Below are 72,089 nucleotides of genomic sequence, written 5' to 3' on the forward strand. Positions count from 1 at the left end.
ATGTTTAATATTCCTAGTGTTGCACTCAGTTCAAATGCTTGACACACAGAGACATCAGACATTTGCTATTTCAAATACCAGGAATGAGATGTCCATCTTCCCTATGAACTGAGAAGCTGGCCAGTTCTGAACTGGTAACCAGGTGTGCTAGATTGTTTAATGGCCACAAATACCTCTAATTTCTGTACCTGGCCCCTTTGCAATGTGACTTTGCTGTTCTTTCCTTACAGAAGTGAAATCTTTCCTATACCTTGAGTCTGGACTGAGCATGTGGTTTGTTTGACTGATAGAATGTGTCAGAAGCAATGTGTGAATTCCAGGGGCTAGGACTCTAGAGGATTTGCAATTTCTGCCTTTGCATTCCTGGAATGCTACCCTGAGACCTACATGTGAAGCAATTTTGGCTTGCAGGAAGATGAGAAGCCATTTCGTGAACTGAGGCTTCCCAGGTAATATCTAGAACCAAGTATCAGATATGTGAATACAGTCATCTTGGACCTTCCAGACTGTCTGATCTGAAGCACCCACATGGGTAAGCTTAAGCAAAATCAGCACAGAATTGTTTCAATCCATTAAGTTTTGTGGTAGTTTGTTGTACAGCAAAGGATAACCCAGACAGTGAGGAAATAGCTTCTCAAAGTGAGATCGTTGAGAGAGCATATAGAAAGATCAAGAACATGGTGGCATTGTTAATTTCCAGGTCATTTTAGAAAAGGATATGAATTCTCTGATACAGAGAATGACATGAGTCACTTAGTAGTGGATGACAGCTATTTCAGTTAGTACAGTGCATCAGTCTAAAAAAATTATAAGATTAAGGTTCATACCTTACTATTAATTTGACAGTATTTTTCCATGCAAATATACTATGCCCAACATCTTTTTCAGTGGTAGAAATTAAAATTGTTTTCTTTGAAAATTATGAGAATTAAATCACTTGAAGACTGACAATAATAGTGATTGATATTTCCAGAGACTTTATACACAAGAATAACCCATCTCAGTTTCCCAGCTTACACATGTGTAGTTCACTTATGTATTTGTTAATCACAGGGAAATAAGTGTGCTTGAAATATATTGATGACCTACTTAATATTTCTTGTCATTTTTCTGTAATTGTATTGTTCTAGTGGTTGTGGTTTCAGATTGCTTTGGGTCTCTAAATGTAAGAATTTAAGATTTTTTTTTTAAGTAAAAAAAGATTTAAAAAATTTTTTTAAGTAGAAGAGATTTTTTTTAAGTGGATGAAAGATAGGGAAGTAGAAGCAAAGACCACTCCATTCCTTAGTGCATCTTGCTATGAGAGTGCAACCTAAAGAAATGTTGGTAGTTGATCCTTAAGTAAGCAGTTTTAAAATATGGCTGTATTAATCAATATTTCTTCAAACACCATAATGGTACAAAATTTCAACAACAAGAGTAACTATCTTTTTACCAAGTTGTAGGCAACAGAAAATGCCTCTCAATAAAAGATTTTCCAATCTCAGCTCAGAGAAATAATAGTCTTATAAAAATATAGTGTTTGAAAAGCAGAAGATTACGAAACTAGGCAGAAGTCTACCAGCTGTTAGAAAGTTCAAAAAGTCAATAAATGAAACTAAATGCTGGCCTTCTAAAATCATTTTTTAGGTAAGATAAATAAGATCCTTTTCACCTTAAATTCTCATTTGACAATATCCCAGCACATGTCTTGGCTATTAATACGCTTGGGTAGCCTCAGGGAGACTTTCAAAAAGTGGTTCTTAAGATACTGATATTCCTGTCTCCAGACTCATGAGTCATTTGGACACAAGCACTGAATTTAAGAGATATTCAGTTCGTCACCATTGAGGAACTGGTAGAAAAAAACAGTTATTATATTGAGAGTTCAATAAACGTTCTTTCATTTTCAAGGTAGATTCTCACAACACCATTCTAAACTCTGTGACTAGTAGATCTTCTGTGAGGAAGGAATAACCTATCTTCAATTTGTCCCTACATCTATGGCTCCGATCATCAGCATGTCAGTCAGTCAGTCAGTTCAGCTCAGTCATGTCTGACTCTTTGCAACCCCGTGAACCGCAGCACACCAGGACACCCTGTCAATCACTAACTCCCCAAGTTTACCCAAACTCACGTCCATTGAGTCGGTGATGCCATCCAACCGTCTTATCCTCTGTTGTTCCCTTCTCCTCCTGCCTTCAGGCTTTCCCAGCATCAGGGTCTCTTCCAATGAGTCAGCTCTTTGCATCAGGTGGTCAAAGTATTGGAGTTTCAGCTTCACCATCAGTCCTTCCGATGAACGCTCAGGACTGATCTCCTTTAGGATGGACTGGTTGGATCTACTTTCAGTCCAAGGGACTCTCAAGAGCCTCTCTCACACCACAGTTCAAAAGCATCAATTCTTCAGCGGTCAGCTTTCTTTATAGTCCAACTCTCACATCCATACATGACTACTGGAAAAACCATAGCCTTGACTAGATGGACCTTCCTTCCAAGGAGTAAGCATCTTTTAATTTCATGGCTGCAATCACCATCTGCAGTGATTTTGGAGCCCCAAAAATAAAGTCTGACACTGTTTCCACTGTTTGCCCATCTAACTCCCATGAAGTGACGGGACCGGATGCCATGATCTTCATTTTCTGAATGTTGAGCTTTAAACCAACTTTTTCACTCTCCACTTTCACTTTCATCAAGAGGCTTTTAGCTCCTCTTCACTTTCTGCCATAAGGGTGGTGTCATCTGCATATCTGAGGTGATTAATATTTCTCCCAGCAATCTTGATTCCAGCTTGTGCTTCTTCCAGCCCAGGATTTCTCATGATGTACTCTGCATAGAAGTTAAATAAGCAGGCATCAGTGTGTATCTCTTCCCAAGTAAAAAGGCAGCATGGTAAAACATGGAACAGCCAAAGGTGCTCCACCTTGGGAAAACATAAGAATGTCTCTTCACTAGGAAATGGGCTCTGTTAATCTTTTGTTTTCACATCAAGATTTCTGTGGCATTAGGTCTATTTTAGTGGGTATTTATAGCTTAGAGAATTCAGCACCTGTTGGAAGATGGATGTGGGGGAATGGAATTTTTTTTACAAATTTTGGAGATATTTCTCAATTTTGGTTTAGTTTTGAAAGATTAGCTGAAACTGGGGTAGAAAATTGAAGGAAAGGAAATCTTACTTCTCTTCACAATGGAAATGCCAGTGTGTGTCTGTGTACACGTGTACACACAGTCATGTACATGTACATGGTGACTTTAGAGACTTGTTCTTCTGTAGTAAGCATTACATAATTTGTAACATTTTATGCATTACATGTCCACTGTGTCTAAGGCACTGTGCTGAAGGTGGCCAAGGAAACACATTCTTAGCTCCCAAGGATCTCAAGTGTAGTAGATTTATGTTTTCTGTCCTTGCCTTTTGCATTAAGCTATTTGTTCGTACTAATAGTATTCTGTATTTGGATGTACATATACATTTGAACCGTAGCTATAGAAATGGCTTCAGTTCAGTTCAGTCATGTCCAACTCTTTGTGACCCCGTGGACTGCAGCACGCCACGCCTCCCTGTCCATCACCAACTCCCGGAATTTACTCAAATTCGTGTCCATTGAGTCGGTGATGCTATCCAACCATCTCATCCTCTGTTGTCCTCTTCTCCTCCTGCCTTCAATCTTTCCCAGCATCAGGATCTTTTCATATGAATCAGTTCTTCACATCAGGTGGCCAAAGTATTGGTGTTTCAGCTTCAGCATCAGTCCTATTGGAGTTTTAGCTTCAGCATCAGTCCTAGAAGTGGCTTGGTAATGTGGAAATGCCATATCTATAGCCAGTTCATAGACAGTTGGTATTAATACATAACTTCCTTTGGCACAAAAGAATAAATTAGTGTACAAACCAATATTTAATGAGTGAACAGAGAGAATAAAATATCCTATTAAACTAGCAAGTAATTTCTCCTTGTTATTTAGAAATGATTTTTAATTTAATTTTAAATAATTTATTTTTAGTTTATCTCCATCCTAAAGGAGATAAGTCCTGGGTGTTCATTGGAAGGGCTGATGTTGAAGCTGAAACTCCAATACTTTGGCCACCTGATACGAAGAGCTGACTCATTGGAAAAGACCCTGATGCTGGGAAAGGTTGAGGGCAGGAGGAGAAGGGTACGACAGAGGATGAGATGGTTGGATGGCATCACCGACTCAATGGTTACGGGTTTGGGTGGACTCCGGGAGTTGGTGATGGACAGGGAGACCTGGTGTGCTGCAGTTCATGTGATCGCAAAGAGTCGGACACGACTGAGCGACTGAAATGAACTGAACTGAACTGAGCACATGTATACTCAGTTGCTCAGTTGTGTCTGACTCTTTGTGACCCTATGGACTGTAGCCTGCCAGGTTCCTCTGTCCATGGGATTTCCTGGGCAAGAAAACTGGAGTGGGTTGCCATTTCCTCCTCCAGGATATGCGAGAGTAGGTAAGAGGAAACATATTTTTTAATTCTTTTTAAACAAGAAAGTTATGATAGATCTCTAGTATTGTCATTAGGAAAAAAATTGGCACACAACTGTGGCATTTTAATTAGTTATTTGCTTCCTATTGTAATAACCCCTGTTTTGTGTCCATGGATTTTATGCTAGATGGTTAATTGATTCAAGAAACTGTTTTGTGGTGGTATAATAGTTTTGTTCAAACTATAATATATATAATGTGCCAGGTAATATCCGATTTAATTAAATATACTTTATGGGTGAAAGAATTCATGTAATATCCTAAGGTGCCTTAGTCAAATTCATGATGGCCAATTCATAGGCAAGCACAATATTACCCAATTAGCAACCTTGGCTTTATGACTCAATTGCATTATGTATTTTAAATTTCATTGTCTCTTGTGGTCAATCATCTTTCAACATTGAGTACTTAAATGTAGTTTCAGAAGAAGGCGCCAGAATCATCGACCAGCATAGCTACTTGGCAGTTGTTTTATGATGCTGGTTATTGTGAATGTTAATATGTCTCTGTTGATGGCAGTAATGTATTTCTAACAATGCTTTCAGCAAATTAAATATTATAGAAGCAAGCTGATTAGTGTGAATTATTTTTTAGGCAATAATTATCAGATGTATAAACCAAAGAAAAGGAAAATATTTCAATTCAGTTGTTTTACTGATATCTCCTGTGGGGATTCCCAAGTGCCTATTGTAGTTTGTGAAGAAAATGACACTTTTATTCAATAGAAAGTGAGCCAGGCCCACATGCCACTCAGCTCAGCTTAATTGTATGAATTCATTTTAAAAATATAAACTAAGATAAAAGTTAATAAATTAAAAGAAAAAAGATGTAACAGAGACCTAGAACAGCTGTCATTTCATGAACAGCCATATATAATCCACAATGAGATTACCTTATGACCAATTTATCTATTGAACAAGTTATTTTAGAACTTAATTCCTTGTTGAGTGATTTTGTAATTGTTTGAATATCCTCTCTTTCTCTCATTTCATCTTTATAGCTTTCTTAGAGGTAAAACCAAGCAAATACAACCTAACTTGACTTAGGTGATTCTGCTTCACTTTATGACTTTTCTAATAAAACTGTTTTGTACAATTGTGGGTATCTTATTTTTAAAAAATATCTGCTCTACTTCTGAATGTAAGAGCCTTTGAAAGTCTAAAAGATCCTTTGATCAAAGTTTAATTTTAAGGGAGTCTGCCTAAGGTAGGCTGAATATTCAGATAAATTTTCTCAGTACAGAACTTTTAAGAATACTTGGATAAAACTTTAAAAATTATAATTTAAGTATACTACTGAATTGAATGGAAACTAAGGATAATTTTTGGAGACTAGAAACAAGGAGAAAGTGAGAATGGAGAGAGTTAAGCAAAGATTGAAGCCCTAACACCTGAACTCCATCTGCAGGTGGACAGGAAGCAAAGTCTGAGGCTGGAATTTTGTGGGAGTTTGTCTGAATGCTCAGAGAGTGACCTGGAACTGCTTTCCCCCGGAGGGAGAAAGCATGTAGATTTTTGCCTGTTGCTGTTGCTGACGTTGGTTCTGGGTAAAGAGTTTAAACAGAAAGTCTCCTCTGAGAATTGGTTCTCAAAGCCTATATTCCCAAGAGTTTGGCCCCAGATTCATACTACCACACTATTATGTGGAAAAAACAAAAACTCACATGGATAGTGTACATTATGGGTATCTAGGCTGAGATGGTTTGAGGTTCCTGGAAGAGACAAATACAGTTTCAGTTCAGTTCAGTCACTCAGTCATGTCCGACTCTTTGCGACCCCATGAATCGCAGCTTGCCACGCCTCCCTGTCCATCACCAACTCCCGGAGTTCACTCAGACTCACATCCATCGAGTCAGTGATGCCATCTAGCCATCTCATCCTCTGTCGTCCCCTTCTCCTCCTGCCCCCAATCCCTCCCAGCATCAGAGTCTTTTCCAATGAGTCAACTCTTCGCATGACGTGGCCAAAGTACTGGAGTTTCAGCTTCAGCATCAGTCCTTCCAAAGAACACCGAGGGCTGATCTCCTTCGGAATGGACTGGTTGGATCTCCTTGCAGTCCAAGGGAATCTCAAGAGTCTTCTCCAACACCACAGTTCAAAAGCATCAATTCTTTGGCACTCAGCTTTCTTCACAGTCCAACTCTCACAGCCACACATGACCACAGGAAAAACCATATCCTTGACTAGACGGACCTTAGTCAGCAAAGTAATGTCTCTGCTTTTGAATATGCTATCTAGGTTGCTCATAACTTTTCTTCCAAGGAGTAAGTGTCTTTTAATTTCATGGCTGCAGTCACCATCTGCAGTGATTTTGGAGCTCAAAGATATTAAGTCTGACACTGTTTCCACTGTTTCCCCATCTATTTCCCATGAAGTGATGGGACCAGATGCCATGATCTTCGTTTTCTGAATGTCGAGCTTTAAGCCAACTTTTTGACTCTCCTCTTTCACTTTCATCAAGAGGCTTTTAGTTCCTCTTCACTTTCTGCCATAAGGGTGGTGTCATCTGCATATCTGAGGTTATTGATATTTCTCCCGGCAATCTTGATTCCAGCTTGTGCTTCTTCCAGCCCAGCGTTTCTCGTAACGTACTCTGCATATTAATTAAATAAGCAGGGTGACAATATACAGCCTTGATGTACTCCTTTTCCTATTTGGAAACAGTCTGTTGTTCCATGTCCAGTTCTGACTGTTGCCTCCTGACCTGCATATTTGGAGCAATATAATTGAAACATAGAGGCCGAAGTGATAAACTTTGAAGATGGAAGAGTGCAGCATGAGTCAAAAATGCAGACAGCCTTTAGATGGAAAAGTCAAGGAAACAAATTCTCTCCTGGAACCTCCAGAAAGAACGTAGCACTGATAACACCTTAAGTTTAGCCCCCCAAACTCATTTAAGGCTTTAACCTTCCAAAACTATAAGAAATTTAGTTAAGATAACAAGTTGTTAAGTTTTAAAAATATATTTATTTATTTACAAATAAATCTTTATATTATGCTGGTCTTCCTTGCAACACCCTGGGCTTTCTCTAGTTGTGGCAAGCAGGGGCTGCTTTCTAGTTGCAATGCGTTGGCTTCTCACTGTGGTGGCTCCTCTTGTGGTGGTGCACAGGCTCTGGGGCACATGGGCTTTAGAAGTTGTGATGCACGGGCCCAGTAGTTGCAGCTTGCAGGTTCCAGATTACAGGATCATTAGTTGTGAAGAATGGACTCAGTTGTCTTGCTGCATGTCGGGATCTTTTGAGACCAGGGATCAAACCAGTGTCCCTGGCATTGCTAGATGAGCTCTTAACCACTGGAGCACCAGGGACGCCCCTTGTGTTGCTGTTAGTGTTGATGAGTCACTAAGTCATGTCCAACTCTGCGACCCCATGGACGGTAGCCCTCCCAGGCTCCTCTGTCCGTGCACTTTCCTAGCAAGGATACAGAAGTGGATTACCCATTTCCTTCTCCAGAAGATCTTCCTGATCCAGGGATCAAACCCATATATCTTGCATAGGCCGGCAGATTCTTTACTGCTGAGCCACCAGGGAAGCCTCAAAAGCCTTAAAAGTTGTTAAGATAAACAACTTTTCTTGTTTGTAGCCAGTAGGTTTTTGATAATTTGTTGTAACATCAATAGGAAACTAATACATGGTGATTAGATGAACTGGTTTCAGGAGAAGTGTTTCTTTTTTTCCCCCAGACTTGAAACTTTTAATTTTGTGTTGGGGTTTAGCCAGTTTAAATATGTTGTGGTAGTTTCAGGTAACAGTGAAGTACTCAGCTATACATATACATGTAGCCATTCTCCCCCAAACCCTCCTTCCCATCCAGGCTGGCACATAACATTAAGTAGAGTTTGCTGTGCTATACAGTAGGTCTTATTGCTTATCCATTTTAAATACAGCAGTGTGTACATGACCTTCCCAAAGTCCCTAACTGTCCCTTCCCCCTGGCAAATAAGTTTGTTTTTTAACTCTGTGAGTCTCTTAGGAGAAAGGGTTTTAGATAAAAATCTGATACCAGTCAGAACCACCAGAAGACCACAAAGGAAATTTGTACTTGGATTGAGAGATTGCGATGTGTATTTAAAATGTTGCTTTTTTTTAAGGTGCCATTGATTTCTCTAAATCATTTGGAGGCCAAATATTTTTAAAATTTTGTACATACAAAACACAAAATTTGAATTTTATTGCTATGATTTGGTCATTTAGTCACTAAGTCATATCCGACTCTTGTGACTCCATGGACCATCATAGCCTGCCAGGCTCTTCTGTCCATGGAATTCTCCAGGCAAGAATACTGGTGTGGGCTGCCGTTTCCCTCTCCAGGAGATTTTCCTGACCCAGGAATTGAACCTGGGTCTCCTGAATTGCAGGCAGATTCTTTACTGCCTGAGCTATGGGGGACTGAACAGCACTGAATTTTAGTGCTGTTCCCATGTATGTACACATTCAGGCTGATGAACCGAGAGTTACAACCTAGAATTTGCTGCCTAATCACTGTGTGATATTTTTTTCTGAAAATCAAAGTATAATAAATTGTTGACCAGAACTTTGATCTTAATGCTTCAGTGTTTAAAAGAGCTTCCCAAAGCAAGTATAGAAGAGCTAATTGAGGAAACTGAGCCCTAAATTATGGTTTTGTATCTGATTTCTAAAATATATCAAGAGAGATAAAATGCAAAAATTAATACAAGGGAAAGAGCTGAAATACAAGGACTCACATTTCAGTATCTGACCTGAGATGTTGTAACTCAGTTATTTTTGATAGTGTTTGTCCCCTTGATCAGCCACTTTGCTATAAGATATAAGACCTTGGACAATACCAGGACATTTCTCTGGCAATTTTTATCCATCAATGCTTAAACAGATGTTAGGCTATTTCGACCATCCATTGTTCAAGTGAAAGTCACGATTCAAGGTTGGTGAATAAAAGTAAATATCTCTCCCTATCAATACAATCCCACAATTTGATCTTATGTGGAAGGTATTTCCATTTATCAGAAGATCATGTAGCATCATTTGCTCAGAGTGTTTTCTAAATATTTATGATTTGTGTACATTTTGAATTTGAAATACATGGAATTTCCTCTGTATTAGGAAACTGAGACTTTCTTGGGCAAAGGATCTGCCTGCAGTGCAGGCGGGAGGAGGAGGAGACTCACAGGCCTGATCCCCAGGCAGGAAGGCCTCCTGGGGGAGGAGAATAGCAACCCATTCCAGGATTCTTGCTTGAAAAACTCGGACAGAGAAGCCTGGTAGGCTACAGTCTGTTGGGTTACAAAGAGTTGGATTCAACTGAGCAACTGACACACACGTGCAAGACAAAAATATTCTGTAGAGAATTTGGTTGAAAATAAAAGGCTAACTTTGAAAATCATTATTTCAAGTCCTAAACTTTGGGTTTTCCTATAGAATCTGTTTCTGATTTATCTTTAGATCCTCACAGAGTTTTTAATACAATGTCTAAACCTTGATAAGCATTTGCTCACTACATACAGTCTATATTTGCTTTATACATACAGTCATTATACCCACAGTCACTTGTTTTAATTTTGATTTCTCTTTAATATTCATGAGTAACTGATTTATGGGAGTTCCCAGGATGTTTCCTGAAAAAGTCCCAGGAAAACAAGAAGGGTAATATAAACGGGAGAAGAACAGGACATTTCTCATTCCTCGGCCTCTTCATTCTCAATTGTTCTTAGCCACTCTGGGGATGGGTGGGAGGGAGTGTTCCTTGGACCATCTAATGAGTATGGGGGAACAGTGCATATCTGACAATAGATGAACAGGAAGGTGCTAAAGTCTTAATGCAGCTACAATTTGAGACATATGATTGATTATTTCATCCAAGACTATAAGCAATTCTCAAATACTACAAAAAATGGTTTTAGAGATAGTATGTACTTGGTAAAACTTCTTAGGGTTCTAGCAAACAGTGCTGAGCACCATCAGCATTGTAATCATCTATAACTAAAGTAACGTTCTTTCTCATCCTAAAAACATATAATCCAGACCACAGAACTACCTTTCATACTATGAAAAGTGAAAGTGAAGTTGCTCAGTTGTGTCCAACTCTGCGACCCCATGGACTATAGCCTGCCAGGTTCCACCGTCCATGGGATTTTCCAGGCAAAAATACTGGAGTGGGTTGGCATTTCCTTTTCCAGGAGATCTTTCGACCCAGGGACTGAATGCAGGTCTCCCGCATTGTAGGCAGACACTTTACCATCTGAGCCACCAGGAAAGTCCCAAGTAAAAATGAAGCTCAGTTGTGTCCAACTCTTTGCGACCCGTAGACTATACAGTCCATGGAATTCTCCAGGCCGGAATACTGGAGTGAGTAGTCTTTCCCTTCTCTAGGGGATCTTTCCAACCCAGTGATTGAACCCAGGTTTCCTGCATTACAGGCACATTCTTTATTAGCTGAGCCACCAGGGAAGCCCAGATAGGGGTCTTAAGATTCATGTAAGCATTTTTGTTGTTGAACAGTCACTCAGTCATGTCTGATGCTTTGTGACTCTATGGACTGCTGCATGCCAGGCTTCCCTGTCCTTCACCATCTATCAGAGATTGCTCAAACTCATGCTCATTGAGTCAGTGATGCCATCCAGCTATCTCATCCTCTGTTTTCCCCTTCTCCTCCTGCCCTTAATCTTTCCCAGCACCTGGGTCTTTTTCAGTGAGTCAGCTCTTCACATCAGGTGACCAAAGTGTTGAAGCTTCAGCTTCAGCATCAGTCCTTCCAATGAATATTCAGGATTTATTTCCTCTGGATTGACTGGTTTGATCTCCTTGCAGTCTAAGGGTCTAGTCTTCTCCAGCAACACAATTCCAAAGCATCAGTTCTTTGGCTCTCAGCTTTCTTTATGGTCCAAATCTCACATCCATACACGACTACTGGAAGAACCATAGCTTTGACTAAACGGACTTTTGTCAGCAAAGTAATGTCTCTGCTTTTTAATACACTGTCTAGGTTTGTCATTGTTTTCTTCCAAGGAGCAAGCATCTTTTAATTAAATGGCTGCAGTCACCATCTGCAGTGATTTGGAGCCCATTGTTTCCCATATCATGAAGTGATGGGACTGGATGCCATGATCTTTGTTTTTTGAATGTTGAGTTTTAAGCCAGCTTTTTCACTCTCCTCTTTCACCTTCATCAAGAGACTTTAGTTTCTCTTCACTTTCTGCCGTAAGGGTGGTGTCACCTGCATATCTGAGGTTATTGATATTTCTCCCAGCAATCTTGATTCCAGCTTGTGCTTCATCCAGCCTGGCATTTTGCATTAAGTACTCTGCATAACTCTTGAGAGTCCCTTGGACTGCAAGGAGATCAAACCAGACAATCCTAAAGGAAATCAGTCCTGAATATTCATTAGAAGGACTGATGCTGAAGCTGAAGCTCCAATACTTTGACCACCTGATGTGAAGAGCCAATTCATTAGGAAAGACCGTGATTTGGGGAAAGATTGAAAACAGGATAAGATGGGGACAACAGAGGATGAGATGGTTGATTGGCCTCACTGACTCAATGAATGTGAACAGTCTCTGGGAGGTAGTAAAGGACAGGGAAGCTTGGTGTGCTGCAGTCCATGGGGTTGCAAAGAGTTAGACACATTCGAGTGACTGATCAGCAACAACATAACTCTGCATAAAAGTTAAATAAGCAAGGTGACAGTATACTGCCTTGATGTACTCCTTTCTCAATATTGAACCAGTCTGTTGTTCCATGTTCAGTTCTTTCTGTTGCTTGTTGACACACATACAGGTTTCAGGAGGCAGGTAAGTTGGTCTGGTATTGCCATCTCTTTAAGAATCTCCCTCTGTTTTTGTGATCCACACAGTCGAAGGTTTTAGTGTAGTCAATGAAGCAGAAGTGGATGTTTTTCTGGAATTCTCCTGCTTTTTCTGTGATCCAGCGGATGTTGGCAATTTAATCTCTGGTTCCTCTGTCTTTTCTAAATCAGCTTGTACATCTGGAATTTCTTAGTTCTCATAGTGTTGAAGCCTAGCTTGGAGGATTTTGAGCATTACCTTGCTAGTATGTGAAATGAATGCAGTTGTGTGGTAGTTTGAACATTGTTTGGCATTGCTCTTCTCTAGTATTAGAATGAAAACTGACCTTTTCCTTTCCTGTGGCCACTGACGAGTTTTCCAAATTTGCTGGCATATTGAGTGCAGCACTTTCACAGCATCATCTTTTAGGATTTGAAATAGCTCAGCTGGAATTCCATCATCTCTACTAGCTTAGTTTATAATGATGCTTCCTGAGGCCTACTTGACTTTGCACTCCAGGATGTCTGGCTCTAGGAGAGTGATCACACCATCGTGGTTATCTGGGTAATTAAGATATTTTTTTCTATAATATCTGATAATAAAATATCTTCCTAGGTAGTGGTAAAAAAATGCAGGAGACATAAGAGACGTGACTTCGATCTCTTGGTCAGGAAGATCCCCTGAAGGAGGGCATGGCAACCCACTCCAGCATTCTTTCCTAGAGAATCCCACAGACAGAGCCACCTGGTAGGCTATAGTCCATAAGGTTGCAAAGAGTTGGACACAACTGAAGTGACAATTATGCATAAGCATAATATTATTAATAATGTGTAAAAGTAAGGCAGTTTCAGGAAAGAGTGAAAAGTAAAATTGAAGCTGAAAGTGCTATTATTCAATTCAGTTCAGTTCAGTCACTCAGTCATGTCCAACTCTTTGCAACCCCATAGACTTCAGTACTCCAGGCTTCCCTGTCCATCACCAACTCCTGGAACTTGCTCAAACTCATGTCTAAAGAGTCGGTGATGCCATCCAACCATCTCATCCACTGTTGTCCCCTTCTCCTCCTGCCTTCAATCTTTCCCAGCACCAGGGTCTTTTCCTGTGATCAGTTCTTCTCATCAGGTGGCCAGAGTATTGGAGCTTCAGCTTTAGCATCAGTCCTTCCAATGAATATTTAGGATATCCTTTAGGATTTACTGGTTTTATTTCCTTGCAGTCCAAGGGACTGTCAGAGTCTTCTCTAACACCCCAATTTGGAAGCATCAATTCTTCAGCCCTCAGCTTTCTTTATGGTCCAACTCTTACATCCATACATGAATACTGGAAAAACTATAGCTTTGACTAGATGGACCTTTGTTGGCGAAGTAATGTCTCTGCTTTTTAATATGCTGTGGCTCAGATGGTAAAGTGTCTGCCTATAATGCGGGAGACCTGGGTTCAATCCCTGGGTTGGGAAGATCGCCTGGAGAAAGAAATGGCAACCCACTCCAGTATTCTTGCCTGGAAAATCCCACGGATGGTGGAACCTGGTAGGCTACGGTCCATGGGATCGCAAAGAGTTGTACACAACTGACTGACTTCACTTTCACTTTCATAGCGAAAAGCTGTATCCACATCATAACAGACTACCTCCTAGGGACCAAGTTCAATGTGATCTACATATCCTTGAAACTAAAATGGAGCCTTAAGAAAACAGTTTGTCAGAAACTATGAAATTAATAAGTATAGTTTTCTATATCCAATAACAAAAACGAGCCTGCCACATATCAGTATTTATCATACACAGTCTCCTTAATCATTAGCAAATTTGCAAGATTATCAAGAATGTAGTTAGACTCTCAGGTCTTATGCAGTTCTAGAATGGCCGTGTGCCTGAGCCAGGAACAGAGGAAGAATCTGTGTATATGTAGGTGTCAATGGGAGAGGGACTTGATTTCCTTTTATATTAGTGATGTTATTGAGAAATAGGTATATAAAGATTTTAAAATTTAAAAAATAAAAAACTAAAATAAAAAAAAAAAAAGAAATAGGTATATAATATATTATGACTTTTCCCAGATTGCTCTTGTCACACTAGACTCTGGCCATTTTAATAAAATGTTTATTTAACATGCATATTTTTGAGTCTTATAGTCAGCATATAATTATGATATAGTTGAACATGACTTTGAGGGATCCCCTAACCTTCATATGAATGATTTAACTTATAAAGATTACCTTTAAATTTTTTAAAATTAAAAAAATTAAGAGAGAGACACCTGGCAATCTTTGTGTTGGGGCAACACCTATTCTATTGTTTGATTATCCTATTGGCCAAACTAATGTCTAGAACAAATGACTACAATGTTCATTTTAGACTGATTTTTTTCTTATTTGAACTTCTATCATCAGAGTCACTGGCCAGAATTATCCTAAAATACTGTAGGTGTTTAAAAATAGCTTTCAGGTCATCTTGGAGCCTCTTTTTGAAAATGTTTTCACTTTTCCTTGTCAGGCTCTTTCTTCCATTGCTTTAGCTAGTTGGCTTTCTCTTCTTTGAATATGATAGGGTTCTGCCCGGTTTTTTTAGTGTGCTGTTCAAAACAGGATACTTTCTCCCTTTGACTAATGGGGAGGAGAGAAGAAGAATTATGTTTCAGCCTTGCCTACTCTACTCCTATTGATTTGTGCTGGTATCATATTGACTTTTATCACAATAGCACTGAATTGGTGATTCATATTCAGCTTCTGACCATCCCCCCACTCTCTTTCTGTTTTATTTGTTCTTAATTGCTTTTCCCCATCATGTCTTTGTGATGCCTGATAGTTTTTCCAGGGCATATTATTCTGTTCTTGCGCTATTAAATATTTTTTAGCTGTTCTTAATAGTCAAGTGTTAATTTCTTCTAGCTGTAAAATATGGACATGCTTTATAAAATGCTGATCTGAACATGTGGTTACTTTTGCATAGCTTTTTTTCAAAACCACATAATGTCTGTTCACCTATATACGTAAAATATAATCTTTCATAGTACGTTATCTATAGTAGATGCTGCATGAATATTTAGTGATAGTTAATGGCCACAGACTGTTGTACACAGAAACCATTTCAAGAGTTTGCAGGAAACTGATATTTTAGAAAAATATGCTTTGGACTGTCTTCCTTTCCCATTTACAATCTTAAACAATAAGGATGTAAAAGTACAAACCGGAGGGCTTCTGTTGTTCTCAGTGAATAACTGAGATGGTGTTTGGTAGCATGCTCACAAGGTTTGTGGAAATTAACTTCACACCAGGAACTCTGTATTGAAATAGATTGTTTAAGAATAATTCTTCTCTTTTGAGAAGGGTGAGGGATTAATCTGCAGAAATGTTCATGCTAGAGCTGTGCATGTGTTGAAATTTGTCAGGGGGAAGATAAATGGGCCCTCCTTGAAAAGTAAATCGCATCATGGCTAATCCCTTGGGAAAGCTGAAGAATTGTTATGGTAGCAAAAGCAAACTCGAAAAAGGAGGCATCATCCCTTTTTACTTAGGAAGTAGGAATATGGGGAGAAGACAGGATTGTAAAATGAGATGAAAATGTGCTTGACTATAAAAATATATTTATTAAAATATAAATATAAGATGTAATTATATCTATATTTTGATTTTTTGAGGAATAATTCATGTACTCTAAATGGAGAGTCATACTTAGGACTGTTATTGAAAGCATTTGACAGCATTCATCCAGACACTGACCACTGAGAATGGATGTCAAGGGAGGTACCTGAGCCTGGTCTTCATTGGAGGTACCTGAACCTGGTCTTGGTTACCTCATCCAATGACCAGGTGTTAACTCTTTAGTTGCTAACTCAGTAAAAAGTTAGAGGTGGGATTGGAAGACCACTTGGGAGGCTCAGAGCAGTGACTGTTTTCTAGCATGTATGGAAGATATTAATTTTTAGCAAGCAGTATGGCTCTTCTAGTATGTACCATCTAAATATCAGTCCTCATTCTAATAGAAAATTATCTAGTAATTTTACTGAAAAAGAAAAGAATATAAACTTTCTCAAAAAGTTGGTATATTTTAAAGGAAAATGTTCATGAAGTGCTCATGAAATTAGAAATGTTGGTGAAATTTGAGTATCAGATAAGTAACAAATTTCTCAATGTGAGTATATTGAAATAAATATTTGGGACAAACATATTAAAATATTATGCATTTGAAATAAATATTTGAAATTTGAAATAAATTATGCATTTGAAATAAATATTTGGGACAAACATATTAAAATATTATGCATTTGATATTCAAATTTAAGAGCCCTGAATTTTATCTGGCAGCCCTAAACAGAATGCATTTAGCAGGAATGTATCAGTCCTATTGAAAATGTTAAACAAAAGAGAGTAGAAAGGAGCCCAGCACATTGAGATCACCTGAACATATTTGACAAAAAGCTGCTCTGGAATTCCAGTAATATGGCAAGAAATCTTAAATGCAGAATTATAGAACTAAGGATGCAAAAGTTTCACATCATAAAATGCTTTTGAGATTATGCTAAAAGGAAATAAGGTGTTACTTGCATTTAAAAGTTGTCTTTCCCAACTAGGAAAAGCTGTTTCAGTCGTCATCAAATATCGTTAATCAAGTCCCTGTCTGCATGGGACATTCTCCTAGGTGTTTTGCAAAGTGAGAAAACAGACATGGCAGATAGTCTTTGTCAGCCTGTAATCTAGACATCTATACTGAAATGCAGCCATAAAGGATATAACTGAAGAAATGTTGATCAAGGATCCAGAACCTCCCTCATTCATTCTAAATGGAGAAGAGTAAAGTTCATCTAATTTATAAGAAAGAGTTTTGTAAATCATTTTAAAAATGCAGTTTTATTATAGCCAGTCATATATATATATATAGTATATATAGTATATATATATAGTATATATATATAGTATATATAGTATATATAGTATATATATAGTATATATAGTATATATATAGTATATATATATATATTATATAAAACTAGTATATATAGTAAATTCAGAAATATATACCTTGGGACTATCAACCTTTTGTACTGGATAATTCTTTGTTGTGAGGAGCTATCCTGTGCATTGTGGGATGTTTAGAGCATCCCTGGCTTATTCCCACTAGATGCTAATTACATGTGCTCTCCCCATCCTGCCAATCAAAACTGTCTCCTGATATTGCCAATGTACCCTGGGGGACAAAATTGCTTTGAGTTGAGAACTACTGTTCCAGGAAACTACAGGAAGGTAATCCCCAGCAATTTGAGTGGAGATGGGAAGAAGTCTCCTCACTTACAAACGTATCCATGAAAGAGTTAAATATTTGCAATATCCAGAAAGCCCTCATTTTAAATCATTACCTCAGTATTAAAAATACTAATATCTGGTTGCACCCCAGTGATTCTGGTTTTATTGATCTGGAGGAAGACCTGGACAGCCTGACATTTTAAAAATGCCCCAGGTGATTCTAGGTTTAGATTTACTCTCTGGAGTAATGAGCAGCAGAATCTGCTGGAAGGCTTGTAAACACAGATTTTTTGGCCTCAGTATTAACCCTGAATATTCATTAGGAGGACTGATGCTGAAGCTGAAACTCTAATACTTTGGCCACCTGATGCGAAAAATCAACTTACTGGAAAAGACCCTGATGCTAGGAAAGATTGAAGGCAAGAGAAGGGGGCGACAGAGAATGAGACGGTTAGCATTCCTGACTTAGTGGACATGAATTTGAGCAAACTCTGGGAGATAGTGGAGGACAGGGGAGCCTGGCGAGCTGCAGTCCATGGGGTTGCAACGGAGCGACTGAACAATAGCAATAATTCCTGATTCAGTAGGTCAAGGGTGAGGCCTGAGAATGTGCACTTCTAACAAGTTCTCAAATGCTGCCAATGTTGCTGGTCCTCAGGGCACACTTGGAGATCTACTGGTTTAGCGGTATACTCCTGACTGCTTTACACTTTTGCTTCCTTGGAGGGAAGGAAGTGTCGCAGACCAGAACACGTGGGATTGGTGGACTGTAGAGGAGGAGCAGGCCCATGTGGTTCCATCCCTGCTGAGCCCTTTCTGATGTTTCCCTTCTGCAGGCTGAATACATCCGGCTGTTCTCTGCAAGGCAATGAAGCAGTCAGCTCCTACACCAGGACCTGGGGGTAAGTCTAGCAGAAGTTTAGATTGCAGTTTGCAGTCTACTTGTGCTCACACATCTAAGCCATATGTACCAGCTTTTAATCAGCCATGAAGCTGACAGTCTGCTTGTGCTTTGCTGGGATGCCTTATATATCTCTTAATTGTTTAAGACCATGGATGGGGAAAGGGAATAATACATTGGACCCCTTCCTCTACCAAGCAAACCCTAATTCAGTCCCTTGGACTTCTGTCTTGTTCTCCAGCACCGGATAGAGAAGGTAGGAACAGAGGGCAGACATATAATCCCTTCCTGAGGTTTCCATGTAACTCTTGATATAATTTTTAGAAACAGCATAGAAGTACAAAAAAATGTTGGGAAGCATAAGTCTTGGGCTTTGGGGGTTGTGGAAAGTTTGTAAATGTTCATTGAGATGGAAAATGAAAACAAAGAAGTCCTGAGAATTTCCTAGAATAACTCATCAGTGTCAAGGCTGAGTTTGTTGTACCACTCCCCTCTCTATATTCCCCTCTGCCCAACCAGGTTTACAAACCTCACTCTCTTGTTACAGTCATTGGGATTCTGGTGCATACTCGTGTTTCTAACTCACTGTCTTGGTAATCTGCCTTAAATTTTGTTTCCTAACTATTGCTTGCCTGGTGATATTATAATTCCAATTAATCAGGTTAAAAGTTGGCCTAGAAAAGGATCATGGGAATCCACTGATATTTGTCCACAGAACCTGCAGTAGTCTTTAAAGGAATCGCCTGCTAAAGTGCTATACATATTAGAGCTACCCATAAATATTCATATATTCATTGATGATGGATTACATGAATAGAATAATGGACAAAGGTGGTTAGGAGAGCTAGTCTATTAGAAAAATTTCAAGTACAACCCTACTGTCCTATAAGTACAGCTTGAAAATTGCTGTTCCAAGGATATTTCTCATCCTCAGCCTTGTCATTCTATGGAAATTCTGGGAGACCCAACGGGAATGCTAACCCTCCTTCCTACAAGAGACACTAATTCAGTATAAGTGTTTCCTCCACAAAAGATCCCTCAGTGAAGCACAAGACACAAATAGTAGGCTTTGAAAAGTAGTGAAGTATATGGTAATGCATTTTGTGATTAGACCTCAACTCCAAGGAAATGAATTCTCTGAGTTTTGCTTTTCCATAGTTTGAGTGATGTATATGATTGTGTATAAATACAGAATAATCATGGTCAGTATCAACTATATTAATAACTACCTGTTAACATATACTTGGCTTCCTTGGTGGCTCAGATGATAAAGAATCCTCCTGCAATGCAGAAAACCTGGGTTTGATCCCTGGGTTGAGAAGATACCCTGGAGGAGGGCATGGCAACCCACTCCAGTATTCTTGCCTGGAGAATCCCCATTGACAGAGGAGCCTGGCGGGCCCCAGCCTATGGGGTCACAAAGAGTTAGACATGAGTGGACGACTAAGCACATAACATAGGCTTACTGTGAGTCAAGCATTGTGGTAAGCACCACTATTTATTATCTTATTTTATCTTTATAATAGCTCTAGGCAGGAGAAATGGTAATAGTAATAATAATAATAATAATATTACTGTCCTTCCCATTATTTCAAAGAAAAAACTGAGACCCCACACTTCTCTGTTAGTAAGAAGTGGAGTCAGAATGAAAACCACAGGTCTGTTTGCCTGTGCTCCAGCCCACCATGCACACTGCTTAATGCTTGGAAACAGCCCCATCTTGGACCTGCAGGGCTCTATCTAGACCCTTTTCAAAGAAGCTGCCATAACTGGTAACCTAGGCCTTGCATAAACTGGGGCTGTAGCAACTATATTCCTAAAACAGAAGCACCACCCCTCTTGCTGAGCCCCTTGGGGCACTGACCTCAGTTGAACCACTATCATTTTTGCCTCCAGCTAAGGCCTAATAACTTCCTCTTTAGATCTTCAGTTGCCAGAATGTTAATGGTCTGTGACTAGTCTTAACCCAGTTGTATATATGGCATAAGCTCCTGCCAGGGCTGAGAGGCTAGAGACACTAGTTTCTGTCTTCTTTCCCATGGTCACCATGTAACTTTGGAATTCTAACATCAACTGTTAGAGCTTCACTATGTCATCTGACTAAAGAGCATTTGTGAGGAAAGGGACATGTCCAGTTCCATCTCTTTCTATAAAAAGGAGAGAACAAGATTTAGAGAATTAAGTAGCTGGCCTGAGCTTGGCAGTACCAGACTAGAATGTAAGTACCCTAAATATCATGTTATTTTCCCACAAAGATAAAATGTCAGGATGGCTTGTTTAATTTGATCCACAGAATCAGAGTATTCTTACATTGTTACATTGGACCTGTTCCACATATCCTGTAAATGAATAAAAAAATCAGTATCTTTTGGTTGCCAATTAAGTATACAGTGTCTTTGTCAGATGTTGTGGAAGATGCCAAGATCAGTTGGCCATTTTCATCCCTGGAAACCAACTCTCCAATTATAATCCTGGGCTGGAGTTTAGAGAAGCTCCCTAAGATTGAATATGAGCCTTTGACATTGCCCACATAGTCCAGAATCTTCTGAGAGGACTGGCCAAACTTAGGCCACCCAGTGGGTATCCTTCTGCTCAGCCAAGCCTGGGAGCTGTGCAGACTGTGAGAATAGCACAGGCTTTGGAGTTGTGACTGGGAATCAATTAGAGAACTTTTTACTTGCCCAAATTATTTATTTGTCTGAAAGTCACTTTTCTCCTTTATCAAAGTGAGATAATAAATATCAACCATGCAGGCTGACTGGGGCACTAAATGAGATAATTATGTAAAATCTGGCACTGAGTATGTATTCAATAAATGGTAGCTGCAGGGTCTGATACTAACTATTGTTACTATACTAACTATTGTTAGTATCAGTTCAGTTCAGTCGCTCAGTCGTGTCTGACTATTGTTAGTATCAGTAGCACACAAATGTGATCCCAGGTCCAGGTCTGAAACATATAGGTCTCTTGGAGCCTTATGGAGTGAAAGGGAAACCCACAGGCTTGCAGTGGTCTGAAAGCAAGCTAGTGGGTTCCCTCTAGCAAGGACTGCTTTCCTTTCTATGTTCACAGCTTCACCTTTGGTGGCAGGTTGTGTAAACAGGGATCTGCCTCTTTAGGAAGTGATCCTTCCTGCCTCTGAGCTGGGCCAAGCTGTCATCACATGCTGTGGTCAGTGATGGCCTCCACAGTTTAAGAAGATTCTAGAGATATTTGAGAGGTTCAGGGAGGACCATGCTGTTTTGAGGGTTGCAGTGTGTCACTGTGATTATTAATTTTATGTGTCAATTTGACTGGGTTATGGGATGTCCAGATATTTGGTTAAACTTTATTTCTGGATGTGTCCATGATGGTGTTTCTAGATGAGATTTGTACTTGAATCCATAGAGTACTCACAAAGTAGGTTGTCCTCCCCAGTGTGAATAGGTTGCATTCAATTCATTGGGGGCCTGAATAGAGTAAAAGGCTGAGTAAGAAAAAATTCTTTCCCTCTGTTTGACTGTCTTTGACTTAAGATATTAGTGTTCTTCTGCCTTTGGACTCAGACTAGGACTAGAATTACACCATTGGTCCTCCCAGGTCTCTAGCTTATGGACTACAGATTTTGGTACTTCTCAGAAACAGGGGAGCCTGGTAGGCTGCCGTCTATGGGGTCGCACAGAGTCGGACACTACTGAAGCAACTTAGCAGCAGCAGCAGCCGCAGCCTCTATAACTGTGCCAGCCAATTTCTTACAGTAAATCTCTTTCTCTCTTTCTCTTATATTGGTTATGTTTCTCTGGAGAACTTAGACTAATACAGTCATCTAAGAAAGATATTAGATTACGTATTACAGGAACAGACACAGAAGGGGAAAGGGTATCCTTAGGGAGGTGTTGAGCAGTTCAATGCCATGTGGCAGAGAAGATGGGTTCAAATGCTACAGGATAGCCAGAAGAAAGAGACTTGACAACAGGAGTGATTAAGAACTACAACCAGAAATCAAGGGTGAATGTAGGACCTAGTTCTGGCAGAACCGGGAGAACAGGCTGAACATCCATGTTTCTGGAAACCTGGAGAGAAGGTCTTGTCTGGACATGAATTACTCCATGAATTTCCTTCTGATACTGAGATGGATTTATTTGATCTTTTGAAAGTCCAGAAGAAATTCTGGAAATTTGACTTTGGTGGGATTCAATATAAGCGAAACTTTCTTTATTTTTACAGATACAAATCTACGACTTGGATAAGTGATATCTTGCACTTAATATTTGCATTAATATTAATAGATTTGGGCTTCCCGATTGGCTTAGTAGGTAAGGAATTCACTTGCAATCCAGAAGACGCAGGAGATATGGGTTAAATCTTTGGGTTGGGAAGATCCTCTGGAGAGAGAAATGGCAACCCACTTCAGATTTCTTGCCTGAAAAACACCATGGACAGAGGAGCCTGGCGGACTACAGTCCAAAGGATCTCAAAGAGGCAGACATGACTGAATGACTGAGCATGCACACACATTAAGCAACATGGGGTAGTTACAACTTTTGCCTTTTTGAGAAATGAAGGTCACATTGACTGAGTGAGAACACAAGATATTGATTCTTCCCTGTTTCTTTAGCCCTTTTGGGTATTGACTTATTTGAAAATAGATATTGCACTCAAGAAGAAGAAGACATCCTATAGGGTTTGAGTGTAGGATCTCAACATTGGAATTATTTTTCCTTCCTTTGCCCATTCTTAATTCAATCGATAAACTTTTCTAATACACACGCTTTGTGCTATCTACTATACTGGACATGGAGGATAACAAATGAAGATACTAACTGTGCCATCAAGGACATTATTTTTCCCATTATCTGGCACAACAGGTTATTTAGTTAGTGAGTTGCTTCTTATGGAGCACTTGAACACTTGATTCTAGGTGTCATGAGTTGATTTGTGTGCCCTCAAAAAGACAGGTTGAAGTCATAATCCGTAGTACCTCAAAATGTGACTTTATTTGGAAATGGAGCCTTTGCAAATCTACCCAGGTTATAATGATGTCATTAGGGTGATCCCAAGAAAAAGAAATGCAAAAAAGCAAAATGACTGTCTGAGGAGGCCTTACAAATAGCTGTGAGAAGAAGAGAAGCAAAAAGCAAAGGAGAAAAGGAAAGACATAAGCATCTGAATGCAGAGTTCCAAAGAATAGCAAGGAGAGATAAGAAAGCCTTCCTCAATGATCAGTGCAATAAAATAGAGGAAAACAATAGCATGGGAAAGACTAGAGATTGCTTCAAGAAAATTAGAGATACCAAGGGAGCATTTCATGCAAAGATGGGCACAATAAAGGACAGAAATGATGTGGACCGGACAGAAGCAAAAGATATTAAGAAGAGGTGGCAAGAATACACAGAACTACAAAAAAGATCTTCATGACCCAGATAATCAGGATGGTATGATCACTCACCTAGAGCCAAACATCCTGGAGTGGGAAGTCAAGTGGGCCATAGGAAGCATCACTACGAACAAAGCTAGTGGAGGTGATGGAATTCCAGTTGAGATATTTCAAATGCTGAAAGATGGTGCTGTGAAAGTGCTGCACTCAATATGCCAGCAAATTTGGGAAACTCAGCAATGGCCACAGGACTGGAAAAGGTCAGTTTTCATTCCAATCCCAAAGAAAAGCAATGCCAAAGAATGTTCAAACTACCACACAGTTGCACTCATCTCACACGCTAGTAAAGTGATGCTCAAAATTCTCTAAGCCAGGCTTCAGCAATACGTGAACCATGAAATTCCAGATGTTCAAGCTGGTTTTAGAAAAGACAGAGGAACCAGAGATCAAATTGCCAACATCCGCTGGATCATGGAAAAAGCAAGAGAGTTCCAGAAAAACATCTATTTCTGTTTTATTGACTATTCCAAAGCCTTTGACTGTGTGGATCACAATAAACTGTGGAAAATTCTGAAAGAGATGGGAATACTAGATCACCTGACCTGCCTCCTGAGAAATCTGCAATCAGGTCAGGAAGCAACAGTTAGAACTGGACATGGAACAACAGACCGGTTCCAAATCAGGAAAGGAGTATGTCAAGGCTGTGTATTGTCACTAGGCTTATTTAACTTATATACAGAGTACATCATGAGAAACACTGGGCTGGATGAAGCAAAAGCTGGAATCAAGATTGTGGGGAGAAATATCAATAACCTCAGATATACAAATGACACCACCCTTAAGGCAGAAAGTTAAGAAGAACTAAAGAGCCTCTTGATGAAAGTGAAAGAGGAGAGTGAAAAAGTTGGCTTAAAGCTCAACATTGTGTAAACTAAGATCATGGCATCCTGTCCCATTACTTCATGGCTAGTAGATGGAGAACCCATGGAAACAGTGGCTGACTTTATTTTGGGGGGCTCCAAAATCACTGCAGATGGTGACTGTAGCCATGAAATAAAGAGATGCTTACTCCTTGGAAGAAAAGTCATGACCAACCTAAATAGCATGTTAGAAAGCAGAGACATTACTTTGCCAACAAGGGTCCATCTAGTCAAGGCTATGGTTTTTCCAATAGTCACGTATGGATGCTAGAGTTGGACTATAAAGAAAGCTGAGTACCGAAGAATTGATGCTTTTGAAGTGTGGTGTTGGAGAAGACTCTTGAGAGTCCCTTGGACTGCAAGGAGATCCAGCCAGTCCATCCTAAAGGAAATCAGTCCTGAATGTTCATTGGAAGGACTGATGTTGAAGCTGAAACTCCAATTCTTTGGCCACCTGATGGGAAGAACTGACTCATTTGAGAAGAACCTGATGCTGGGAAAGACTGAAGGCAGGAGGAAAAGAGGATTACACAGGATGAGATGGTTGGATGGCATCACTGACTTAATGGACATAAGCTTAAGCAAACTCTGGGAGTCAGTGATGGACAGGGAGGCCTGGTGTGCTGCAGTCCACGGGGTCTCAAAGAGTTGGACATGACTGAGTGACTGATCCAACCAATATGGCTTACGTCCTTTTTAAAAAAATATTTTATTTATTTTAATTGGAGGCTCATTACTTTACAATATTGTAGTGGGTTTTGCCATACATTTACATGACTCAGCAATGGGTGTACATATGTTCCCCATCCTGAACCCCCCTCCCACCTCCTTCCCCATCCCATCTATCAGGGTCATCCCAGTTCACCAACCCTGAGCACCCTGTCTCATGCATCAAACCTGGACTGGCGATCTATTTCACATATGATAATATACATGTTTAAATGCTATTCTCTCAAATCATCTCACCCTTGCCTTCTCCCACAGAGTCCAAAAGTTTGTTCTTTACATCTGTGTCTTTTTTGCTGTCTCGCATATAGGGTTATCATTACCATCTTTCTAAATTCCATATATATGTGTTAGTATACTGTATTGGTGTTTTTCCTTCTGACTTACTTCACTCTGTATAATAGGCTCTGGTTCTCTCCACCTCATTAGAGCTGATTCAAATGTATTCTATTTAATTGCGAGTAATATTCCATTGTGTTTATGTACCACAGCTTTCTTATCCATTCGTCTGCCGATGGACATCTAGATTGCTTCCATGTCCTGGCTATTGTAAACAGTGCTGCGATGAATGTTGGGATACACGTGTCTCTTTCAATTCTGGTTTCTTTGGCGTGTATGCCCAGCAGTGAGATTGCTGGGTTGTATGGCAGTTCTATTTACAGCTTTTTAAGGAATCTCCACACTGTTCTCCATAGTGGCTGTACTAGTTTGCATTCCCACCAACAGTGTAAGAGGGTTCCCTTTCTCGGCACCCTTTCCAGTATTTATTTGGATAAATTTGGATTTATTTGGACTTTTGGATAGCAGCCATTCTGACCAGTGTGAGATGGTACCTCATTGTGGTTTTAATTTGTATTTCTCTGGTAATGAGTGATATTGAGCATCTTTTCATGTGTTTGTTAGCCATCTGTATGTCTTCTTTGGAGAAATGTCTGTTTAGTTCCTTGGCCCATCTTTTGATTGGGTCATTTATTTTTCTGAAATTGAGCTGCAGGAGCTGCTTGTATATTTTTGAGATTAATTCTTTGTCAGTTGCTTCCTTTACTATTATTTTCTCCCATTCTGAATGCTGTCTTTTCACCTTGCTTATAGTTTCCTTCCTTGTGCAAAGGTTTTAAGTTTAATTAGGTCCCATTTGTTTATTTTTGCTTTTATTTCCACTACTCTGGGAGGTGGGTCATAGAGGATCCTGCTGTGATTTATGCCTATGTTTTCCTCTAAGGGTTTTATAGTTTCTGTTCTTACATTTAGATCTTTAATCCATCTTGAGTTTATTTTTGTGTATGGTGTTAGAAAGTGTTCTAGTTTCATTCTTTTACAAGTGGTTGACCAGTTTTCCCAGCACCACTTGTTAAAGAGATTGTCTTTTCTCCATTGTATATTTTTGCCTCGTTTGTCAAAGATAAGGTGTCCATAGGTGTGTGGATTTGTCTCTGGTCTTTCTATTTTGTTCCATTGAACTATATTTCTGTCTTTGTGCCAGTACCATACTGTCTTGATGGCTGTTGCTTTGTAGTAGAGCCTGAAGTCAGGCAGCTTGATTCCTCCAGTTCCGTTCTTCTTTCTCAAGATTGCTTTGGCTACTCAAGGTTTTTTGTATTTCCATACAAATTATGAAATTATTTGTTCTAGTTCCATGAAAAATACCACTGGTAGTTTGGAGAAGGCAATGGCACCCCACTCTAGTGCTCTTGCCTGGAAAATCCCATGGACGGAGGAGCCTGGAAGGCTGCAGTCCATGGGGTCGCTAAGAGTCAGACTCGACTGAGCATCTTCACTTTCACTTTTCACTTTCATGCATTGGAGAAGGAAATGGCAACCCATTCCAGTATTCTTGCTTGGAGAATCCCAGGGACGGCAGAGCCTGGTGGGCTGCCATCTGGGTTGCAGAGTCGGACACAACTAATGCAACTTAGCAGCAGCAGCAGCAGCAGCTTGATAGGGATTGCATTTAATCTATAGATTGCTTTGGGTAGTATACTCATTTTCACTATATTGATTCTTCTGCTCCATGAACGTGGTATATTTCTCCATCTATTTGTGTCATCTTTGATTTCTTTCATCAGTGTTTTATAGTTTCCTATATATAGGTCTTTTGTTTCTTCAGGTAGATTTATTCTGAAGTATTTTATTCTTTTCTTTGCAATGGTGAATGGAATTGTTTCCTTAATTTCACTTTCTGTTCTTTCATTATTAGTGTATAGGAATGAGAGGGATTGCTGTGGGTTAATTTTATATCCTGCAACTTTACTATATTCATTGATTAGCTCTAGTAATTTTCTGGTGGAGTCTTTAGGGTTTTCTATGTAGTGGATCATGTCATCTGCAAACAGTGAGAGTTTTACTTCTTCTTTTCCAACCTGGATCCCTTACATTTCTTTTTCTTTTCTGATTGCTGTGGGTAAAAATTCCAAAACCATGTTGAATGAGTGAGAATGGGCCCCCTTGTCTGTAGTGGTGAGAATGAGCCCCCTTGTCTTGTTTCTGACTTTAGGGGGAAAGCTTTCAATTTTTCACTATTGAGGATAATGTTAGCTGTGGGTTTATCATATATGGCTTTTATTATGTTGAGGTATGTTCCTTCTATACCTACTTTCTGGAGGGTTTTTATCATAAATGGATGTTGAATTTTGTCAAAGGCTTTCTCTGCATCTATTGAGATAATCATATGGTTTTTAATCTTTCAATTTGTTAATGTGATGTATCACATTGATTGATTTGCAAATGTTGAAGAATCCTTGCATCCCTGGGATAAAGCCCACTTGGTCATGAGGTATGATCTTTTGAATATGTTGTTGGATTCTGTTTGCTAGGATTTTGTTAATGATTTTTGCATCTATGTTCATCAGTGATATTGGCCTGTAATTTTCTTTTTTTTGTGGTATCTTTGGTTTTGGTGTTAGGATGATGGTGGCCTCACAGAATGAGTTTTGAAGTTTACCTTTCTCTGCAGTTTTCTGGAAGAGTTTGAGTAGGATAGGTGTTAGCTCTTCTCCAAATTTTTGGTAGAATTTAGCTGTGAAGCCATCTGTTTGTGGGCTTTTGTTTGTTGGAAGATTTCTGATTACAGTTTCGATTTCAGTGCTTGTGATGGGTCTGTTAAGATTTTCTATTTATTCCTAGTTCAGTTTTGGAAAGTTATCCTTTTATAAGAATTTGTCCATTTCTTTCAAGTTGTCCATTTTATTTGCATATAGTTGCTGATAGTAGTCTCTTATGATCCTTTGTATTTCTGTGTTGTCTGTTGTGATTTTTCCATTTTCATTTCTAATTTTGTTGATTTGATTCTTCTCCCTTTTTTTCTTGATTAGTCTGGCTAATGGTTTGCCTATTTTATTAATCTTCTCAATGAACCAGGTTTTACCTTTGTTGATGTTTGCTATGGCCTCCTTTCTTTTTCATTTATTTATGCCTGAATTTTTATGATTTCTTTCCTTCTACTAACCCTGGGGTTCTTCATTTCTTCTTTTTCTAGTTGCTTTAGGTGTAAAGTTAGGTTATTTATTTGATTTTTCTCTTGTTTCTTGAGGTAAGCTTTTATTGCTATGAACCTTCCCCTTAGCACTGCTTTTACTGAATCCCATCGGTTTAGGTTATTGTGTTTTCATTTTCATTCGTTTCTTTGCATATTTTTCTTTTTTATTTCTTCTGTGATTTGTAGGTTATTCAGAAGCATGTTGTTTAGCCTCCATATGTTTGTCCTTTTAATAGTTTTTTTTCCTCCAGTTGACATCTAATCTTATTGCATTGTGATCAGAAAGGAGACTTGAAATGATTTCAATTTTTTTGAATTTACCAAGGCTATATTTATGGCCCAGGATGTGATCTATCCTGGAGAATGTTCCATGTGCACTTGAGAAAAAGGTGAAATTCATTGTTTTAGGCTGAAATGTCCTATAGATATCAATGTCTAACTGATCTATTGTATCATTTAAAGTTTGTGTTTCCTTGTTAATTTTCTCTTTAGTTGATCTATCCATAGGTGTGAATGGGTATTAAAGTCTCCCGCTGTTATTGTGTTACTGTTAATTTCCGCTTTCATACTTATTAGCATTTGCCTTACATATTGTGGTGTTCCTTTGTTGGGTGCATATATATTTATAATTATTATATCCTCTTCTTGGATTGATCCTTTGATCATTATGTAGTGTCGTTCTTTGCCTCTTTTCACAGCCTTTATTTTAAAGTCTATTTTATCTGACATGAGTATTGCTACTTCTGCTTTCTTTTGGTCTCTGTGTGAAATATCTTTTTCCAGCCCTTCACTTTTAGTCTGTATGTGTCCCTTGTTTTGCGGTGGGTCTCTTGTAGACAGCATATATAAGGGCCTTGTTTCTGCATCCACTCAGCCAGTCTTTGTCTTTTGGTTGGGGCATTCAACCCATTTACATTTAAAGTAATTATTGATAAGTATGATCCCGTTGCCATTTACTTTGTTGTATTGGGTTCGAGTTTATAAACCTTTTCTGTGTTTCCTGTCTAGAGAAGATCCTTTAGCATTTGTTGAAGAGCTGGTTTGATGGTGCTGAATTCTCTCAGCTTTTGCTTGTCTGTAAAGTTATTTGAATGAGATCATTGCTGGGTACAGTAATCTGGGTTGTAGGTTTTTCTCTTTCATCACTTTAAGTATGTCCTGCCATTCCCTTCTGGCCTGAAGAGTTTCTGTTGAAATATCAGCTGTTATCCTTATGGAAATCCCCTTGTGTGTTATTTGTTGTTTTTCCCTTGCTGCTTTTAATATTTGTTCTTTGTATTTTATCTTTGTTAAGTTGATTAATATGTAATGGCTCAGATGGTAAAGTGTCTACCTGCAATGCAGGAAACCTGGGTTCAATCCCTGGGTCAGGAAGATCCCCTGGAGAAGGAAATGGCAACCCACTCCAGTGCTCTTACCTGGAAGATCCCATGGATTGAGGAGCCTGGTGGACTACAGTCCATGGGGTCACAAACGGTCGGCACATCTGAGCAACTTCACTTCACTTTGGGGTGTTTCACCTTGGGTTTATCCTGTTCAGGACTCTCTGGGTTTCTTGGACTTGGGTGGCTATTTCCTTCCCCATTTTAGGACGTTTTTAACTATTATCTCCTCAAGTATTTTCTCACGGTCTTTCTTTTTGTCTTTTTCTTCTGGGACTCCTATGATTTGAATGTTGACAATTTAACATTGTCCTAGAGGTCTGTGAGGTTGTCCTCATTTCTTTTAATTCTTTTTTCTTCTTTCCTCTCTGCTTCATTTATTTCCCTTCTATCTTCTACTTCACTTATCCTATCTTCTGCCTCAGTTATTCTACTGTTTGTTCCCTCCAGAGTGCTTTTGATCTCATTTATTGCATTATTCATTATGGATTGACTCTCTTTTATTTCTTCTAGGCCCTTGTTAAACACTTCTTGCATCTTCTCAATCCTTGTCTCTAGGCTATTTATCTGTGACTCCATTTTGTTTTCAAGATTTTGGATCATTTTTACTATCATTATTCTGAATTCTTTTTCAGGTAGACTCCCTATCTTCTCCTCTTTTGTTTGGTTTGATGGGCATTTATAATGTTCCTTTACCTGCTGAATATTTCTCTGCCTTTTCATCTTGTTTAGATTGCTGTGTTTGGGGTGGCCTTTCTGTATGCTGGTATTTTGTGGTTCCTCTTTATTGTGGAGGTTCCTCCCTGTGCCTGGGGTTGGGGGAGTGACTTGTCAAGGTTTCCTGGTTAGGGAAGCTTGCGTTGGTGTTCTGGCAGGTGGAGCTGGATCTCCTCTGTCTGGAGTGCAATGAAGTGTCTAGTAGTGAGTTTTGAGGTGTCTATGGGTTTGGCGTGACTTTTGGCCACCTGTATTTTAATGCTCAGGGTTATGTTCCTGTGTTGTTGGAGAATTAGCTTGGTATGTCCTGCTCTGAGACTTGTTGGCTCTTGGTTGGAGCTTGGTTTCAGTGTAGGTATGGAGGCTTTTGGATGAGCTCTTGTCGATTAATGTTCCCTGGAGTCAGGAGTTTTCTGGAGTTCTCAAGTTTGGGGTTTAAGCCTCCTGCCTCTGGCTTTCAGTCTTTTTCTTACAGTAGTCTCAAGACTTCTCCATCCATACAGCACCAATAATAAAACATCTAGGTTAATGGTGAAAAGGCTCTCCACAGTGAGGGACACCCAGAGGGGTTCACAGAGTTATGTGGAGAAGAGAAGAGGGAGGAGGGGGATAGAGGTGACCAGGAGGAGAAGAGGGAGAATCAAAAGGGGAGGGCAGTCTAGCTAGTAATCAATTTTTATGTGCTCTCCACACTCTGGAACACTCAGAGAGGTTCATGGAGTTCCATAGAGAAGAGAAGAGGGAGGAAGGAGATAGAGGTGACCAGGAGGAGAAGGGGAGTCAAAAGGACAGAGACAGATCCAGCCAGTAATCAGTTCCCTAAGTGTACTCCACAGCCCAGAGCACCCAAAAAGATTCACAGATTTGGGTAGAGAAGAGAAGGGGGAGGGAGAAGATAGAGGTTACCTGGGGGAGAAAAAGGAGAGTCAAAAGGGAGAGAGAGCAATCAAGCCAGTAATCACACTCCTAAGTAAAATAGGTACTGAAGATTGGATTCTTAAAGATACAAAATTGATAACAAAAACCAAAAAACAAAGATTAAAAATCTATAGTAGAAGTTAGACTCTCAAAAATACAATATTAAAAAAAAATCACAAAAATTATTAAAAAAATATATATGAAATTTACTTAAAAAATAGGGTCTTTTTTTTGCAAGGTAATAGTAAGTTATAAAAATGAAAATTAAAGGAGTAATAAATAATTTAAAAATTTAAAAAATACAAAATGATAATAGTAAAACATATCTAGGAATTTCTCTGGAGCTGTTGAAGGCAGTGTGAGGTCAAGATAGTTCCTTGTTCCAGCTTATACTTCTTCTCAAGGTCTATAGGCCCTTTCCAATGTAGTCAATGCTAACTACAGGGTTTTAATGTGTTGCACACAAAAAATTTTTTTTGTTTATTTTGGCTTCCTCTGTTTGCAAGTCTCTTCAGTGTCTAATTTCAACCCTCACCTGACACAAGGGGGTGAAGGTAGTCACTTATTTAGGCTAACTTGTTCAGTTGTGCTGTGAGTGGGGGAGCAACACTGCAAACAAATATCTCTGGTGTGTGTGGGGAGTGCTCACAGTGTCTGGGTCACACTGGGTTTTCCCCTACTCACAGCCTGTGTGCTTTCCCAGTCTACATTGCTCAGGCTCCAGGTTGCTCTGCAGGGGAACTGTCTAAAGTGGGCCCTGGGTTGTGTGCAGGTCTAAGCCACTCAGGTTCAGGTTCTCAGGTACTCCATAAAGGCACAGACTCAGCTGGGCCTGTGTTTTGTGCCCTTGCCAGGTTTGAGCAGCTCAGGAAACCAGATGCTTGGCGAGCGAGCACTCTCCCAGCTGGGCAGTGCATCTTATCACCTCCCTGGTCCTAGTCCCTCAGTTTCCTGGGTATGCCAGGAGGCCACCATCTCAGGTATGCCATGTGTCTCCTCTGGGGAGCTGATCTCTGACTGCGACCCTCCTGGTGGATGTCAACATCCAGGATCCCAGGAAGACTTCGCTACTACTGGGGGCCTGCTCACAGTTTGGTGCAGGATGCCATCTCTGGGGCCAAGATTGCCCCTTGCCTTCCAGCTCTGGCTGTTGCCTGCATGCCTCTCTGCCTCTGGCAGGGGGAGGGGCTGATCTGCAGCCGCCTAGCTCTCCTCTGGTATTCCTTCCATCCTTTGCTCTGTGAGAGGGCCGGGCTATGTCTCAGAGCTTTTCCTGGGAAAGTTCTCTCTCTCTCTCTCTTTTTTCTCTCTGGCTATTCCCACAATTTGGGTTGCTGTCTCACATTAGCTCCCTCAGATTGTCCTCAGGGCATTCAGGCCCAGTCCTCACCCTGTGCATGCAGCCCGCGCCTCCCTGTTCAGCCCCTGCTCACTCCTGGCAGATGCGAGTGTCCAGCCTACCTCTCTGCTTGGAGTCGTGACTAGGTGCGTAATCTGTGGGGTTTTTTTTTCTTTTTTTTCCCCTGTAATGTTGCCCTCCAAGATTCCAAAACTCCCCACAGAACCGCCAGTGGGAGTGTTTCCTGGTATTTTGAAACTTCTCCACCTTCATGACTCCCTCCCAGGGATGGGTCTCCATCCCTAACTCTTTCGTCTCTCTTTTTATCTTTAAATTTTGCCCTACCTCCTTTTGAAGAGAATGGGCTACCTTTCTGAGAGCCTGGTGTCTTCTGCCAGTGTTCAGAAATTGTTTTGTGGGGCTTGCTTAGCATTCAAATGATATTTCGATCAATTTGTGGGGAAGAAAGTGGTCTCCCTCTCCTATTCCTCTGCCATCTTAGGACTGCCCCTGGCTTATGTCCTTTTAAAAAGGAGAAATTTGGACACAGACACAGGGAGAATACCATATGAAGATGGATCCAACAAGCGAAGGAATGCCAGTGATTACCAGCAAACCACCAGAAGCCAGGAAGAGGCAAGGAAAGAATCCCCTACAGGGTTTATAGGGAGCACAGCCGTGCTGATACTTTAATTTCAAATTTGTAGTCTCCAGAACTAGAGACAATAAATCTCTTATTTCATGCCACCTAGTTTGTGGTACTTTGTTATGGCAGCCCAAGGAAGCTAATGCACTAGGCGAGGAGATAGATATAACTAAGGAAAATACAATGATATGTATGCCTTGATAGAGATAAAAAAGGAATAGAAAGATTCCCAAAAGGGGGCATTATAAGGATCCAGTGAATAAGGAGAGAAAAGGACTTAAATGTGAGATGACATATAAGCTTGGTCATCTAGTGGCCTTTATATTAATCCTATCATGATGGATCCTGATTCATTATTTCATCTTTGATTTGGGGTCCCCAAAATACTCCAGTCAGGAATAGTGTGGTGACATACACAATGGAAATCAGAAGTGATGCTTTAAGCATTTAAAAACATTTAAAGCATAAACACATTCCCCTTGTTTTATATATGTTTATGATTTTTAATTGTTGGAGAAGGCAATGGCAACCCACTCCAGTACTCTTGCCTGGAAAATCCCCTGGACCGAGGAGCCTGGTAGGCTGCAGTCCATGGAGTCGCTAAGAGTCAGACACGAATGAGCGACTTCACTTTCACTTTTCACTTTCATGCATTGGAGAAGGAAATGGCAACCCACTCTAGTATTCTTGCCTGGAGAATCCCAGGGACGGGGGAGCCTGGTGGGCTGCCATCGATAGGGTCGCACAGAGTCGGACACGACTGAAGCGACTTAGCAGCATCAGCAGCAGCAGCAGCATGATTTTTAATTGTTGGACATTCTGTTTATCAGGCCCTGAAGTTGGTCTAAGTTTGATTAGCACATTTGAATACTCATATTTCCTGGTGTTTATATACCAGGTTACAAAGGTGATCCACATGAAACCCCTGAGCCCATGTGCCCACCCAGAGATCAATCTGGAAAGGTCTAGTGTGGCTTTCTCTCTGCAGGTTTCAGTGGTTTCGATTTTTGAGTTTTTCCAAACAGTATAAGACTCATTCTAAACAGATTTCTTACATGACTTTTAAGCTTACTTTTCTGTAAGATTCAAGTTCGGTATGTACAGCCATACAAACTTTTAAGCTTTCATATCCTACCTTTCTGTAAGATTCAAGTTCAGTATCTACATCCGTGCAAATACAGCTATACAAACTGATCTTGTACAAAAAATCTGGTACAGAGGGACCATAGGGCTCAGGGCAGATGAGTTTTCTAATGAAAGCTATAATATGTACAGAATGTTACAGGTTGTGACAAACTCCTGAATTTGGGATTAACTGGTTTAAAAATCAATTTACCTATGACATAGAACAAGAATTTTCACAATATTGCAAACATAAAAAGTCACTGGTGTGGGAATATTTATCACAGCATATTTTTGATAGATATAATGGACTTTCCTTTTAACATATTCTGTTATGTTCTCATATATTTTTCTTTGATCCTTAGAAGAAAGTTACTATACAAATTCTTGTTGTTTTTTTTTTAATTTTTATTTTTACTTTATTTTACTTTACAATACTGTATTGGTTTTGCCATACATTGACATGAATCCACCACGGGTGTACATGCGTTCCCAAACATGAACCCCCCTCCCACCTCCCTCCCCATAACATCTCTCTGGGTCATCACCGTGCACCAGCCCCAGGCATGCTGTATCCTGCGTCGGACATAGACTGGCGATTCGATTCTTACATGATAGTATACATGTTACAATGCCATTCTCCCAAATCATCCCACCCTCTCCCTCTGCCTCTGAGTCCAAAAGTCCGTTATACACATCTGTGTCTTTTTTGCTTATTTTTATTGACTCCTATGTTACAGTGGAGCTAGATGAATAGAGTTTAAAGTCAAGTGTTGCTACATATTTCCAGGCCATTTGGTACCTCAAACATGTAAGCACTTTTTCTAAAAGAGAAGTATGCTATATATTGATCTTATTCTGCTCCAGCATTTGGCAATTATATTTTAAACATCTCTTTAGAATTTCCAGGTTTTCCAGGGCCAATTTCTATTCAAGGTTTTTATAGCTGTTCTCTTATGACATTTATCATTCTAAACATTTGAACATATTAACACTCACATGTATCTTTGCCATGCATATTGTTTATTTGCTTGTCCAACCTCATTCTTCAGGTGGTAAATTTCTTAAGGTCAGTGAATCAGTATGTGAGTTTTTAAATATATATTACTGTGCTTTGTCCACAGGTCATATTCAACTCATGTTGATACAGCAAAAATAAAGCCTACAACCAACCCTATTGCTTTCTCTGTCAAGGAGGAGGGTTCTTTCCTTCTTCTTCTTGCCCTACATTGATGCAAAGATTCTAGATCTCCACTGTCATGGATCTATGAAATGCTTACTCCCTGTTTTACCATCTCTTTTCTCCTAAGGAGTAAGTTTGTTTTCACTATTTTCATCTCTTATCACAGAAGTAGAGAAGTGCTTCATTCTTTGTGGAGTCACATTCCGCCCACTGCACCTAGTCATCTTACCTCATTAGCATGTGTGTGTAGGGCACTAAGAAGAGGAAGAAGTTACAGGGACATTCTGCTCAGTATCCTGAATGTTCAAATATTCTCTCTCAAGGAAATAGACTATGAACCGAAATAGACTATGAACCAGAACAGAGTTCTGATCTAGATATGTCATTTCCTCACTGGTGACCCTGAGCTAGTTGCTTTATATATTGGAGCTTTAGTTTCCTAATCTATAAAATGGAAATAATAATACATTCTGCTTCTCTTATGGGTGAAGTGAAGTGAAGTGAAGTGAAGTCGCTTAGTCGTGTTCAACTTTTTACTAACCCATGGACTGTAGCCTGCCAGACTCCTCTGTCCATAGGATTCTCCAGGCAAGAATACTGGAGTGGGTTACCATTTCCTTCTCCAGGGGATCTTCCCGACCCGGGGATCAAACCTGGGTCTCCCACATTGGAGGCAGACGCTTTAACCTCTGAGCCAGGGAAGCTGGCTCAGGGAAGCTCTCTTATGGGTATATTCATGCAAATGCAAGGTAGAACTATTTGGGGGCCAGTGGTCATGAAACAGTCTTCAAGATGGTCAACATATTTTTGTGTGTTCAGACCATCTTTTCCTGTTGACTGCCTCACACTTGAGTCCAACATGGGCATCCCTTTTTCCTTGTTGATGCTTCTAGGACTGGAATGGAATGGGGCTTGTTGCTCCCAAGAGAAGAAGGGCTGTGGTGGATTGAGCAGATATCCACCTGAATAGCAAAATACATGCCCACCAGGTCTGTGCTGCACAAAATGACTTGGTAGGATATACTGAAACTAGTAAATATTGTATTATGAAGTTTTATCAAATTTAGGAAATAGTTCCTGGGGAATATTTCTATAGCATGTTCCTGAGGGGGTCTATGCTATAGAGCTTCCTTTGAGAAAAGAGCTTATATGCAGCAATTATTTTGTTGAACCACATGAAGTTTCAATATTCAACCATTTTTGACCCCCAAAATGACAATTATATGAAATTCAACCTGATACCTCTTCTTACCACCCTCTCCCGCACAGTCTGCTAGGGATTATGGACTCAGACTGGTCCCAGGATTCTGTAGTCACGATGACATGATGACAATAAAATTCTGCCAAAGAGAACTCCTAGCTGTTACCAAAAAAAATGTTTTCCTCAAATTTTGCAAATCTGCCATATGTGTTTCTTTAATTAAAAACAAAGACATGAAGTGTAGCTGCCACATGTCGGGCAGAAATCTGTTTATGCCTGGAATTAGTAAATATCAAGATGTCTCTTTACACTGACTGGCAAAAGCTGCAGAAGTAAAATATGTAAACAAAAAAGAACTCCTTGGCTAGGCGGGTGCATACTCCAAAGAGTATTAATTTGCATAATAAATAGTTCAATATTCAGGAGGTTATAAAATAGCAATTACCACTGAGTTGCTATATTAGGGCTTGCTAACAAAAAACACTTAAAATGCAATAGTTTACTCTTACAGAGGCATTCTCCTAAAATCTTTATTTTGAAACAAGATTTTATTTTTTAAAGTAGTTTTGAAATCCTTAGCACATTTCTCTGAAACAAAAACAGAAATATTCTAGGTAAAAACAAAAACTGACAAACAATCTATGAGGGGAAAAATGAGCCATTAACATTTTTATCTGTTTAAAAAAAAAAAGAAAAGAAGTAGCTGCTGAGGAGAGTGTTTCCTCATGTAAGAAAGTATGACCCAGAAAGATGTTATGGGGAGGGAGGTGGGAGGGGGGTTCATGTTTGGGAATGCATGTAAGAATTAAAGATTTTAAAATTTAAAAAAAAAAAAGAAAGTACAGGGAGACCAGTGGGGAAGTGTGGAGTCGGACTGTGCAGTAGTAGGTGGTACACTCAGGCAGGGGGGAGAAACAGAAGTCATTACATGTTATGCTAATAGGAAGGTCGACTCCTGCTAAAACACCATCTGTATTTTTAAAAATGACTCAAGTGTTCCAGGTATTGTGTATCCAAGTACAGTTTCTACTTGCTTTACATATTTTAAGTATTTAATATTGGAAAAGAAATATAGCTTTTTAAGTTGTCTTTTTTTCAGTAAATGTTATAGTTTTAATGCTCTTACATAGAACTTAATTTTTCAGTAACATTGCTTTTAGAGTGTTATATGTGTATATATTACATTAAGCCATTTGATTAAATGTATATCTACACATATAAACCTATCTCTATAGGTTTATATCTGTTTCCTGCTATGAAGAGAACGTGGTGACATCAAGAAAGGTTATATTTATACCAGTGTATCTGAGGAGATTCTTTTTAAAACGAAGCTCTTGGAGTTGGGATGGTTTCATCTCTTAGGCCCCTGCAAAGGTTGACAGCTGGAAAGATGAGAAAAGGGAAGACCAAGAAAACATTCACTGCATACTCTACGGTGCTGGGAGCTGCGCTGAACAGTGGAAGGCTCAAATATACAGTGTTAGGTTTACATTACACCCCAAAGTTAGCCACTTTGTCACGATGTTTGCAGCAGTTCCAGGGTTTAAAACCGCCCAGGATGCCAAACAAAGGGACAATTTATCTTTTGGTGTGTAGAAGCTGCCCCTAGTTAAAACACCATAATTATTCCCCCATCTCATTGAAAGATATATTTCTAGTAATGTGTTACTTTTATATTTAATGATCTTTATCAAACAGTTTTGAAATATTTATATTATTTTGTTAAATTGTGTTATACTAATGCTTTTAAGGTCTTCCTAGGTGACTGCTAGTGATAAAGAACCCACTGCCCAATTCAGGAGACACAAGAGAGGCTAGTTCAATCCCTGGGTCAGGAAGATCACCTGGAGAAGGAAATGGCAACCCACTCTAGTATTGTGGAGAATCCCATGGAGAGAGGAGCCTGGTGGGCTACAGTTAGTTCCTAGGTTCGCAAAGAGTCGGACATGACTGAAGTGACTTAGCACACATGCCATGCTTTTAAAAAACCCTGCATGCAGAATATTTTTTAACACTTGGGACTTTGTGACTATATGATATTTTTTAAGTTAAAAAATTCAATTTGTCTACTTTTTTGTTGCAGAGAATTATGATAAAGGACTTTCAAATATTAAAGTTATCATAAGATAAAATTGTACAAGAAAAGAGAAGTGGAGACACAATTTCAATGGGATAAAAGAATCATGTAAAATTTGCAACTATTTAAGAAGACTTTGTTGAATCTATTTTTCAGTGGATGATGGTGGGTGTAAAATCACTATGGCATTTATGTCCCATTGAATTCATTGAAAAGAGTGATGTAAAGTTGTATTTTAAAATGTCAATATTACATCCTTTACAACTATTTTCACCTATGGTTAATTTAAGATGTCAACTTGAAATGTATGAGGGACACATAGTTTTTCAAATTTATGGTCATTTTCTTCCGCCTCCTTATATGTGTAGCCTCTAAGAAGACGCCCCTTGAAGGCTAAGACTTTAAAGAAGTTTAGACTTCAGTTTATCTTCTTTTGACTATTAAAAAAAACCTAAACTTCAATTTTGGTACATTGCCAGGTAGAATGTAGACAAACGTGATTTCTTTACTTGTTTCTACCACCAATCCCTGGCCTGGTTTTGCATTTGCTTATTGCCTCCCCATAGCACCTGAAATCAAAGACAGTGTCTAGCTCAGCAGTGGCACTTTTGGGGTATTTAATAGTTTTATTTGAAAATTTTCTCAAATATTTATTTCTTTATGGCCTGAAAAAGATTTTTTCTATGGTAAATTACCTGTTTAGAAGCTCAGCTCATGTGTTCAAATAGATACTGGTGAATGACATTCCAGCCTTGTACACTGTGCAAACTGAGTGTGTCATGTTCATCTGTTACCATGCCTCCTGGCGTCCTCTTGGTGACTAGATGTCTCCTTTTCTTTACTAGGATGGGCATTTCCTCTACTGTCACATGTGAGAAAAAAATTCATAGGAGTCAGTGCTTTTGTTATAGCTTCTTTGTCCTTACAGGTGCTATTTTTTTTCTAAGCAGTTGTCAGTTGAGTCCTCTTTAAGTTGATCACTTTTACTCTGCATTAGAAGATAATTAACACTTGGTCCTTGTGTCACTTTGAAGTATTGATACTTCCAACTCTTCATTCTATATCCTGTTTGCTTATATTTCACGTTTTATTCTTTAAAATCACTATCAGTTCTAAACTGATACATCCTAAATATAAATGCAAAGTTATTGAATCCATAAAAGTTGTTTGGTAGATCTGGTCTAACTTAGAGCTACAAAACAGCTTTATTGCAAAAGGGAGGTCTTGGATGCCATCATTAAAAATCGTTTGAGCTCCTTGAATCATTAGATAACAACCACTATTACACAGTGAGATCAGCTTCATTTTTTAAAATTTAGTATTCATTATTTTATTTAAAAAGCTTATTTTATAATAGTTAGTCTACAGTGTTGTATTAATTTCTGCTGTATAGCAGAGTGATTCCGTTACACATATACATATCTTCTTATTATTGTTTTCCATTATGGTTTATCACAGGATATGGATATAGTTTCCCCTGTTGTACAGGAGGACCTTGCTGTTTATACATCCTATATATAGTAGCTTGCATCTGCTAGTCCCTAAACTTCATTACTTACATTAGTGACCTTAGCACATCTCCTGTTTAATTCAGAAACTTCTGGATTGTGAATGTGAAGATGATCTAGTAACATAATACTGAAGGACGTGAAAAATAAAAGGGCCATCAAACATCAAAGACAGATTTTCTGTTAACCCTGCTAACAAGCTACTCTTCTGTCTCTTTACACCACAAAATACCATGTGAAGAGGTGATGGCAGTAGAATGAGCAGAGTTAAGAGCAGTGCTGATGCGCTAGGATACACTGGTAGCCTGCACTAGGTGTTAAAATAATGAAATAATTTTGCATCAGTTGATAGACAACCACTGGCCCAGCCCCAAGTGCTCCTATCTCACCTCTTTTCCTGAGCTTCCTTGGCTTCAGTCTGGAGTCCTGCACTCAGGATCTGGGAATTAACTAGGTAGACCCTGGTAGGACAGCTGGTCTCACGATCCTGCTCCAACACATTGAGCAGCATCTGTTCACATTGGTCACTACCTAGAACTTTAAGTTGCTAAACATTTAAAATACTACCCATGGTTAAAAGTATTGTTTTATATTCTTGAACTTGAATTTTGGCCCTTTGCCTTTTTCTTTCTTTGCAGAACAGTTGGGCCCAATTTTTCACAGTTTGAGAATAGGATAAGCCCAGGGTTGATAGCATATACTTGATTTATGCACATTTTCATGCATTTGCTACTTGTTCCTTAGTTACGTGTTTCATGATGGTGGTGTCACTGTTTTTCTACACCATAATTTCCCCGGGCACTTCAGTGCTCCTTCATCGCACAGGAAACTGTAAGGGTCAGTGATCTTTGGTGCCACCACTTCCATTTCCTCATTACAAAAATTGACCTTCTTTCTGTTGTTTGAAAGGGCTCAGGCCACTGTCATTCAGATTTCAGGGCCGTTGAACAGTAATAACAGTATAGGAGGAACAGGCAACCACCGCAGCAGCTGGGCATTGTGCTGTCTTCCTGGAATCCATTTTGGTTTTCTTAGACTAGCCAGCAGGCGCTGTTTGCTGCCTTTTGCAGGCATCATATTTTACAGTAATTCCCTACTTGTCATTAAGCCATTTAGTTGTATTAGAGCATTGTGCTCTACTCTGTGAATATTTGCCAAGGTTCTTGTGCTTTCTAGGCAATTTCATGTTCATACTCACATAATGCAACTCAATATGTACAACTAGTATCACAGAAAAATGAACTAATTAGTAATTCCTGTTAAACTACCAATTGCCTTCTCATCATCTATGAATTTGGTGTGTGTGTGTATATGTGTGTGTGTGTGTAAGGGGTACTGATGTGAAACTAGTTCAGAAATGAAAAAAATTAAAGCACCAACAGAAATTAAAACCAGACCTTTCAGTTTTTTCTGCAGTGTTTCATCTATTTATTCTTTCATTTTATATCTACTGAAATCCCTCTGAAATAACTTTCTGTATGTCTAGTTGCTCTTTGAAGAGGAATTTTATGCATTGGAAATACAATGTTAGAATTAAAAATTATCATTATTAACTTCAAAGTAACAATCTCTAAGTATTAGGCAAAATTTCTATCTCAGTAGTACAAATAATGTTTATAATAAAATCCGTTATTATAGCTTAGATATTATCCCATACAATCAGAAGACAATTCACTAACGTTTTATATTTTTAAAAGGAACTCGTATCATTTTTCTTATTCAGATGGATGTACAGTCTAAGCATATAATTTAGTGCTGTTCTTTTAAAAATAGGAATTCCTTAAATTTTAGAATCATGGAATCAGGATCTCTTAGGTACCTTTTCTTTCTCTTTCAAAAACCATCTATTGTATGCCACAGAGTATATCAAAGATTCATAGAGTAGAGGACAAATTCCCTAACCTTAAAGGATTTTTAAGTTTACGTTTTGCAACAATCTTTTTCTAAAAGTGTTAGTTTTATAATTTACTTTGAATGGAACACAGTGACTTTGGGATTTAAATGACAAATAATTGTTTCTATCACAGAATGTTGTATACTTAAAAGTGGATAGCTAGCTGACTGAACAGCAAGGCTGTGATACCAAATGAAATATAATTCAACCAGAAATCAGTTTTGAAAGATTTCTAACTTTCTGAGACTTTAATCAAAAGCTTAGAAAAATAATTTTCTAATGAGTAATTGCAACCTGTATTTGTAGGTAACTAATTTCATTCCAGATTTTTTTCATAAAAAATCTTAAAAGTATAGTTTTATGGTGAAACAAATTTTTATTTATGATGTCATAAAAATATGATTTTAAAAAATATAATCTTTAAGTATCTAAATATGTTGTATTAATATATTGGTTCCTCTTTTATTTAAACTGTTTAATAGTTTGCTAATGCAGTTTGTTTTAATGGCACCCAGTATAATGATTTGCTAATAATTATTCAAATATTACTTCTAGCCAAGAAACTCCTTTTATATATACATTTTGTACTGCTTGTGTTAATGTGCATGAGAGCTTAGTTTAGGCAATTCTGAACACCATTAGCATCTCTTATTTGAAATGGGGCTTTAGAATACAAAAATATAATAATTTCCCTGAATAAAAAAAGAATTAATTATGCAGCCTGAGGAGAGAAATAAGGAGCAAGCAGGTGTAACACAGGCCCAGGAGGAAACAGGCACGTGTGCAAGCCTATTGCAACTCTCTCTGTGACTAAGAAAGAAAAAGAAGTCATACATTTCATATTTCTAGGAGAGTAGTTCTTTTTATCAAGTCAAGGAAATCCAGTACATGTCTGTATCCAGATTCTGTATATGGCCTAACTGAGCCAAGGATTTAGAAATAGCTTATTCTGTGGCCAGAATCTTGTGATTTTCACCAACTGATTTGTGCTGTTGGTAGAATTTCCTGACCAAGGCTTTTTATATGAACCAAGGGGTTTCCCAGCTGAAGGAAAATGAGGCAGTTAAACCTCCACATCTTAGTCACAGATTTTGTCATAATGACCATTGGGAGCAAACAAGATTTCAATGGGCTCCAGCAATGCCAATCAGAAACCACTTCCCTCTGGGTTGACAGAAGCATGAGAGGAGATTTCCTTAGAATAGAACTTGTACCTTTAATACCATTCCTTATAAGAGAAGAAGAGTATACACGTGGGGAAGAGGATCTCACTGATTTTTAGATAAAGGTTGGTTCCACCCAATCTGAACATTTCGATAGATTGGTCTCTCTTGAAATAAAGGCATCCACCACCATTTATTTGTTATCAACAGTATTTAAATTAGCTTGAATTCATTTAAAATAAGATTCTCTGCCATAGTTATCAGTTGTGAACCGATAATATCATTCTCTAAAAAAATTCTGAAAACCAAGGTTGTTTTCAATTTTTCCATTGTGCCCCAGATTATTGTATGAGGGAGAAGTAGGATTGCCTGAACAACAGTGGGGATATTATGGTTGCAAGAATGGAAGAATTAACTAAAGTACATTAAAAGCACTTTAAAAATGGAAATGCAGATTAATTTTTTTCCTGGGAGACATGCACAGAAATTTGAAGTGATAGGATTAAATGCCTTGGATTATATTATCAATTCTCTTGACAAAGCAACTTTAATCTGGAGCTGGAAATGCAATGTTGTAAGAAAAATGCTTCCTTCAACTTGCACTGAATGGAAAGAGCACAAAAGCCCCTGCAAAGCCCCAGAAGTAAGAAAGCTGTCTTATTTTGTACATCTCACTATATAAAGAACAGTTTTCTTCCTTTGTTTTAAGGCTGCTAATACCTTCATTCCCAAAGGAGGACACTGTCCAAGGGAGAGAAGTTAGCCATTTTCCCCTGGAAATTATTGCTTTCTTACATATTCATACAAATTCAAATAATTGGTTCTTCATTCTTGCTAGCTGTGACCAAGAGTGTGTATTATTTACTGTAAAGCAGATTCTTGAGCCTTTGTTAATCTGTAAAATAATTCACCATGACAAAGGGCCTTATGCCACCCTATCCTTAGTTACCACCATTAAAATATTTCTCCAGGATGAAAAAGAACAGCACTTTTTCAGATGACTCTGCTCATGAGTGAGGTGATGCTTATATTTTTGTTAAAAATTATGGCAAAGTTAATAATAAAATGACTGTTGTCAAAGACTGCCTAGAGTCAAATCATACTTTAAACACCACTGTTCCAAAATAAATATTTCCTATTTATAGATTAAGCCCACGTCACTGGCATTTTGCATGGGTTTTGTAGGAAAGCAGTACCACTTTAAATACATCAAAAATTACTATGCTAAATAAAACAAAATATCAGAAATACTGCCTTCAGATGGATTTATCCAAGTGCTAATACTGTTGGAATAATAAACACTGATATCTGAATAGAGAGGGGAAAATTAACAGACGAAGGGAAAATTCTTCAATGATTTTTTTTAGAGGCACTTATTTAACTTTGAAAGGAACGATGCTAATGCTGAAGCTCCAGTACTTTGGCCACCTCATGCGAAGAGTTGACTCATTGGAAAAGACTCTGATGCTGGGAGGGATTGGGGGCAGGAGGAGAAGGGGACGACTGAGGATGAGATGGCTGGATGGCATCACTGACTTGATGGATGTGAGTCTGAGTGAACTCCGGGAGTTGGTGATGGACAGGGAGGCCTGGCGTGCTGCGATTCATGGGGTCACAAAGAGTCGGACACGACTGAGCGACTGAACCGAACTGATTTAACCAGCCTGACAAACTTGTGACGTTTCAGACAAGAAATGAAATGTGAGGGCTTCCCAGGTAGTGGAGTGAGTGAAGTCGCTCAGCCATGTCCGACTCTGCGATCCCATGGACTGTAGTCTACCAGGCTTCTCTGTCCATGGGATTTTCCAGGCAAGAGTACTAGAGTGGGTTGCCATTGCCTTCTCCAGGGGATCTTCCTGACCCAGGGATCAAACCCAGGTCTTCTGCATTGCAGGCATATGCTTTACCCTCTGAGCCTCCAGGGAAGTTCCAAAGTAGTGCTAATGGTATAAAACCTGCCTGCAGGTAACATAAGAGACACGGGTTTGATCCCTGGATTGAGAAGATCCCCCGGAGGAGGGCATAGCAATCCAGTCCAGTATTCTTGTCTGGAAAAGAACATGGACTAAAGAGCCTGGCAGGTGACAGTCCATAGGGTCTCAAAGAGTTGGGCATGACTGAAGTGACTTAGTGTGCGTTGTAAGATATGCAAACTAATTTGTTACAGAAGTGTTGCATAAAAATGAAAGCAGGAGGTGGGGAGAGGGTTGAGAGAAGGATTACAAAGAGATGGGCATGAGGAAACTTTTCAGATTGATCCAAATGTTCATTATCTTGATTATGGCAATGGCTTCACAAGTATGTATATAGGTCAAATCTTATTAAATTGTTTGCTTTAAATAATTACTATATATTTTAAAATTATGTATTAATGAAGTTATTTTAGATTTTAAATCCCCCAAAAGTAAAGCAAATGTTAGAACTATTAAGAATTTTGCCCAGTGGTGGCGGTTGGCTCTAGTTTGGTCTAGATATAATTACCTTCCTCATTTTATTCTTGTTTAGTACCTCTGGAATTGGGAGACTGGAAATAAGCAGAAAATGCACGATTGCCTTACAAGAGATATTTGGAAAATGACAGCAAAAATGAAAAGCAAACAAACAAAAACAACAACAACCAAAAACCCTCTCTTGCTTTTCAGAAAAAAATAAAATGTATAAGAATTCCAAGAGTTTAGAGAGATGAGGAACAATCTATCCGATAATTTGCACATTTGTGAATTTGCTTTTTTCATCATGTAAAAGCAGATGAAACAAACATTTTTAGCTTATTAGATGGTGTGTTGGGGGAAATAGTAATAATAGTTCCTGCCTTTTAATGTTTATCATCAGCCTAAAGAGTGGTAAGCATAGGCAGAAGGAGTTCCATTTTAAAGGGGACTATGAGGAATATTGAAACTAGAGAACGACAGGGTTTGACACACTTAGGAAGCACAGCAACAGTGGGGATCAGGCTGATTGCTCCCAGTCCTGGCAGCTGTGTCACCCTGGCATGAATTCCTTGAGTAATGTTGGCACCATATCAACTGTCTCTACACCTCATTTTTTTTCAGCCTTGTATATTTCTGTGCTTAGTCACTCAGTCACGTCTGACTCTTTGTGACCCCATGGACTATAGCCGACGAGGCTCCTCCTCCCATGGGGTTCTCCAGGCAAGAATACTGGAGTGGGCTGCCATTTCCTTCTCCAGAGGATCTTCCAACTCAGGGATCAAAACCCAGGTCTCCTGCATTGCAAGCAGATTCTTTACCAGCTGAGCTATCATTTCTCGTTCATTAGTCACAGGAATATTGTGCAAATCAAGATGTCTGAGTGCTTCAGCCTTCTTAAAAAGATATAAACAAATAGAAAAATAACTGTGAGGTTCTAAGAAGTCCATACTTTCCTTTTACATTTGAAAAATAATGAAAACAATCTCATTATTATTTAAGAGCAGATAGCAAAACATATTTGTGGCTTGATTTCAGGTCCTCATAGAAACTGCAAAGAAGAAACCTGTTATATAAACAAATAAAAATGAGCAATAGTTTTTCACCAGTTAAACCAGAGTTTAGAATATATCTCTTAATTGTTTTAACCTGGAAGAACTATATTTTGGGGACAAACTGCAAGATTCAAAAAGAGCGAAAGGTCTTCTAGGAATTATTCCTATTCGAGAAGAAATAAGTTCAGGGTCAGATGGCCTCTCAACATGCATTGCTGAGTGCTAGAGTGATGATAGCTGACATATGCATGCGTGTGTGCTAAGTCATGTCTGACTCTTTGCAACTCTGTGGACTGTAGCCCACCAAGTTCCTCTGTGCGTGGGGTTATCCAGGCAAGAATACGGGAGTGGGCTGCTGTGTCCTCCTCCAGCTGACATTTACTTCAGGCCTATGTTGCACCAGGTAGTTTGTTAAATCTAATTTAATCCTTGTAACTGCACTACAAGTTAGATGCTGTTATTATCTCTGTTTTGGAAAGGAAGAATGGAAGTGTAGGCAGTTTACTGACCTGCTAAGACCACACAGCTAGTGAAGACATAGACAGCATTTAACTCCAGATCTGCCTGGTTCTGAATACTCTGCTCTTAAACATAGAAGGCTCAGCTACTCAACCCTATGACTTTCAACTCCGAAAGTAAAACAGTTCTGTTTTGCTAAGGGCCAAGTTCCAAGTGCCTCACAAAATCTCTGTCACTATATCTTCTGTTTCCCTAGCCCTTATCTTTCCTCTCACCGAATACCATTATTTGCATGTGTAGTTTGAATGTGGTAACCAGATACATTTAGAAAAAAATCTTGGTCTGGAAGTGGTGACAGGACACACTGTAAGTACAGTTGGCAGCACTCTGTTCCCAACTCACCACAAAGAACATACGAACTCTTTGTGCCTGACACTTTACACAATATGCTCCTTGGCTTTAAGAAAACATTATTTCATGTTCTTACTCTAATCAGTCTTGTCTGCCAGTCTGGAGAACTGAGAGGTTCATTGTTATATGCAGCTGTCATTTGTTCCATCTCGCAGCTCTCTCTGCCTTCAATATCTTTGTGGTATTTAGTGAAAGTAATTTTCAGTTGGAAATCTTCTGCCCTTTCAGTAAGTGCAAGTATAGCACTTCATCAATGGCCAAAGAATTCTGAGCTATCTGGGATGTATCAGGACAGTTGATAAAACCTCACGGAGCAACCTATGATAGTACATCCCATCATAAATTAAAAAAAAAAAAAGCAGAAAGGGCCTTTGTCAGTGTTTATCTGAAGCGCTTTTATTCTTTGCCCTTGATTTCCTCTTCAGAAAATTGATGCGCCCTTAAATTGAAGCAAGAGGCTTGACAGGTGATGGTTAGTGTGATAACTGCTCAGATTTCATCAGCCAGTGTTTTTCTGGCGGTGCAATTGTCGGAACTTTCAGCTAGATTACCTGTCATCCACTACATCAGATAAAAGAGGCAGAGTTGAAAGATGCAGTTTTGCCACTGTACCTTATAGGGAATGAAAAGTGCAGGTGTAGTAACAGTAGCGAGAAAGAAGTACAATTATTTTCTAATCAGGCTATTTCTTTGAGAAATTTGGTGCTTAAATTTGCAAACGTTGGGCAAAACCATTGCTGAATTTGCATTGTTAAATTTACAGAGAAGAAATGAAAAGAACTGTCATACTGTAGGTAGTGTTATAAGCTGTCTTCTCGATCCATTTTATTTGTTCCACGAAATGAAGCGGTCATAGTTTATTTTTAGATACAAGAAAAATGTTCCTATTTTGGATACATCTCAGTATACTGATGTGGAGCCTGTATTTTGATCTGCTGTTAAGCTGTTTGAAACTGTGAAAGGAGACATTATTCTACACAAAGTTTTACAGAAAAACTTTTCAGCTAGAAAGATTGGAGGAATTGTGCCATATAGTCAGAATAATTTTGTGACAGATTTTTTTTTTCTAGATTTTAAAAGCAACATAGGTTGATAAATCAAAATAGGAAAGATTCTGGATAAATGTATTTTTGTGAGATTATATTGTGTACTGTTTCCTGAACAGCTGATTATACAGAATGAACTAATCTCATCCCTTTAAATCTGTCACTTCTTAAGAAGAAAAACAGGTATTTGAATACAGTTGTCTCATGACAAATGGAAATTTGTTTACATGGAAAGCAAAAGGGGCACCTTGTTTCCTGATAGGATGAGAGAGAGGTATATACTGTGATCTTACCACATTAAATCTCCACTAGAAAAGACAAATTTTCAGAGTTGCCTACAATTACCCATGATCATTTATTTTCCAGAGTCAAACTTATATCGGAATCTGACTTTCAGTCAAGGAACAATTGTTTGTTATTGGGACAAATTAAAGGTTTTCCATAGCACAGTCACATGGTGAGACCTTCTGTTTTCAATTTAGTTGCATGTAGTCATCAGAATAAATTATACCAGAAAATCTTTATCCTCACATTGTGGAGCCTCTAGTTTAGTTTGTTAAATATTAATTTAATGTGGGCAAGAGAGTTCCAAAAAAACATCTATTTGCTTTATTGAATATGCCAAAGCCTTTGACTGTGTGGATCACAATAAACTGGAAAATTCCGAAAGAGATTTGATTACCAGACCACCTGACCTGCCTCTTGAGAAATCTGTATGCAGGTCAGGAAGCAACAGTTAGAATTGGACATGGAACAACAGACTGGTTCCAAATAGGAAAAGGAGTACGTCAAGCAGTATTGTCACCCTGCTTATTTAACTTCTATGCAGAGTACATCATGAGAAATGCTGGGCTGGAAGAAGCACAAGCTGGAATCAAGATTGCTGGGAGAAATATCAATAACCGCAGATATGCAGATGACACCACTCTTATGGCAGAAAGTGAAGAACAAAAGAGCTTCTTGATGAAAGTGAAAGAGGAGAGTGAAAAAGTTGGCTTAAAGCTTAACATTCAGAAAATGAAGATCATGGCATCTGGTCCCATCACTTCATGGGAAATAGATGGGGAAACAGTGGAAACAATGGCAGACTTTATTTTTGAGGGGCTCCAAAGTCACTGCAGATGGTGACTGCAGCCATGAAATTAAAAGGCACTTACTCCTTGGAAGAAAAGTTATGAGCAACCTAGACAGCATATTAAAAAGCAGAGACATTACTTTGCCAACAAAGGCCCGTCTAGTCAAGTAGTTATGTATGGATGTGAGAGTTGGACTGTGAAGAAAGCTGAGCACTGAAGAATTGAGGGTTTTGAACTGTGGTGTTGGAGAAGACTCTTGAGAGTCCCTTGGACTGCAAGGAGATCCAACCAGTCCATCCTAAAGGAAATCAGTACTGGGTGTTCATTGGAAGGACTGATGTTGAAGCTGAAGCTCCAATACTTTGGCCACCTGATGTGAAAAGGTGACTCATTTGAAAAGACCTTGATGCTGGGAAAGATTGAGGGTGGGAGGAAAAGGGGTCGACAGAAGATGAGATGGTTGGATGGCATCACTGACTCAAAAGACATGAGTTTGAGAAAACTCCAGGAGTTGGTGATGGACAGAGAGGCCTGGCGTGCTGCAGTCCATGGGGTTGCAAAGAGTTGGACACAACTGAGTGACTAAACTTAACTGAAATGAATATGCATAGTAGATACTTTTTGCTATGTCATCTCTAAAGTTTCCCTCTCTCTGTTTTATTTGGAGGTAGTTTGCTATACTAGAGTGGTAGAGGCAGAACTAGGGATACCACACACCATGATGATCAAGCTTTGGGGGTTTGATTGGAGAAGTCTAAGATAATACGCACCAAATTGGAAAAATTTGTTGACCCCAAGAGGAGTGACTGGGAAAAGGAGAGAGGCAGATGATTAACTTTTACTTTATATGTCTCTGTATCATTGGACTCAAATAATCTTTTTAACCAAAAATTAGTAATAGAATACATTTGATACATTGAAAAAAAACATATACAGTCTTATAAATAAAGAGCTTAGCTTCAAACACTGGCTCCTCTACTCTCCAGCAAGAATACACAGAAGAACTGTACAAAAAGATCTTCACAACCCGGATAATCATGATGGTGTGATCACTCACCTAGAGCCAGACATCCTGGAATGTGAAGTCAAGTGGGCCTTAGAAAGCATCACTATGAACAAAGCTAGTGGAGATGATAGAATTCCAGTAGAGCTATTTCAAATCCTGAAAGATGATGCTGTGAAAGTGCTGCACTCAATATGCCAACAAATTTGGAAAACTCAGCAGTGGCCACGGGACTGGAAAGGTCAGTTTTCATTCCAATCCCAAAGAAAGGCAATGCCAAAGAATGCTCAAACTACTGCACAATTGCACTCATCTGAAACGCTAGTAAGGTAATGCTCAAAATTCCAAGCCAGGCTTCATCAATACGTGAACCATGAATTTCCTGATGTTCAAGCTGGTTTTAGAAAAGGCAGAGGAACCAGAGATCAAATTGCCAACATCCGCTGGATCATGGAAAAAGCAAGAGAGTTTCAGAAAAACATCTATTTCTGCTTTATTGACTATGCCAAAGCCTTTGACTGTGTGGATCACTATAAACTGTGGAAAATTCTGAAAGAGATGGGAATGCCAAACCACCTGATCTGCCTGTTGAGAAACCTATATGTAGGTCAGGAAGCAACAGTTAGGACTGGACATGGAACAACAGCCTGGTTCCACATAGGAAAAGGAGTACTTCAAGGCTGTATATTGTCATCTTGCTTATTTAACTTATATGCAAAGTACATCATGAGAAACGCTGGACTGGAAGAAGCACAAGCTGGAATCAAGATTGCCAGGAGAAATATCAATAACCGCAGATATGCAGATGACACCACCCTTATGGCAGAAAGTGAAGAGGAACTAAAAGCCTCTTGATGAAAGTGAAAGAGGAGAGTGAAAAAGTTGGCTTAAAGCTTAACATTCAGAAAATGAAGATCATGGCATCCTGTCCCATCCCTTCATGGCAAATAGATGGGGAAACAGTGGCTGACTTTATTTTTCTGGGCTCCAAAATCACTACAGATGGTGATTGCAGCCATGAAATTAAAAGATGCTTACTCCTTGGAAGAAAAGTTATGAGCAACCTAGATAGCATATTCAAAAGCAGAGACATTACTTTGCCAGCTAAGGTCCGTCTAGTCAAGACTATGGTTTTCCAGTAGTCATGTATGGATGTGAGAGTTGGACTCTGAAGAAGGCTGAGCGCCAAAGAATTGATGCTTTTGAACTGTGGTGTTGGAGAAGAGTCTTGAGAGTCCCTTGGACTGCAAAGAGATCCAACCAGTCCATTTTGAAGATCAACCTTGGGATTTCTTTGGAAGAAATGATGCTAAAGCTGAAGCTCCAGTACTCTGGCCACCTCATGCGAAGAGTTGACTCATTGGAAAAGACTTTGATGCTGGGAGGGATTGGGGGCAGGAGGAGAAGGGGACGACCGAGGATGAGATGGCTGGATGGCATCATGGACTCGATGGACGTGAGTCTGAGTGAACTCCGGGAGTTGGTGATGGACAGGATGCCTGGCGTGCTGCGATTCATGGGGTCGCAAAGAGTCGGACACGACTGAGCGACTGAACTGAACTGAACTGAACTGAATTTTTCTTCTTAGAGCCTCAATTTCCTCATCTACACATGGTGTTAATGATAATATGCAGATTCTTGACTTATTAGAGGATTAAATTATATAATCTGCATGAAATGCTCTGCACATTGAAACTAAACAATAAACATCAACTTTCTGGAATAAGGAGGCCTAAATATCTGTTTGATACATAGAGTGTTTCTCAAGTTAAAAAAATTTAAATGTCTTTAAGCTTGCTTTTTTCTTATAGTGGGCTTATTGAAATGATGGTATCTGAGGCTCTTGTTCTAACATTTCATAATTCCTTTTAAATGTAGTTGGAAGAGTGCATGAATGTTGACTCCACGGCAAAAGACTCAGGTTGATATCTTAGTCTATCATATATGTCCTTATCACAACTATGTCTGGGAATAACATTCCTTTAGACAGTCACAGCCTAGATGTGACCCAGTAGGTGGTTCAGAGCTGCTTTAGATGATAGTTAGTTAGTTAGTTCACTCATTCAGTCGTGTCCGACTCTTTGTGACCCCATGAATCACAGCACGCCAGGCCTCCCTGTCCATCACCAACTCCCAGAGTTCACCCAGACTCTCGTCCATCGAGTCCGTGATGCCATCCAGCCATCTCATTCTCTGTTGTCCCCTTCTCCTCCTGCCCCCAATCCCTCCCAGCATCAGAGTCTTTTCCAATGAGTCAACTCTTGGCATGAGGTAGCCAAAGTACTGATGATACTTGCCCACAAAAAAATCTCAGTTAAAATAAACACCTCAGTATATCTTTTTTGACCAAGATCCCTATTTTCATGTATTTGAAGTACAAAGCCCCTAACAATCTAAGAGGAAACCTGAGGATGGGGAGAAGATGTTGTGATGGATTGGGAAACTGGGATTGACAAATATACACTACTGTGTATAAAGTAGAGAACTTACGAAAACTGACCATATATCACAGGGAACTCTGCTCAGTGCTCTGTGGTGACCTAAATGAGAAGGAAGCTCCCCAAAGAGGGCACATATGTGTACATATAGCTGATTCACTTTGCTGTACAGTAGAAACTAATGCAACATTGTAAAGCAGCTATGACATGTTGGCCACCTGATGAGAAGAGCCAACTCATTGGAAAAGACCCTAATGCTGGAAAAGATTGAGTGCAAGAAGAGAAGCGGGTGACAGAAGATGAGATGGTTGAATGGCATCACTGACTTCTTGTACAGGAATGTGAGCGAACTCTGGGAGATACTGAAGGACAGGGAAGCCTTGGTGTGCTGCAGTCCATGGGGTTGCAAATAGTCGGACACGACTTAGCAACTGAACAACAACAGCAAAAGCTATTATACTCCATAAAAAAAAAAAAAGAAAAAGAAACCTAAAGAACACTGTGCACTTTGTGAAATCTTACTTCATCTCTCCAGCCAATAAGAAAATTCTCCTTCCAAATTCAAGATCTCTATAATCTTGGCTGTAAACTGGTGTGGTAATCTGTATCAACTTCTCATGACAGGTCATGTAGTTATATTCACAAGGAGTTTACTGTATTTAAATTAAATCATTCCTTGTGATTAACACAAGTATTAGAAAGATTTCCCTTGCACTGAGCTGAAATCAAGCTTTTTGTTATTCAGAGCCTTTTGTCCTTGCTTGGTCTTCCCAAAGCTGTACATAACCCTTCCTCTTCTTCCATGAGATAGCCTGCCAAACATTTCAAATTTGCTTCATGAGTCTTCTTTATGCTTATTGTTTTCCAGGCTCACTATCCAGTATTTCACTGTCCCTTGAAAGTGAAATAAGCAATACATGGTCTTCCAGCAGTCCTCAACTGTCATAATTGCAGACCTCATCATTTGTCCTTTCTTCTCAACGTATGCTTTGATGCACTCTTAAAATTTGTCAACGTTGGTCAAAACCCTACTTGAGAAATGCTTTGACAAGAAAGGTCAGTTTTCATTCCAATCCCAAAGAAAGGTAACGCAAAAGAATGCTCAAACTACCGCACAATTGCACTCATCTCACATGATAGTAAAGTAATGCTCAAAAGGCTTCAGCAATACGTGAACTGTGAACTCCCTGACGTTTAAGCTGGTATTAGAAAAGACAGAGGAACCAGAGATCAAATTGCCAACATCCGCTGAATCATGGAAAAAGCAAGAGAGTTCCAGGAAAACATCTATTTCTGCTTTATTGACTATGCCAAAGCCCTTGACTGTGTGGATCACAAGAAACTATGGAAAATTGTGAAAGAGATGGGAATACCAGACTACGTAACCTGCCTCTTGAGAAATCTGCATGCAGGCCAGGAAGCAACAGTTAGAACTGGACATGGAACAACAGCCTGGTTCCAAATAGGAAAAGGAGTACGTCAAGGCTGTATATTGTCACCCTGCTTATTTAACTTCTATGCAGAGTACATCATGAGAAACGCTGGACTGGAAGAAACACAAGCTGGAATCAAGATTGCCGGGAAAAATATCAATAACCTCAGATGTTCAGATGACACCACCCTTATGGCAGAAAATGAAGAGGAGCTAAAAAACCTCTTGATGAAAGTGAAAGAGGAGAGTGAAAAAGTTGGCTTAAAGCTCAACATTCAGAAAATGAAGTTCATGGCATCCGGTCCCATCACTTCATGGGAAATAGATGAGGAAACAGTAGAAACAGTGTCAGACTTTAGTATTTTGGGCTCCAAAATCACTGCAGATGGTGACTGCAGCCATGAAATTAAAAGACTCTTACTCCTTGGAAGAAAAGTTTTGAGCAACCTAGATAGCATATTCAAAAGCAGAGACATTACTTTGCCAACTAAGGTCCACTAGTCAAGGCTATGGTTTTTCCTGTGGTCATGTGTGGATGTGAGAGTTGGACTGTGAAGAAAGCTGAGTGCCAAAGAATTGATGCTTTTGAACTGTGGTGTTGGAGAAGACTCTTGAGAGTCCCTTGGACTGCAAGGAGATCCAACCAGTCCATTCTGAAGGAGATCAGCCCTGGGATTTCTTTGGAAGGAATGATGCTAAAGCTGAAACTCCAGTACTTTGGCCACCTCATGTGAAGAGCTGACTCATTGGAAAAGCCTCTGATGCTGGGAGGGATTGTGGGCAGGAGGAGAAGGGGACGACCGAGGATGAGATGGCTGGATGGCATCACTGACTCGATGGATATGAGTCTGAGTGAACTCCGGGAGTTGGTGATGAACAGGGAGGCCTGGCGTGCTGCAATTCATGGGGTCACAAAGAGTTGGACACGACTGAGCGACTGAACTGAACTGAAATATAGTGGGACTGTTGTATTTCCCTCCCTGAATCCTGTATTTCTAACTAAGGGGTATGTGTGTGAAGTTTGTTTTATTTTCCCATCATTCTCCAAATCTCCCTAGAAATCTAATGTTTTTAAAGAAGAAAAGTTGGTTTAGACTAACTTGATTTTAGTGAACCCATTCGAGCTCCTTTTAATCACCATTTTTAAAAAAAAAAAAAAAAAAGAAGATTGACAACAACCATCTTTAAAATATTATAATATTATATATAATAATATAATTATATTATTGATTATATATAATTATATATAAAATAATTATATATAAATATCCCTTTTACAATATTTTCTTTCTGGAGCAATTGGATATTCATAGATTAAAAAAATGGAACTTGATCTAATTCTCATAACTTCTTAAAAAGTTGACTCAAAATATGTCATAGACTTAAATGTAACATGTACAACTATATAACTTTTAGAGAAAAAGACAACATTGTTAAAAATCTTTGAGACCTAGGACTAGGGTGATACAAAAGAGGAAAAATTAATCAGTTGGAGCATATCAAGATTAAAAGCTTTTTTTCTGGGGAAGTTTCTATGATGAAGGTGAAAAAGCAAGCTTCAGACTGAGAGAAAACATTTGCAAACCTCACATTTGACAAAGAGCTTGTGTTTGAAATGTTCAAGCTCTCAAAACTCAACAGTTAAAAAGAAGCAAGACAGAAAATAGGCAAAAGACACGAAGTGACAGTTCAAAGAAGGGGATATACAGATGGAAAATAAGCACATGGAAAAATGGTTGACATCATTAGCATTTGTGAAGTGCATATTAAAACTATAATGAAATGTTACTATGCATCTACCAGAATGGCTAAAATAAAAAATAGTGATAAACTCAGAAGCTGGTTAGCATGTGAAGAAACTAGATCACTCATACTTTGCTGGTGGGAATGTAAAATGATCCAGCTATACTAGAATAACACATGACAATTTATTGCAAAACTGAACAAGTACATATCATATGAGCCAGCAATTGTATTATACTTTGGGACATTTATACTAGGGAACTGAAAACTTATAGTCGTGTTAAAACCTATACATGAATATTCATAGCAATTTTATTTCTAATAGCTAGAATCTACAAGACACTCAAATGTTCTTCAGTGAGTAAGTGGTTAAGGGATTGGTGGTGGATCTGTATCATGAAATACTACTTAGCAATGAAAAGCAACTATTGATACAACTTCTCTTGAAGGGTGAGGTTGCTATGTCATTACATTTTGGCCCATGGGACAAAAATATACCTTTAAAGGAGCCTTTAACCTTCCATGCTGCCTGGAATGTGAATGTGGTCGCTGGAGCTCAAGGTAATATCTTAGTCTACCTGGTTTGAACTATGTATAGAGGATAAGAGAACCACAGGGTAGAAAAAGACTGGGAGTCCAACGATTATGGAACCACCATACCAGCCTGAACTACTTACCCATGGATCTATTTTATTTGAGAGCAAAATAAGCAATAAGTGTAAAGTCACCTTTATTTGAGGTTTTCTGTCATTTCAGATGGGCTTCCCTAGTGGCTCAGAGGCTAAAGCGTCAACTTCTAATGAATATTCCCTTCTCCAGGGTGTCTTCTTGACCCAGGAATTGAACCAGAGTCTCCTGCATTGCAGGCAGATTCTTTACTGGCTGAGCTACCAGGGAGACCCAAAGTGAAAGTGTTAGTTGCTCAGTCATGTCTGACTCTTTGCATGGACTGGCTCCGACTCTGACCTGCCAGGCTCCTCTGTCCATGGGATTCTCCAGGCAAGAATACTGGAGTGGGTAGCCATTCCCTTCTCCAGGGGATCTTCCTGACCCAGGGATCAAACCCACGTCTCTTACATCTCACATAATTATCCTTTCCCAACTTTTTAATTATAGGAACATTTCTGTTCTTAATTCCTTGGAAGTGTTATAGGTTCTCTGGGTCTTAAAAGTCAAGGTTTCTAGGCAGAGAATGGCACAATGAGCATTCCATGCAGAGTGAATAGCATGTTCAAAGATGTGGAGGTAACTGGGATATGCCATTGGTGAAAAGCTTGCTGTGGAAGGGTGAGTACAGTTGACCCTTGAGGAATGGGGGATAAGCTGGTTAATCCATGTGTAACTTTTACTTGGCCCTTCATATTATCAGTTCTTCCACATCAATAAATTCGGCTAAATACTGGGCTTCCCAGGTGGCACAGTGGTAAAATAACCCGCCTACCAATGCAGGAGAAACAAGGGACATAGTTTCAATCCATGGGGTGGGAAGACCCTCTGGAGTAGAAATGACAACCTGCTGCAGTATTCCTGCCAGGAAAATCCCACGGACAGAGGAGCCTGGCAGGCTGCAGTCCATGGCGTCGCAAAGAGTTGGACACAACTGAGCACATGCACATACATATACACACACATTGAAAAATACTATTTCAAATCAATGTTATTTAAGGGTCAACTGTGTTTCTGAATGACTAAATCGTGGACAATTATATAAAAAACATGAAAACTCTCTTTAGCTAAATACAAAGTAGTTGTACAGACCAATAAAACAGAAAGTCTAAAGACCCTCCCCCCCCATAGTATAAGAAGCTTATTTGCCAAAGAATAATGACTTATTCTCTCAAGTCATTGAGAGAAAAGGTGTATTAGTCAGTAAGTAATGCTGGGACAATGGTAAGGCCACCTGAAAAATGTTAGATTTTATCCTTTCTTCATATCATACTCTAGGATTATCAAAAGTTTCAAAGATAATCAAAAGTTTTTTGATTTTGAAATCAAAAGTTTCAAAGATTTAAAAAATGAAGCCATAATAATACAGAGGACAGCACGAAAAATCCCTTTCAACTTTGAAATGGAAAGGGCCTTTTAAATTATTACTAAAGCCTTTGCTAAGTTGCTTCAGTCATGTCCGACTCTGTGCAACCCCAGAGACGGCAAGCCCACCAGGCTCCCCCGTCCCTGGGATTCTCCAGGCAAGAACACTGGAGTGGGTTGCCATTTCCTTCTCCAATACATGAAAGTGAAAAGTATAAGTGAAGTTGCTCAGTTGTGTCCGACTCCTAGAGACCCCATGGACTGCAGCCTACCAGGCTCCTCTGTCCATGGGATTTTCCAGGCAAGAGTACTGGAGTGGGTTGCCATTGCCTTCTCTACTAAAGGCTTTACACCATAGTAAAAATTTGGATACATTTTTAGAAAGTAATTGTTAAACTTCTGAGTGTAAACAAAGCAAAAACAATAAATAAATCCAGAGAAAAACAACAAAACAGACAAGTAATTTCACGTCAACGAAATAGCTAATTGCCCTAATGTGTATAGACACTCTACAATGGTTTAAAACTGTTTTTTTTTTTAAAGAGTTGAATAGCATTTTATAGAAAAGGAAAAGCCCTTGAACATGAAAAAAATGCACAACCTCACTCATTACAAAAGTAAATTAAAATCACACCAAGATGTCATAATTTATCAGAGTATGTAATCAAAATTCCAAACTTCCAAAATGCAGAAATCTATTAAATTTTGTTTTCAAGTCTGTGGGAAAATGGGTAGTTTTACATATTGCTGATAGCAGTATGAAGTGATGCATCATCTGTGAAAAAAAGTTTGACACTATCTTTCAAAATAACAAATCATATGTACTTTGACCTAGCTATCCACCTTCTGGGATTATTTCCTATAGATAAACTTACGCATATGTGAAGTCACATATATTCAAGATTATGTCCTGCAACATTGTTTTTTGTAGCAAAAGACTGACTCAATTAAAATGTTCACCAATAGGGGACTGGTTAAATTAATCATGGTATATCTATGCCTTGGAATAATATGCAATGAAGTTGGCTCAGAATCCTGTAATACAGGAGACCTGGGTTCAGACCCTGGGTTGGAAAGATCCCCTGGAGAGGGGAATGGTTACTCACTCCAATATTCTTACCTGGGGAATTCCATGGACAGAGGAACCTGGTGGGCTGCCATTCATGGGGCACAACTCGTGGGGTCGCAAAGAGTCAGATATGACTAAGAACTGACACTTTCACTTAAAAAAAAAACAAACTGGGCAACCTTTCTGTGTATCAGTATGGATAGTGTTCTAAAATATATGAAGTGAAAAATAAGCAGTGTGTTGAACAGTGTGTATAAACCTTTGTTTTAGGAGAAAGAATATAAATATATATTCTATCTTGCGTAATATTGTTTATACAAATAATTATGTAAGAATTATACAAATGAATTATGCAAATAATAATTGTACTCTGTGTGGAAAGTTTTAGGAAGTGACAAATGGAGACAGTAATAGAAGCAAGTGCCTTCACTGTATATCCGACTCTTTGTGACCCCATGGGCTTAGCCTACCAGGATCCTCCCTCCATGGGATTCTCCAGGCAAGAGTACTGGAGTGGGTTGCCATTTCCTTCTCCAGGGGATCTTCCCGACCCAGGGATCGAACCCCGGTCTCCCGCATTCCAGGCAGACGCTTTAGCCTCTGAGCCACCAGGGAAGCCCATATATTTTAATATTTGTTGATTTTTAAATTATAAAGGTGTATTAATGATTTTTTTCTAGGAATTTGCCTCTACCTCATTCAGCATTTCGCTACTTCAGTTATTAGCTATTAATTCATTGCAGGCATTCGGGTTTTATATTTGCTTCTTTTTTTCCTCTTCCAGCGGTTAATTTTGTAAGCTATGGTCCTAGAGTAAAATCACTAAGAGAGTCTCTGCCCATAGCATTTTCCATGCATTGCAATAGGGAAGAATTGGAAATCACAGGAGGAATAGTATTTTTGATGTGTTCTCTGCCCTGTGGTCAAAGCTTTGATACTTGCTGTGTGTAGAGGAAAAGTTCCAGGACATTAAAACAATTGTGTTCTTATTCAAGGTCGACATGCTTTTGCTTTTAAAATGAGCTAAATATTCCTAGAAGACACACAGAGAAATAATGCTGGAAGTAAGTTTAAAAAGAGAATGAGATACTTAACGGAATGAGAAGGGAGAATGAAATGCCAAAATTAACCCCCACATGCAGATAGAGGAAAGTCCAAAGAAATCTGCTACCCAAAGGATAATAGGGGAAGGAAGAGAGGAAACTCATCAGCAGGGAAATACAAATGAAAAGAGGCTGTTAACACTGATTTATCTAGAGGTCATGACTGAGAAATACCCAACAGATCCCTCAGGGGTAGACCTGAACCATCCGGCTGTGATATTGAGATGCCCTCATTTTATAGTCAAGGAAGACAAGCCTTAGACTGTGAAGAGAACAATCTAGTATCACACCAAACCATGTCTGAGACTTCAGCCTAGCATTTTTGTTTTGCTTTGTTCTTCACTTGCCTGTTTATTTTGTGTCTCTTGCTAATTTTCCATTTTATTTCATTTGGAGGCCCTCATTTTAACATGCATAATCACTGTATATGTTTTCAGATAATAGGAGGAAAGTGAGGAGGAGGCTAGGAGGAGAGAGATTAAATCTTACAAATGAATGTAAAGTGATAACAGCAAGTAGTGGACATGCATATGAAATAAATAAACAAAAAATATCATTTGTGCTAAAAGTGAGCCCAGAAAAGCTTGCTCTGGAAACAAAGGGCAAAAAGTGCATGACCATGGCTCTATATCTTTCTTCTTCCAACGTTTTTTGTAAAAATGATGGTAAAGTATTTTAAAAAGTCATCCTTTCTTATTGTCTATAAATCAAACAGGAATGAATTGCCCCTCAGGGTTTTTTTGCTGTAGAATATATACTCTGCTACAGGTATCTTAGAAAAATTCTTCTAAAATATTCCTCAACAAATTCTTTTTAAGGTAGAGTTTTACCTCCAAATTGCTGTTTAATCAGTTTATTATTCATGTATGTTTTCCTCTATAGAAGGCTAAGAAGTGTTTAAAGTTTTGTTCCAGAAATAGGAGGATATCACACAAATATGAACTCTTAGCTCCTGACAGGAAAATAGTGTTTTTCTATTCCAGTTCCTAGACCTACATCACACAAAAGTTGACATCAGAGATGTTCAGTCTTTAAATGTGATTTACCAATAATATTGAGTCCCTACTAACACTGATTGATTCCAAATTGTTGTAGTGTAGACCATTCTGTTTATTTTTGGCTTAAGTCTCAGAAGAAACCAAACAAACAGAAAAGATGCTACTTAATTTACCATTCAAGAAAATATTTAATGTTTTATATTTCCATTCTAAACTAAATAAATTTCAAATACCCTGAAGAATCATGGGTACTTAAGAGTGATCACTTTTAGGGCTCAAAGGTGGAATCTTTTCCTGTTCCTTCTCTGGAATAAGATCAAGCTCTAAAGAGAGACTAAAAACAAAACCCGCAATCTTTTGGAAATGTAGAAAATCAGATAAATACACTTGCAATTGAAGTTCTCATATTATACTCATATTCTAATTTAAAATTTAGTCCTTTCCAAGTTTGTACTATCTACTAATTTTTTTTCTAGGCTTAAGAGGACATTGATTCTGATACTGCAGACTGATTCTCCACTAACACTCTTTCTAAGGGAAACTGTAATAAAGGTTGTAGAGTTTCATTGTCTCTGATGACATTATAAAATTACCCTTTTTTCAAATCAACAGAAAAACACATAAAAACTGGGACTGCCCTTTTGTTGATCTTATCAGTTCCATTTTTTCTGCTTCCTAAGCTAACAGCAGCTAACTATTGAAATTAAGTGATGAGTTAGATACTATATACAAATTATGTACTTACTGAGCCTTATAAATCTTTTATACTTTCAAGGATTAAAAAAATTTTTTTGTAAACATGAGCCAGTCTGTTTCAGGAGCAGTCTGCAGTCCATAGCTGCTTCTCTGTTCAACACGGTCTCTTCTACCCATAACCTTCATCCACAGCCCTAACTACTTTCTACCTCCCATTCCAAGAGCAACACTTGCGAGAAGCCTCTAAAAGTCATGACAGTGTTTACTTATGAGCAGGGCTTCAGTTCTAAAATTTCTGAGTTGAAGAATAATGCCAGAGAATGCTACATGCTATTAGATATTATGCAATAATGCTATAAGATAAACCAGGATTTCCAAAGGTCTAATTGCTATCAAAAGCAGAGACATTACTTTGCCAACTAATGTCCATCTAGTCAAGGCTATGGTTTTTCCTGTGGTCATGTATGGATGTGAGAGTTGGACTGTGAAGAAGGCTGAGCGCCGAAGAATTGATGCGTTTGAACTGTGGTGTTGGAGAAGACTCTTGAGAGTCCCTCGGACTGCAAGGAGATCCAACCAGTCCATTCTGAAGAAGATCAACCCTGGGATTTCTTTGGAAGGAATGATGCTAAAGCTGAAGCTCCAGTACTTTGGCCACCTCATGCGAAGAGTTGACTCATTGGAAAAGACTGTGATGCTGGGAGGGATTGGGGGCAGGAGGAGAAGGGGACGACCCAGGATGAGATGATTGGATGGCATCACGGACTTGATGGACGTGAGTCTGAGTGAACTCTGGGAGATGGTGATGGACAGGGAGGCCTGGTGTGCTGCGATTCATGGGGTCTCAAAGAGCCGGACACGACTGAGTAACTGAACTGAATAGTGCACATACTATAAGCCAAACATTCACAAGACATCTAATCTTTGAAAAATCCTGTTATATCCTTTTTTGTTTTACCTATGGGGCAAATAAAGATCATTTCTTCAAAATCATCATCATAATCATCAGGTAAATATCAGAGTTATGATTTGAGCTTGCATTCATTGTTGTTCAGGCACTAGCTCCTGTCCAATTCTTTGCAACCCTATAGACTGCAGCATGCCAGGCTTCTCTGTTCTTCAGTATCTCCCAGAGTTTTCTCAAACTCATGTCCATTGAATTGGTAATGCCATCCATCCATCTTATCCTCTTTTGTCCCTTTCTTCTCCTGCCCTTAATCTTTCCCAACATCAGAGTCTTTTCAAACAGGTCAGCTCATCGCATCAGGTAGCTGAAGTATTGGAGCTTCAGCTATATCATCAGTCCTTCCAATGAATATTTAGGGTTGATTTCATTTAGGATTGACTGGTTTGATCTCCTTGCAGTCCAAGGGATTCTCAAGAGTCTTCTCCAACACCGCAATTTGAAAGCATCAATTCTTTGGCGCTCAACCTTCCTTATGGTCCAACTCTCATGTCTGTGCAAGACTACTGGAAAAATCATAGATTTGGGTCCATTGACCTTTGTTGGCAAAGTGATGTCTCTGCTTTTTAATATACTGTCTAGGTTTATCATAGGTTTTCTTCCAAGGAGCAAGTATCTTTTTATTTCATGGCTACAGTTACCATCCACAGTGATTTTGGAGCCAAAGAAAATAAAATCTGCCACTGTTTCCACTTTGCATTTACCAGAGTTCAAGCTCCTGCTATTTCTACTCTTCAATTAGCTGTGGTCTAAAGCCTAAGGCAGGTTAGGTGGTCTGGTATTCCCATCTCTTTCAGAATTTTCCATAGTTTATTGTGATATGCAGGTCAGGAAGCAACAGTTATAACTGGACATGGAACAACAGACTGGTTCCAAATAGGAAAAGGAGTATGTCAAGGCTGTATATTGTCACCTGCTTATTTAACTTCTATGCAGAGTACATCATGAGAAACGCTGGACTGGAAGAAACACAAGCTGGAATCAAGATTGCCGGGAAAAATATCAATAACCTCAGATATGCAGATGATGCCATCCTTATGGCAGAAAGGGAAGAGGAGCTAAAAAGCCTCTTGATGAAAGTGAAAGAGGAGAGTGAAAAAGTTGGCTTAAAGTTCAACGTTCAGAAAATGAAGATCATGGCATCCGGTCCCATCACTTCATAGGAAAGAGGTGGGGAAACAGCAGAAACAGTGTCAGACCTTATTTTTTGGAGCTCCAAAATCACTGCAGATGGTGACTGCAGCCATGAAATTAAAAGACTCTTACTCCTTAGAAGAAAAATTATGAGCAACCTAGATAGTATATTCAAAAGCAGAGACATTACTTTGCCAACTAAGGTCCGTCTAGTCAAGGCTATGGTTTTTCCTGTGGTCGTGTATGGATGTGAGAGTTGGACTGTGAAGGAGGCTGAGCGCCGAAGAATTGATGCGTTTGAACTGTGGTGTTGGAGAAGACTCTTGAGAGTCCCTTGGACTGCAAGGAGATCCAACCAGTCCATTCTGAAGGAGATCAACCCTGGGATTTCTTTGGAAGGAATGATGCTAAAGCTGAAGCTCCAGTACTTTGGCCACCTGATGCAAATAGTTGACTCATTGGAAAAGACTCTGATGCTGGGAGGGATTGGGGCCAGGAGGAGAAGGGGACGACCCAGGATGAGATGATTGGATGGCATCACGGACTTGATGGAAATGAGTCTGAGTGAACTCCGGGAGTTGGTGATGGACAGGGAGGCCTGGTGTGCTGCGATTCATGGGGTCACAAAGAGTCGGACACGACTGAGCGACTGAACTGAACTGAACTGAAAGCCTAAGGCTCCTTTGATTCTAAAGGGACCTTTTTGTTCCTATGGTTCTAGTTCAGGTCAACATGAGAGTTTCTTTCTTGAGTACTTTCAAAAAAGATGAAACCATATTAGATACACCTTAGTGTCATCTTGCTTTATTTCATCTTATTATAATAATTAATATTAGGAATAGAAGACTGATTAGAAACCAAAGTATTATATTAGCTGGAATGTCTTACTTCTCACTGATTATGTATAAATTGAAGTTTGCTCGTCCATCCACCTTTCTATCCATCCATCCATTTAACTAATTAAGAACTATTATGGATCAGTTGCTATTCTAGTGATTGACTAAAGCTTTTTTTGCTCTCTAAAAGTATATTCTAGACCAGCAAGTCCAGTAGAAATTTCCATAGAATGAAAATGTTCTGTATATGTGCTTTTGAAACAACTGAGGAATGAATTTTGATTTAATTGTATTTTTTAATTTTGTGAAGTTGTATTTAATTTAAATTAACTTAAACTTAAATAGCCAAAAGTGGCTAGTGGTATTGTATTGATCATCACAGTTCTAGCAGATTTGAGGAGGTAGATAGAAAATAAATAAGCAAATTATTTTTTTATTTGGATGAGTACTATGGAAAATAAGCAGGATGATATGGTAGAGGTTAGAGGAGTGGCAAGATTAATTAGGGTTGTCAGGAAAGTTTTCTTTGAATAAATTCCTTTTAAACTGATTCCTGAGTGAGGATAAGGAGCCAGACATGCCAAAAATAGAATGACATTCTAACTGAAAGAAGCAAGTAAAAATGGCTTGCAGAGAGAAAGATTTTGGTGTGTTCAAATTTAAGTAAGCAGATTAATGTTAGTTAGGTCATGGTGAGCAAAGAGGAAGCAATGTGCAATGACATTGGCAGGCCAGATAATATGGAGTTTTATAGATTGTAGTAAAGAGTATGGATTTTATTCTAAGTGAATTCTAAATTTATAGATAATATTTAAAATATCAGATTATCCTATAAAATATTTATGTGCAAAGTTGAATTATTTCAAGATGAAATGGGTGATATTTTGGAGATTTATTTTTAAGCGCTTTTTTGTACAGTTTAATTAAAAAAGAGTCCTATGTTAAAGAACTGATAGTAGTTATGAAATTGTCTTAAAGATTCAAGATACTAGAATCTTTAAGATACTAGAATCACCAATAGCAAACAATCTACTTACATAGATATCCAAAAGGAGAGTAATATTTAGAATCAAGGCATTTAATTTTTAATCTTTGGTGAAGTTAATTTTTAATATCTCTCAGGGCTAAATTGCACAGTTATAAAACACAAATATGAAAACTCTTTTTAAACATTTGGTCTATAGCCAGTTTCCTGTGGATAAGTCATCACATCAGGAAAACATAATACAAAAATTATGTACTCAAGTCACAGCAGAGACTTCTAGACAACCTTACCAGTCCTGAAAGTAGTTCTTTACCTAACTTGATTTTAAAGATATTATTCTTGAATTTACCTGGAGATCTGAGCTATCTATGCCACTAATTCAACATGGTACCTTTAAGGAGTCACAGATGCACTTGGGCCAGCACATGGATAAAGGGTCAACAGTACCCTAGTCACCATAGAAACTATATTATGTCAGATAAAGCATATTTTTTCCCAGATAAAGCATAATTCATGATACTGAGTTCAACCAATACCAATGTTGGTTGAAAAGAATGTACCCAAACTGTGTCATAAAATGGTTGGAAAAACTGCTAAAAATGTTATTAAAATAAGCAAATCGCTAAATTAAGTAGACAATACACATTACCCTAAAAACTGTCTACATTGTGGAATTTTTAAGTCACTGGATATTTAATGTCTCTTTCAAATACAGACTTTCAAGATTTACAAAGCTATAATTTTTAATGATGTGAACTTTTCGATATTCATAAGGTGTGTCACTTCAGCCGAGTCCAACTCTTTGTGACCGTATGGGCTGTAGCCCGCCAGGCTTCTCTGTCCATGGGATTCTCAAGGCAGGAATACTGGAGTGGGTTGCCGTGACCTCCTCTGGGGGATCTTCCCGACCCAGGGATCAGATCAACATCTCTTATGTCTCCTGCATTGGCAAGTGGGTTCTTTACCACTGATGCCACCTGGGAAGCCCATTTATAGAGTATTAAATATTATTTTGCTATATCATTTTTAAAATAAAAATAAGTTATAAAATTAAACTGTCAAAGAAAATAAAGTTTTAATTCATATTTAGGACTTTTCTTATAATAAAAGGTCAGTTAGTACTTAAGGAGTAAAGAAGGGGGTAGAGAGAGAAAGGAATCCCCATTTCATTCTTAACCAAATTAGTCTGTGCTGATGAAGATGTCAAACCTTCATTTTACCCAATAAAACATTTTTGATGTGGTAATGATGGTCTCCCTAGTGTATTTACATAAAACTAGAATGATAAAAAATTCCAGCTTTGTAACTAAATGTGGACCTATAATTGTTTTAAGTCTTTAAACCAAAAACAAAGACATGGTTTTTGTCTTAAATTTAGAATAAATTGAAAAAAATACATTGATGTTCTTTGTTTCCAATGTATTTTGGAACTTAGCAGACCACATTCAACCTAGTGAAATTATCTGAATGGATTTTGGGGGAAGAGAAAAGAGTCTGTTCATTTTAATATACCTTCAGAAATATTTTACTTCTTGATGATGACAGCAGCTCTTGCTGACAACTATTAATACATTATAAACACCCCATCAGAGTTATATAAAAACATGTCAGTTTTAAAGAGAACATCTTTGACAGCAAATTTTCTGATTGTGAAACAGCTGTGCCTTCAGTACAATGCATTAAGTAGTTTATTCCTTTTAGATAGTTAAATTGTGCATGAAATGTTGCTGGCGCAAGGGCTCCAAATCTGGCCTGATTAGCGAACATCTGTTACATTGGAAAAATTCATGTCTACCCTAATTAGCTGTCAGGCTGATGTACATCAGGCCTGATGGTGAGGGATCCTGTGCTGTTTAAGTCAAACCAGGTTCCTCTCCTCTCCCGTCACCTGCCCTTTCAAATCTCTTCCTCTTGTGTGTTGCTGTAATTAGAGATGCTTGGACATACAATGGAGCAGGCTATGGTCAGTTATAGTCCCATCTGTGCAATACTTTAATTCCCACCAAACTTGGGAGCTGAGAAATAAAGTAGTTCAACAGCAGCGAGGCTGTGAGACCTGTTAGGTCTATGACATTCGATAATCCTGGCACCAAGATCTTATTTGAAAGACTCTTAGGATCCTGAAGTCACCATCTGTGGTGACGAAGGGTTATCTGTAGCTTCTGAAGAATTCAGTTCTGTTTTGTTTGTTTTGAATAGGGGTAGCTCTCAGCTGATTTTGCAGACATGACATATATTGTATAATTAGGTACTAAAAAGGATCAAAGTGTTCTGAAAGTGGGAATTTCATAGTTGAATATTTTGTGGCTATAGACAGATAAGGATGCAATTGAAACCAAAAGATCTGATTTTGTCAGATTTATTAGTCCAGCGTATATAGGGTTTTCCAATATCAATAAAATTTTTCACTGACCTGTGGATGGACACAAATCATAACTTTCTGTTCAAGCTAGCAGTAAACTGGAAAGTGCAGTTCAAAGTGTTCCTGAGCTGGTGAAATCCTCATTTGCTCTGTTACAGCCTTTTATATGAGCTGCATTGCCTGGGGACAAGTTCACATTCAACCTGAAAGATTAAGAATATATAAGATTACAACATCAGATTTTAGAATGTGATTTGACCTGTGAAGAATAAAAAATCAGTTTTTTTCCAACTTGGTATCATCCTTTCAAGATAATTCAAGTACAGGATTATTATTATTCCCAAGCATATGTGAGGTATAATTACAATGTATGCTAAAATTTAGTAATTGAGGATGAGCTTTATAAAATGCTTGATGCATAAAGTTATAAATGGAGAAACTTATTTACCCAGAGAATTCAATATTTTCTAGATGAACTCACACAGGATCACATGTAGAATTCTGAATGTTTCTAGCCAAACTGGAGTTGAATTTTCTGATTGAGTTGGGCTTCCTCCTTCCCTTCCTTTCCTTTCCTTCTTTCTTATGATTTTTCTTTCACCTTGAAATATTTTCCCTATCCATCCAAAGCTTACCTTATAAGGTCTTTAAGTATGGTCTCAAACAACAACTTTTCTAATAGTATCAACCCTAGTTTAAAGGAAAGAGCAAAATTTAGTGAAATTAGTATACTTTATATTAATACTATGATTTTACTTGCATCTTCTCTCTCTTCTCCACAACTGACATTTTGCATTTCTTTTATGGTACTTGCCATTTCTAGTATTTTATTTAGATGTTTGTATACTGGAATACCTCTTATCTCTTATACTGGACTATAAGCTCCTTAGAGACAGAGGCAATTCATTACAATGTATTCCATAAAGTACAGTTCATAATAGGCACTCAATAACTGTTTTTTGAATGAATATAGTTAGGCTCAGGTTAGAAGTATTCCAAAGCAGTAATAGGTCTCTGGGTGCAAGTATGCTCTAGGACTAAGTTCCATGAACCACGAGGACTTACTGGTATCTCCAGCTACCTCGAGACAGCCACCAAAGGTCAGCTGGGAGAAAGGCTTGTTTCAGAGATTTGAGGTGTCTTGTAGGTATGGGATGGTCTTGGAAACATCTCCCAGCATCTCACTAAAGTGCAAAATGGCCAAACTCCTAATAGAGCTACCCTAAAGTGTTCAGAATTGTGATCCCAGGAAGACACTGTAAGTCCTGCTGGTCTTGGACTGGTGCCAGCTTGTTCAGGATGTGAATTTGGGTTGCCATCCTGCTTGGAGGTTCAGAGATGCTCGGAACAGACTGGGCTTCTTCATGTTTAACTTCTGTCTCCCTGTGCTTTCGCATGGCATTCTCTAGAGTTTTCCACACTGGTGTGTAGGTTTGTCAAGAACCAAGAGGATAGGAAATACTACAAGAACAGAAATGTTATGCTCTATTTTGTGGATTTTAAAGAAAATAAAGAATTTACATTTTATACATATGGTAAGGTTTTGGAATTTTGTTTATTCTTTTTTGAAAACTACTTTGTAATAATAAATCACCAAAAGAGAATTACAGTGTGCTTTCACTAACTTGAAAAATACCTCTTGAGTAATTTATTTTCTTTTTGAAAAAAGACACATTAAAAGATTTTAATTTTACTGCACATTAAAGATTTTAATACAAGTTATGTTGTTCATTTGACTATAGCAGGTATTTTCCATTTTTATCCAATGAATACAGTGTCCGCATTTGAAATGCATAGAAAAAAAACCTGACTAAATAACAGCTGATGATCTTTATTTAAACATCTAGTATTTGTCACTTCCCATGCAATATTCCTGCTGCTCACAGGCTCTGTAAGATTTATTATTTCTATTTTACAGATGATAGAATTTATACTCAGAGAGATTACATAATTTGCCTGAAGCTACACAGCTAGTAAATAGCAGAGCCAAAATTCAATTCATATCTGACCTCAAAGTAGTTGCATAACTGCCATTCAAGGAAATCTCTTTTCATATTTTAAACATATTTCATATTTATTTATTTATAAATATTACTTGTCTTTTAAAAATACTTAGAAGTCTAAGATTATTTATTTGGATAAATGGTATTGTTCCCCAAAAGGAACTATGACTTTTATGCATTTTGCTTGCTTGGTGGTGGCAAGTCCAATAGTTTTATAAGAATTTGCACGGTATTTGATTCATGTTTTTATGTTTGATTAGGCAGGTCTACTCAATGTATATATGTAGTTCAACCCAAACTAGTAAGGCCTCTGAAACCTTTTTAGGAAATATTATCTTTTAAATCCAAGTTTCTGAGGCCTGGATTCCAATAAATTCTAATCTTTCTATGAGATAGACCATGAGGATTATAATAGACTTTGAAATAGTTTTGATGATTCTGACACTATCTGCTTTATGGTCATATAGTTGCTGTGTGTGATTTTTGACTAACTTGATAAATAAAATCAAAGGCTTTTTCTGCAGTTAATAAAGAATGATACAACAGAAATATTTACTATGCACTATGCCAACAACTAAATTAACCAGTAATAATTGTTTTCGGTGGTACCAATCAACAGCTGAGAAAAAAAAAAAAACCCACAGGTCATTACATTTATCAAAATTAACGATAGTTTCTCTCTCCACACTCCTGTATACCACTCCCTTGATCATGCTGCATTTGACACACATACACACACACACACACAGAGGAAAAAATAGCTAATTCTTTTCAATGTTTGTTTCTCTGGAAGCAGTCTTAA

Source organism: Ovis aries, chromosome 4 (assembly GCF_016772045.2).
Source record: "Ovis aries strain OAR_USU_Benz2616 breed Rambouillet chromosome 4, ARS-UI_Ramb_v3.0, whole genome shotgun sequence".
NCBI lineage: Eukaryota > Metazoa > Chordata > Mammalia > Artiodactyla > Bovidae > Ovis > Ovis aries.